A 72,089-nucleotide genomic window follows, 5' to 3' on the forward strand; every position below is an offset into this window, starting at 1 on the left:
GGTGGGAGGGAGGGAGATGCAAGAGAGAAGAGATATGGGGTATATGTATATGTATAACTGATTCACTTTGTTATAAAGCAGAAACTAACACACCATTGTAAAGCAATTATACCCCAATAAAAATGTTAAAAAAAAGATCCAATTGCCTGATCTAGTTCAAAAATAATAATAATAATCTAAAGGTCTTTAACCTGTTAACAAGGTACTTATAAACCCAGAGTTTGCCATTATTGGAAGAAATGATGCTGGGCCAGAACTGAGACTACAGATTGATTGATTATTTTAATTTAATATTTGTTCATGGGGAGGCTGGCTTCTTTACTGTGGTGACACCTGCTAGTGCCATAATAGTTACAAGTCCTGTTGGAGTAGCTTTATGGAAAAGGCTTATTTCTACTATAAATACTGGTTGGGGTGAGTGGTTAATATCCCAACAGTTTCCTGTTATACTCAGCTCGATCATGTCTGGCCCATATTGTTAATTCACACAAATCTATTTGTGTGCGCACACACACACACACATAAATAAATGTTCTGCCAAAATAACATCACTAATTAAGTTATGGAGGAAATATCCAACTTAATTCTTAATCACTAACTTCAGATCAAGAATCTGAACAAACAAGTTGCTTAATGCTCATGTTTTGAACCTAACTCAGTTCTAAAATCTCAATCATTAAAACTATATTGTAAAAGTGTATACATTTGATTGATACAAAACTATTTATCTCAAACAACTCAGCACATAGATTTCCATTTACTCAAGGACAATGAAAGAATATTATTACAGAGTTCACTGTTCAATCAGTCAAGAAATAATTGTTAGGCACTTACTATGTATGCTTTACTTATTCATATGAATGTGTGAATTACTATTCATACTTGGAATTCCCAAACTCAAGTACATACTGAACAATATTTATATATACTACTCAACAGTAGTAGTAAGTGTAGATTCTATTTCCCTAGATCAATAGCTCGAAATGGGTTTTGCCTTTGGAAGGGAGGGTTTCCGTCCTGCACAGAGCAATCTAGGGGTTGAGAACACAGGCATGAAGTAAGATACATGTAGATCCCAGCCCCTTTCTTGATATCAGCCTCTTTCCAGCTGTGTGACCATGAGCTGCTTTATTAACCTCTCTATATTTCATAGTAACTCATTATCAATCAAGAGTAATAATAGCATCTATCATCGTTGTTGTTGTAAAGATTAAATGAGATAACAGATGGATATCTCCAGGGCAGGGGTAGGGAAAGTACAAAATGACCCTGCAATATCTTGTTATTCCAGAAAATACTGACTTGCTTAAAGAATGATGGATACATGTTGTGGTAGGCAGAATAATGGTCCCCCAAAGATGTCTATATCCTAATCCTCCAACCTCTGTATATGTTATCATACATGGCAAAGGATAATATAAGGTTGCAGATGGAATTGACACTGTTACTCAACCGACTTTAAGAAGTTTATCCTGGGTTATCCAGGTGGGCTCAATGTTATATAAAACATCTCTGAAAGTGGAAGAAGGAGGCAAAATAAGAATCAGAGTCAGACAGAGACTTGGAGATGCTAGTTTTTTGGCTGTGAAGATGGATGAATGGGGCCACAAGCCAAAGGACGTGGGCAACCTCCAGAAGCTGGAAAAGGCAAGGAAATGGAAGGTAGTACCTCCAGAAAGTACTAGTACCTTCAGAAGGTAGTCCTGCAATACCCTCATTTTGGCCCAATAAGGCCAATTTCAAAACTCTGAACTGCATAACTATAAGAGGATAAATTTGTGTTGTTTATGGCATTAAGTTTGTGGTAATACAGCAGTAGGAAACTAATGCATATGTCAATAAAACAGGATCCAGCTTGTTTTTACACTTAGAGTGAGAATGATAAAGCAACTGTTTATCATTCTGGGTGATTCTGGAGAATCTGGGTGAAGAGAATAAGGAAACTCTGTTACTGAATACAGTTTTCACAATATGTCTGAAATTATGTCAAAAGTAAGTTTTAAAAAAGAGAAAAAATGCTTGCATAAGGAAGAATCAGATCTCTAGCATTCCTCCCATACTCCATTTAACCAGACAACTAACTGTCCCCCTCTGACCTCAGAAAGAGATTGGAGTTTCAGTCTCTTAAGTGGCTCTGTCTTGGGATCACTAGGCAAACAGAGGGAGGAGGAGAGTCCTGGTACTGGAGACTAGAGTTTAGGATAAATTCTACCTCTCCATGACCTATTCCTTGGAACCTGAATATGTCAAGTTACATGATAAAGAGAAATTGAAGTTGCTAACTAGCCAACCCTAAAATAGAGAGATTATTCTGGATTATCCATGTGGGCCCAATGTCATCACAAGGATCCTTAAAAGAAGAGAACAGAGGCGAAGAGGAAAGTCAGAGGGAAATGTGACTATGAAAGCAGGTGAGGGATATCAAGGGCTCAACCTGTGATTGTTGGCTTTGAAGATGGAGGAGGGGTCATGACCTAGAGAATGCAGGCAGCGTCTAGAAACTGGAAAAGCCAAAAAAACAGATTCTCCTCTAGAGCTTCCAGAGGGGAAGGCAGCCCTGTCAACACAATGACTATAGCCCAGTGAGACCCGTGTTGGACTTCTACCTGCAGAGTTGTAAGGTAATATCTTTGTATTGTCTTATGACTTGCATTTGTGGTAATTTGTTAGGGTATCAATAGGAAACAAATACATATAGAGCTTCAAATTGGCTTTATATAGTCTTCATCTTAAATGTAAATCTAGGGGGCTTCCCTGGTGGCACAGTGGTTGGGAGTTCGCCTGCCGATGTGGTGGACGCGAGTTTGTGCCCCGGTCCAGGAGAGTCCCACATGCCACGGTGAGCCTGGGCCCGTGGGCCATGGCCATTGAGCCTGCGTGTCCAGAGCCTGTGCTTCGCAATGGGAGAGGCCACAACAGTGAGAGGCCCACATACCGCAAAAAAAAAAAAAAAAAAAGTAAATCTACACCTAAAAATCATCAAACATTTGAGAAGTGCTTCTAATATGAAGGACAAAAATGGAAACAAACAAACAACAGAAGACATTGGAGAAGTGCTTCGAACATGAAGGAGAAAGATGGAAACAAACAAATAATGAAGAAACACAAACAATGCAGAAGGCAATACTGTTTGCAGAAAAATAAGTGGAGGTATTAACAGCCATGAAATAAGGGCAGGGTGTTATTTATTAATTTATCTGATAGTTACACAGAACTCAGTATATGCCAAGCAATACAAAACACTAAGTGCTCTACAAATATTAAACCATTTAATCATCGTAACAACCTTATGAGGTAGGTTCTGTTATCCTTAGTTTACAGATGAGAAAACAGGCACAGAGAGGTTGAGTAATTTGACCAAGATCATACAGCAGAGCTGGGTTATGAACATAGGTAGCTTGATTCCAGAGCCCACACAAGAATATTTGTGAATCAAGAATATAATAGCAGAAACTGAAAAAAAGTACTGAAAAGGTTGAAATTTATAGTTGAGGCAATATTTTAGGAAGGAGAAAAATATATAAAGAGGTCAAAAATAGGAAAAAAGATGTAAGAAATGCAGGAAGTTCAACATATAATAATTTCAGAAAATGAGAACAGAGAAGGGAGATGGGAAGAAATTATTAAAGAAACCATTGGACTCTGTGGCAAGAATTTGAATCTTTTTTACTCTTGTAATTTGGTATCACTGACATGTTGAGCATGAAAGTATCCTAAAGTATGTTTCTTACCTCACTGGTGATAGTAGTTGCTAATGCTATTTGCTTAGTTGATATACAACCTGCTTAATGTTTCAGATTTTACCTAAAATAATAAACACATTAACCAAAAACAAAAAAAAGAAACGATTGGAGAAATTTTTCAGAAGAGCAAGATATAAATTTCAAGATTGAAAGGGACTATAGAGTATCCAGCACAATAAATTTAAAAAATTATTATGTAGTGCTATGGACTATTACTGTCCTAAAATTCATTTGTTGGAACCTATTTCCCCAGTTCATTTGTATATAGGGCCTTTGGGAGGTGATGAGGTCATGAGGATGGACTCCTCATGCATGGGATTAGTGCTCTTATAAATGGGACCCCAGAGAGCTCCCTCACCCTTCCACCTGTGAGAACACAGTAAGAAGGCAGCTCTCTGTCTATGAATCAGAAAGTGGGTTCTCATCAGACACAGAATCTGCTGGAGACTTGATCATGGACTTAACTTCCAGAACTGTGAGAAATAAATTTCTGTTGTTTATAAACTAACCAGTGTACAATATTTTGTTACAGCAGCCCAAACAGACTAAGAAGTCAGACCACACTGAAATTTCAAGATAGCACATAAAAAGCGGTCCTAAAAACTTTCTGAAGGGAAATAAAATGATCCTATTCAAGGGACTGGCAACAATAGTGACATTGGATTTCTTAATGGCACCACCGAAAGCTAGAAGAAAATAAAGCAATGATGTCAAAACCTCGAGGGAAAATGAGTCTCATACTAGAATTCTATACCCAGCCAAACTACCAGTCAATTATGAGATAGGATAAAGACATCTTAAGATATACAAGGTCTCAAAAACTTTACCTCTCATGCATCCTTTCTCAGGAAGCACATTAGTATGTCACCCAACAAAACAAGGAAATAAAACCGAAAAAGGAAAACGTGGAGACCAAGAAATGAGCAATTCCAAAGGTGATGGTGAAATGAGGTCTCCAATGAGAGTTATGCAGTGACTCTTCCATACATGAACAGGAGGACTGAGGGCTCTAGTCTCCAGAGGAACAAAAAATAAGATTAACTCATACCTCTTTCATTGAACTGGAAGGAGTGTTACAACTTTTAGAGCTTGAAGAAAGAATTAGTGATAGTTCTGTAGAAAGCTAAGTTTTTTAAAATGTTAAGAAATTATTAACTCCAAGAAAAATCAAAGGTGCCATAAAAATGTCATCTGTAATATTTATAAGGTCATAGTAAAACAAATGCTGAAATTGAATTTTTCAAAAGCTTTGACATAACTATAATGAAATGAGGGGGATTTGGGAAAGATGCCATTGGTAAGCTAAATCCTCATCTTCCAAGGTAGGAAGTCAGCAAATAATATTTAAAATGGAAAATTTGAGACATAGAAATATAAGCTTGTTTTAAAATATGGAGGTAAATAGCAGAAGAAACAACTAAAATAGTTGAAAGTGGTTGTCTCTGGAGAGGGGGACTTCAAAGATGGGGGAGAGGGTGGAACAAGAAAATAGAATTTCATTATAAGATTTATAGTACCATTTTTCTTCTTTTTTCTCTTCTTTTTCCCATTCTTTCAATTTATTATACTATGTACAAATATCATTTGGATAAAAATTACACATAAATGCCTTGAACAGGATTTAGCACATAGTATGTGCTCAATGAATATTGGATGTGGTGTTGATGCTGCTGTGACCTTTGTTAAAGTTGTAACACTAAAAGGAGAACCAATCTACATTCTACACAACAGTCCTAACGTAAATTATTTCATACCTTTCTATTTCTCCACTCAAAGATAAAAATGCTTAGTGATTCAACCTCACTAAGCATAATACTCTCTAGGACTATCCACATTGTTGCAAATGGCAGAACTTCATTGTTTTTTATGGCTAAGGAGTATTCCATTGTGTGTGTGTGTGTGTGTGTGTATGTATGTATGTGTGTATATATATATATATATATATATATATATATATATATATATATATATATATAGTTTTGTTTTTAATGTTTTAATTTTATTGGAGTATAGTTGATTTACAATGTTATGTTAGTTTCAGGTGTACAGCAAAATGATTCAGTGATTCAAAGTGTATACATATACATATATTCATTCTTTTTTTGATTCTTTAATCATATAGGTTATCAGAATATTGGGTAGAGTTTCCTGTGTTACACTGTAGGTCCTTGCTGGTTATCTATCTTATATATAATAGTGTGAGTGTATTCATCCCAAGCTTCTGATTTATCTCTCCCCTTGGCTATTGTTAATAATGCTGCTATGAACTTTGGGGTGCATGTATCTTTTGGAATTAGAGTTTTCATCCTTTTCAGATATATGCCCAGGAGTGGGATTGCTGGATCATATGGTGACAGATGCTATACAGTTTTAATTTCTTTTTGTAAAATTAATGTATAGTTATTGTAAAAAAATTACAAAGAATAAATGTCACTTGAAATTCTACTCTTTAGGTAGAGATAATCACAATTAACACTTGGTGAACCACTCACTATTATGTCGTAGTATATATAATATTTCTGTGCTTGCTGTTATCTATCCATCTACATAAAATTATATATAAATTGATTATACTATTTATGTTACTCTATAATCTGCTTTTATCAGTCAATAATATGACATGGCCATGTTTCTATGGCCAATAGATGTATATTTATTCAAGAATGCATTGTATAAATATACCATAATTTATATAACCATTCCCCTTTTGATGGACATTTAAGTTGTCCCCATATTTCAATATTATATGCAACATTGCAATGAGCACCTTCATTAATATGATATTAAATTCTTGATGTCTGCAGCCTCTTTTCACCAAATTCAATATTTGGGGTAGAAAGAATCCATTAAATTCAGAAATGGTCACATCATTGCAAAGCTTCATAAAGTAAAATAATTTGAAATGAGCTGCTGTTATTATAAAACCTAGCTCCTGATCTTGGTGTCTCGAAGTTGAATATACTAAAATGTTTTCTTACATAGTTAGTGTCAATTCACATGAGTCTAAAATTTGGTGTCTATGCCAGCACAGATGTCCTTTTAAACTTATGCTATTGTCAACCTACAGTACTATGTTTTTAGAACATCTAGAAAATCATTTTCCCATACATTTCCTTAACATTATAATTCGATAGTTAAATCAGTCATCAATGCTCTGCAGATATAAAATTTAAATATTGAACATAGGGTATAACTCCTACTGCTTGATTTTCAATGTCCACCAATGCAGGGTTGAGTTTGGTAGGAAACAAGAGAAAAATGAAAACTCATATTGTGGTTTGCTCAGTCATTTGGGCAAGCAGCCTCTAAAAGTTTATAGAAATTCTTGCACTATGCTTATCATTCTCCAAAAACTTATTTCAATAACAAAGAATTTATTAAGGTCAGTCTATTCATATCCCTCCCTCCCTGTGTATAATATTAGCTTCACTGTGTACACAAACATGAGTTTGAGAGTGTGCCTCTGTAGATGGATAGTCTTATGGTCTCTGGATGAAATGCACTAAATACAGAAGGTGTAAGGTGCTATTGGTATGTAAAATAGAATCCTAAAATTGTGAAGCAAATTCTACCCCAGGAATACTAGGCACCAAATGGTAAATAAACATAAACAAATGAGCTTTAAATCATTCATTTTTGTTTCCAAGAATATTAAATCCAAGACTTAAAGGCTTCTTATTTCCTTCCCCCTTTTGGAGGCTGTCCTTCCTTGTCTACATTTCTTGATATATGTGGGCCTTCAAACATTCTACAGTCATAAAAATCTCAGGGAAACATTTCACCACTTGACAGACTGTTCTGAACTCTGCTAGCTTCGGGAGCCATGGGGTGCCATCTGTTTACTATGACTCCTTGGGTATCTGGAGGGCGCTTTTCCACTACAGGAATGATACCAAGGGCTCTGCAATGAAAGTGCTCACTCTTGGACTTCCCCAAACAACCAATAGTCTCAAGGACCTTCCTGTTTCCAGGAATCTCAATGGGCCCCCTTTTAGACTCTGTCAGCTGTTATTGGGGAACATGAGGACCAGATAAGAAGGCATCCACAGTTACCCCTCATTAGACCCTTAAGTCATATTCCTCAGGAAACAGACTCTGACACAGAGATTTAGGTGCAGGGGATGTATTCGGGTGTGTTTTGGTGGGGAGTCAACATCTATGGCAGATTGAAGGAAGCAGAATTGGAAAGAGGGGGAGGTCAGACTTGGATGCAATTGCAGCAGAGACCTCAGCCTACCCCTCAGCGAGCCCCAGAGCTAGGCTAGTTCTTCCAGGGCTGCCCCTGAATTGAAGCAAGGGGACCTGGCCTTTGTACCCTTGCATCAACCAGTCACTGGATATAGGCTGCCCCTGGGAGGGGTTGTAACCTGATGGGAGGGTGCTCTCTTTGGTGATGGCAATTCCTGAATAACGTCTTAACTGTGAGCTACCAGCAGCCACATCCCCCAGCAGCTGGGGGATGAGTCCCTGCATCCTGAGGGGCATTCTGGCAGGGCCCTAAGGCCTCCTCTACACTCTCCCACTCTCAGAAATTCCCTGATGTCCCAGGAAGCCAACTCCATATTCAAAGTTTCAGCCTGAAGAAATGACCACCATCTTTAGACATGGGAGGGGAGTAGGAAGGCAGGTATCACAGAGGGACCCACAAGGTAAAGGGACCCTCAAATGCAGAGGCTCTGCAACTATGGACACAGTTACTATGAAAGCTGCTGCACAAGGTTTTAAAAACCACCCCAGATTAAGGAGCATCACAGGGTCTGTGGTGAGGCTGCCCTAAATGAGTAGGATTTTCCTTGGGGTCATGAAATGGGAACCTACAACAGGATATCACCAGCATCATTTATACCTGAGATTTCCTTAAATTTCCATATAGGTGTCCTGTCCATATGCTGGACCCCTCCCCCAATGTCACCAGCAGTATCTATAAATGTCAACAGCTTCCTACTTTTTTCTTCTTGAAAGTGCTCTCTAGACCCTGTATTGCTGAGCAGACTGGAGAAAACAGGGAGTTAATACCCCAGGATAGACCCTCAAATGATGAGGAATGGAAGTTGTTGGATAAATGTCCCAGCCACCTTCCTCTTGGTGACACAGTTCCAAAGCAGATCCTGCACAGAGGGTCCCTAGTAGTCTACAATGGCAACCCCTCATTAATACACCATTTACAGTACTGGCTCTCCTTGCTCCCCTGACTCCCTCGTCCCTCTCTGGTTCCTGGGATTACCTCTCAATAAACAACCTATACTCAAATCTTTGTCTCTACGTCCACTTTGGAGGAAACCCAACCTAACTGGATAAATGAAGGATATCTTCATTATTACTAATGAAGTCTCTAAAAGTTGGGTGTAAATATATCCTTGCTGGGCAAAAGCTATCGCCTTCTCCTCACATTCTCCAAAAATTCTAGAGAGTAAATTCCCTCTGGGGTCATCCCTTTTCTGACCTTTACATGTGGAAAGGATGGATAGATGGTAAATAGATAGATAGGTAGATAGGTAGATAGATAGATAGATAGGCAGATACATACATACATACTTAGTTACATAGATACAGATGTTCTGATTTTTTATGACTATTTTTGCCCTTTGTACAAAAACCTGCAAAATTTGTCTTCAGAAAAGATTCTGGCAGCGTAACGTCTTTGATTTTAGCTGCCTCCCATCCATTCCCCATCCTTCTGTTCATAAGATTTTGGATTTCCTTTAAGGAAGTACCCCTGCCCACACTCAGTCCCTGTGGACTCAAAAGAGTGGACCCTCCTGAGCCACAGCCTTCCAGTTCCTCCAGAAGCAGGGGATCTGCAGCATCTTTCCCCTGTCTACACCCCACTACCCCCCACCCATGGCTTCCTGTTGCATTTAAAATATAACTCAAACTATTTCCCTGAGTGCTCGAGAATGAATGTCTGTGTGCCCCCCAAATTCATATGTTGAAACCTAACACCCAATATAATGACATTAGGAAGCAGGGTCTTTGAGAGGTGATTAGGTCATGTGGGTGGAGCCCCCATGAGTGAGATTAAAGCCCTTATACAGGGGACCCCAGAGCTCCCTCACCCCTTCTGCCCCACTGAGAAGACGGCCGTCCATGAACCAGGAAGCGTGTTCTCACCAGACACCAAATCTGCCGGTGCCTTGACCTCAGACCTCCCAACCTCCAGAACTGTGAGGAATAAATTTCTGTTTCTTGTAAGCCACCCAGTCTCTGCCTTCTCACACCCTTCTCACCCCAGCTCAGTCTGGCTCTTCTCAGACTTGCCAAGTTCATCCCTGCCTTAGGCTGTTACAGTAGTACTGTACATGGAAAATTCCTTTCCCAAATCTTTATTCACCTGCCGTTCCTTCTTTTTATTTATTTATTTACTTACTTATTTTTTCTTGAAGTGTAGTTGATTTACAATGTCTTGCTAGTTTCAGGTGTACAGCACAATGATTCACTTATACACATATACATTTATTCTTTGTCAGAGTCTTTTCCCTTATAGGTTATTACAAGATATTGAGTATAATTCCCTGTGCTATACAGTAGGTCCCTATTGGTTATCTATTTTATATAGTAGTGTCTATCTGCCCATCTTAAACTCCTAATTTATCCCTCCCCCACTTTTCCCTTTGGTAACCATAAGTTTGTTTACTGCGTCTGTGAGTCTCTTTCTGTTTTGTCCATAAGTTCATTTGTACTATTTTTTTAGATTCCATACATAAGCGATATCATATGATATTTGTCTTTCTCAGTCTGACTTCACTTAGTATGAAGGTCCATCCATGCTGCTGTAAATGGCATTATTTCATTCTTTTTTATGGCTAATATTCCATTGTATATAGGTACCACAACTTCTTTATCCATTCATCTATCGATGGACACTTATGTTGCTTCCACGTCTTTACTATTGTGAACAGTGCTACTGTGAACACTGGGGTGCACGTACCCTTTCAGACCATGTTTTTCTACAGATGTATGCCCAGGAGTGGGATTGCAGGATTGTATGGTAACTCAATTTTTAGTTTTTTAAGGAGCCTCCATATTGTTCTCAAACCTAATGTCACCTCCTCAGAGAAGGCTTCCATGACCACTCAGCCTAAGGTAGCAACCACTCAGCCACCAGCATCTAACCCTGTCTGATTTTTTCAGAGCCCAGGAAGCATGAAATTATTTCATTTATTGATTTACTCTTTTACTGTCTGACAGCCCTGCAATAATATAAGCTCCATGACAGTATGGTATCATTCTTGTTTGCTCTATTATCCTCAGCACCTAGAATAGTACCGAGAACATACAAGGTATTCAATAAAAATACTTAATAAGTGAAAGAATGAGATATTTCCTGCTTATATAGCAAAACATAAGCTTTGAGAAAAAAATATGAAACATCCAAAATACCTCAGTCATTGTTTTCAAACATCTTAAAATCAAAAGACAAAAGTATTAGGTAAACAGGGCACATCACAACCATTAAGATGACTCTAGGCTATCAGGTTTCAATCGTCACTCTGCATTGTCTAGAGATGTAAGGTCTAAGGGTTCTGCTGATTCCAAACTTCCTTTATACTATGGATTTCATTATCCTGGATTGAGTTATTTGCTGCTTCACAATGTTAAAATAATAACAGGCTAGTTAATAAAAATAATATAATGACAACAAAAGCAAGAAGTCTATGTTGCCATTCATTCTCTTTGATTTACAGGGGTCCCCTAGATGGGGGATTGGAAGGCAGCTGATTTCTGAGTCAGGCAAAGAATTCCATCATAGTTATGTATACTTCAAGTCAAATCAGCAGAATGTGCCATCCAAGGTAACCCATGAAATATGTTTTGCTAGATACTACCAGGCAAGGAGAAGGGAGAAACAGGTGTACCAGAAAGGATATGTGTTGTTTTTGCAGGACAAAAAAGAGCAAAGGCTGAAAGATTTAGCCCCTTGGAGTGATAACTTTGTGAGCTTGCAACGATTTATTTGACAGGGAAGAGGAGGACTGACCCCTTCCTCTACAGAATCAGCTCCTTGATTATAAACACTCAATAACATTCAGGTTGAAAATGCATTTTCGCCCCTTGCCTATACATTTCTGACGCTTGCTTTATTATTTCCTATTAGGAAATGCTATTTAATTCTGTCCACAGCTTGGCGACCTTTGTGTGGCTTCCCCACTTAGGAAATTTACAAGTAAATCACCAAGAAGTATGTACACATACACTTATAAAATATACATGTGCTTGTAAATGAAAATGCAAAAAAAAAAAGTGCTACAGGCATTGCAAAAACCGGGCATATGTGCATAAGAGGTGAGAGGCAGGTGTTTGGGAAATCTTCACACCATCCCAATATTTTTCTAATGGTTTCCATTTCCAATGCAAGGGAGAATTTGGAAAACATTAGCCACTGCGGTGTGCTCTGAGCAGTGACATGTAGCTGGCAACGTGGTGGGTGGGATTCCCCCCTCTTTTTCCCTCTAACAAAGAAATAGGGTGAGTTTATTAAAGCATAAATGCCATTTTCATCCTGCAATGATAACTGCATGGCTGGGATCCCCGAGGTACAGAGGCAGTCGAAGCAGACAGCTGTGCCACCTCCTTGTAACAGTTGTACGCCCACCACACAGCTCCGAGGGGAAGAGCAGGTCAAAGAGAGCCTTAAAGAGGATGGGGAGGGGTGGGGGACCTTTCTGAGCTTGCTCCCCGCAGCCCAAGGGAAAATCCCGCCCTGCGGAGGGTAGGTATTGTGTGTGCGCGGCTCGGAGCGCTGGGCATTCTCCAGCAGCTCGTCTCCTATAAACCACCTACTGCATTTTTACATTCTCCAGTCACACAGACCAAAACAGCGTTTAGCAAATTAACACAACGCTAAATAAAAGGCCTATCAACCAGCCTAGCAGGCAGCGTGTCGGTGATTCTGGGTGGGGGGCGGTGGCGATAACTGCCGTTTGGGTGGCAAGTGGTTGCTTCACCATCCAAGGCTCTTTGCGGAGCTGGGGAAGGATGCAGCGCTCTGGCCAAGCTGCTATTAGGTTATCTTTGTAGAGCCTATCGGTTGCTCCATGCCTGCCTGAGTCAACAGAGTACATGGGGGTCGGGGGAGGGGAAGCTCCCACAGAAGGAATCTGATCCCTGCTTTGCGACATCTAGGGGCAAAGAGCTCCCCTCTCTTGTCACTCAGCTGCCTATTCAGCCAGAGAACACCCTCCCTTGGCAAGCCTTCCTCTCTACCTCTTCTGTGCTTAAGGGCAGTTCCTAGGAGGACACCTGTTAAGTGAAAACTGAGAGAAGAGAAAACCTGAGAATATGCCTTTCTTCTGAAATACTGGCCACCACTTTCCTGGAAAGCCTCCCAAATGCACAAGGCTCCAGCCTGATCTGTTCATCACTTGTGACTAACTCCATGGCTTGTGAGATGACACTGCAGCCCAGGATCCGGATGAGACAATGTTAAGTGGCCCCAAGTGGGAAGTGAACCTACAATCTGGAACTCAGTGGTAACATGTGCTAATGAACTAAGACCATGCTGACCTAAGACATTAGCCTTGAAGATCTGTCCTCCACACCACGGATATCACTGACTTTCTTCCACTCCAGTGTTCTATCCCCGTGGCCACCCCCTTTCATCCAGGGGCTCCTTTACAGCTTATCACATGTATATGATAGAGGCTCTCCATTTTTAAAAATTGCCTTAATTTCTTCAACACCATTCATTGCAGGCCTTCTCTGTGCCAGGCATTGTTCCAGAGAGATGTGAGTGGTTATATTATACGGGATATATCAAAGGAATAAAATGGTCAAGGATCCCTGCTTCAGAAGAGGTTATATTCTAGCAAGAGAAGACAGACAATGAGCAATAAACACAATGTATTAAATGTTAAATGTGATGCCAGGCAGAGTAAGAAGGAAGCAGGATTACCATATGATCCAGCATTCCCACTCCTGGGCATATATCCAGAAAAGATGAAAATTCTAATTCAAAAAGATGCATGCACCCCCAATGTTCATAGTGGCACTATTCACAATAACCAAGACATGGAAGCAACCTAAATGTCCATCGACAGAGGAATGGGTAAAGAAGATGTGGTACATTCTTAAAATGGAATACTACTCAGCCATAAAAAAGAACAAAATAATGCCATTGGCAGCAACATGGATGGACCTAGAGATTATCATACTAAGTGAAGTAAGTCAGACAGAGAAAGACAAATATCATATGATATCACATATATGTAGAATCTAAAAAAAATTATACAGATGAACTTATTTACAAAACAGAAGCAGACTCACAGACATAGAAACAAACTTATGGTTACCAAAGGGGAAAGTGAGAGAGGAGGGAGGGATAAATTAGGAGCTCAGGATTAACAGATACACAATACTATATATAAAATAGATAAACAACAAGGTCCTACGGTATAGCACAGGGAATTATATTCAATATCTTATAATAAGGGAAAAGAAATATATCTGAATCACTTTGTATACACCCAAAACTAACACAACATTGTAAATCAACTACATTTAAAAAAAAAAAAAGAAGACGAAGAAGAAGGAAACAGGAGTGCAGAGGTTGAGCAAGTGGCCATTTTCAAAGATAAGTCAGGATTCTATTCACTGGGAAAACATTCAATGCAAGACTTGAAGGAGATGAGTGACTGGGAGGATGTCTGGGGGAAGAATGTTCCAGGCAAAGGAAAAGGGCTGAGGCAAGAGCAGGCCTGGCATATCAACAGGAAAAGCGGTGTGGCTGGAGTGAGTTAGGAAGGGGAAAAGTCACAATGCCTGAAGCCAATGGGAAACAGACTACGTCAGACCCCTTCACATCCTCTGAGGACTTTGGCTTTGATGCTGAGAGGAGTGAGGACACCAACAGGGTTCCAGGAGAGAAGTGACATGATCTGACTCATGCATCAGAAGGGGCTTTGAGGCTCTTATGGGCAGAGTAGCAAACCCAAAGTCCCCTCTGGTTACTGACAGCTATCCCCTGAGAGCCAATCTTCTTGAAGACATTGTCTCCACCCATGACCTCCATTTTCTTTTTTTTTGCGGTACACAGGCCTCTCACTCTTGTAGCCTCTCCCGTTGCGGAGCACAGGCTCCGGACACACAGGCTCAGCCGCCATGGCTCACGGGCCTAGCCACTCCACGGCATGTGGAATCTTCCCGGACCGGGGCGCGAACCCGGGTCCCCTGCATCAGCAGGCGGACTCTCAACCACTGCGCCACCAAGGAAGCCCGACCTCCATTTTCTTACCTCCCATTCATTCCTCCATCTGCCTTCCATACCCACCAATCCTGACAATGATCCTTTAGTGGGAAAATCCAAAGTCAGCCTTTTTGTCCTTACTTTCCCCATAATTTTGATGATCTTTCTCTCCTCCATGAAACCTTTCCTTCCTCGATTTTCTTAGACACCATTCTCATCTCTTTTCCTTTAATCACCTTCTTTCTCAGCCTGGTTCTCAGAAATCTAGGCTGCTCTGTTTACTGTATTAGGTCCTCTTCTCATTAGATACACTTTGTGGGGGGGCAATTCCCTTCTCTTCCAAGAGTTACATTTCCATTGTTATGCTAATGACTGCAAAGTTTTTAATTTCCATCCCCAGTCCTGCTTCTGACCTCCAGACCCATACACACAACTGCTTACTGGACATCTCAACTTGACAGTGGAGGTCCCCAAACTTCTCCCTAGGAGAGGTTTAGAAACAGCACTCTAGTGGGAAGGGAAGGACTGGGTAATATAAAAACTGCCTTTGCACAGCATTGTTTTGACTACAGCTGTGTATGTATTAAGAGTTGGGGTAGGGCTTCCCTGGTGGCACAGTGGTTAAGAATCCACCTGCCAATGCAGGGGACATGAGTTTGAGCCCCGGTCCGGGAAGATCCTGCATGCCACAGAGCAACTAAGCCCGTGCACCACAACTACTGAGCCTGCGCTCTAGAGCTCATGAACCACAGCTACTGAGCCCACGTGCCACAACTACTGAAGCCTGTGTGCCTAGAGCCTGTACTCCGCAACAAGAGAAGCCACCGCAATGAGAAACCCGCACACCACAACAAAGAGTAGCCCCTGCTCGCAGCAATTAGAGAAAGCCTGCACGCAGCAACGAAGACCCAATGCAGCCTAAATAAATAAATAAATAAATTTATTAAAAAAGAAAAAATAGTTGGGGTAGCCAAGTAGAAAGCTAATGGAAGTTAGGAGAAGGCTATGAGCCACTCCAAGCTACTTGTGGGCACCACTGCTGACATTTGGATATCCATATATATTCAAAACTCAGTGCTCACAAATCTTAACCACTCATCCCATGTCCCCCTATCTCAGGGCATGGTACTTCCATCTAACTGGTCATCCAAATCTCAAACTGGGAATCTTCTCTAGTTACTGAGTATAACCTCCTCCACCCCAGCTGTTTCTTCTGGGTCATGAACTCTGCGATTAGCCTCAATCCTTCTTGGGACCCTGGTCACTCAACCCAGCCTTCAGGCTCCAAGGACTTGGGTTCATGTCCTGCCCTCTCAGCAACTAGCTGGGGTCCTCCTCCAAATCACAAAATTATCCTGAATCTCCACGCTGCCTCTCATACAATCTCAAGTGTTATCACTGCCCAGAAAATCCTGCTTCTGTGTCTTGCTCATGAGATCAAATCTTCTTGGACACTGACTCCTGTCTAGAGCAAGCCTCCTTCTCCAGACACTGTCAGATGGGCTGCTGAACCCTCCCTTCGAGGGCCAGCTCTGCACATGTGTAAACTCCAAGCTGCTGCCTCTTCCCTATGGCTTCCTCCGAAGTCTTAGCACGTGCCTCACCCCAGCCAGCTTCTCAGTTAGGCCAGTTTGTGTTAGTCAGGGGAGGACAGACTATTTGTAGCAAAACAATCCAGAGCAAAGAGTAACACAACAAAGGCTTAATTCTCGTTCATGCCAGACTCAGAAGTGTGTCAGGGAGTTCTGCACAGTGGTCTTTCAGATGGCAAATCAAGAACCCAAGCTGCTTCCACTTTGCTGTTCCATCATCTCCAGCATGGGTTCTCTAAAACTGCCAAAGCAGGAAAAGTGAAAGCACAGAGAACATGTACCTTCTTGTAACTGCCTCAGACCAGAATTGAAATGACACTCCTATTTACATTCTGTTGGTAAGAATTAACCATATAATCTCACCTATCTTCCTCGGGACTGAGAAATAAAGAAGACATGGGTGTTTGGTGAGCACTGATTAATATTATTTCATAAATGTTTATTTCAGGAAGCTAAACATTATCTTTAGGGTCTGAAAGAACTAAAAGAATTTTTTTTTAGATAAAAATAAAAGAACCTTAGGTTGATCTAAGAGTCATACCCATCTGCATCTAACAGGGGAGTAAACAGAGGGCTGACTTGAGGGCACCTCTGCGTGGGTTCAGGCTTGGCAATTACGTAGGATGCTGACCCATGTAGAGAGAGTCGGCTTTGGTAGATGTTTGCTCATGGTGGCTTGTTTATATTTAGGGTGAGACAGTAATTGATGGCTGTCTGACAAACTGGCAGAAACCATACAGACATTCTGAAAAGTTCATTACAAAACACACACTTAAATACACCAAGATTCCTTGTGACTTCTTCCCGCCTGCAATATAATTAAATAAAGCTTTATCTGACCATTTTACTTGTATGCATTAGGGACCCCAACCAGGGCTCTCTGCTTCCCAGGACTTTAATAGGCTCTTATCTCTCTGCACTAATTGAGTTTCCTCATAGGGACACATGGGCAGCAGCTAGAAAAAGATGGGAGGTCAGATCTGAGATGCTATGGGATGGTTCTGGGTTCCTAAAGGTCTCTGCATGACCTCAGATCTTTGGGGCCTCAGATTCATAAATGGAGGTTTGAAAATCTCATGTGTTCCTACTAAGTGATCTTATCCATGCACAGAGTAAAAACCATCAAAGGCTCCTTAGGGCCAGATGAATGAGAGGAACAGCCCAGGTGTTAAGCACACACACCACCCAACTCTGCTTGATTATAGTCAAGAGCAGTGATTCTCAAAGGTAAGCAGGCATCAGCATCACGCGAGGGCTTGTTAGAGTGCAGATTGCTGGGCTCAGCCCCAGACTGTCTAACAAGTTCCCAGAAAGTACTGATGCTGCTGGCTCAAGACCATACTTTGAGAACCACTGGTTAAGAGGAAGATGGGCTCACTGTGTTACTAGATCTTCTACTTTCCCAAGAGAAACCAGAAATCTGGATTTATATGTGAAATCTTACCAATTTTTAAAATCCTGGCAGCAAATTCAAAATTATTTTTAAAACACTCTCTGAGCCAGTCTTTGAGCTAGATTTTCCCTTAATCTGCCAGTTCACAACTCTACCATAAGCCTTGACCAAGGAATCATACACACACACACACACGAACACACACACGCATGCACACACCTACACACCTTTGTATGCGAAGATGGCACTTTTACCAAATATCTTACTTTGACCCTTGTCCCCCTAAGAGTTACATTTGCCTCGACACAGATCACAACCATTATAATTATTTTACTTTTGACATTCCCAAAATAAGTATCACAAGCCCTTGTAAATGTTGCCAAGGAACACACACTTGAAAGACATAGCTTTTATTTGGACCAATTTTTAGAAACATGAACTGTAAACATTTCCACCTAAAACATCCTATATTCATGTTTCTATAAGCACTGGTTTCTGTGTAATTTCACAAGCATTTATTGGGCACCCTTATGTGCGAGATACTATGTCAGGTACTGATGATGCAGAGGTAGCCAGCCTATGTCAGCTCTGTCCAGTTCTGGGTTCCATGGCATCTAGATTTGGAAAGAGGGGAGGGCAAGCAGCAGACATGACTCCAGCCTTCATTTGTTTTATACACATTGGGTTCCATTAAAGAGTTTATTTGAAGAAATGTCCTCAGCATAAAAATTTTGACCATTCATTTAAACAGTGAGTAAGCAAATTAAATACTTTTAATTCCTTCTCTTAGATGGATCCAAACTCTCCAGGCCATTTAGTCTCCTTAATATGACTTAGATTTTGAAGGACAAACCATGCAAAATAATTATTTCTAATATGGGAAAACCTGGGTTATAATTCTGACTATTCTAACCAGACTATATCAAAATATGATAGAATTATTTTTATTCCATTTGGAAGACAGAGAACACAAAATTATAGTAGGCGCTTCCAGCTTGATGTCATCATACTACATACAGTTACGCTTGTTCTGGACAGGAAGTTCAAATAGGTAGTGACTGTAATATACATTTCAGAGTGCTTGCTTCAAGTATGGTCCAGGATTACCCCAGTACATGATTCCTGCCTCCTCAATTCTATTCCTGTGCCAAACTTAAGGGAAAATTTTGCCATGATAAACATCCAAGGACACATTGTGGCAACATGTGAAAGTGTCTAAATGAGTAGAAATGCTGTCTTGTCTTTTAAAAAGGGCATTTGATCAACTTGGTCTGAATCATAGAGTCCTAAATTACATTACTCTTTTTTCATCAATTAAAATGTTATTTCTGGGTAATGGTCCCTCTTATCTATGCTTTCCTCTAGACAGATAAAACTACAGAGACACAACAAAGGGATGGATCTGATGGTATGAAGTTCACATTCACAAAAATGTGTTTTTATTGCCTCTGCCTGGACATTTCTATGCCCTCCTTTAGGCAGAGAAATCTTCCCTCCTTTGTAGAAACGCTTCTGTTGAAGTGACAGAAGACCAGAGGCGGGACCTTTGAAGCCCAGAGTCAAGTGCAAAGGAGTGAGAATGAGGTCAGCAAGGGTAGAGATTAGAGCCCCTCTGAGAACAGATGAGCCTTTATTATTCAATAGCCTGTCCCTGGAGACCAGCCTTTTATGGTGCTGGGACCATCTCCCCCTGCAGCCCTCCTGCCCCCGCTGCAGTGAGAGACCCTCAAGCCTGTGTGTTAGTCGGTGTGCCCCTAACTGCAAGAAGAACCAAAAGTATGGAGAAGGGCCATGGTGATGCCCCACTTGGAGGAAGGAAGTCCCCTAAGGTTTGGAAGACATAACATATGTGCCACTGTGACTGTTCTGATTGTTTCCCATTTGGAGGGGAAGGAAAACGCATCTCTTGCCATCAGAGGATGTCCAGGGAGAAAAATCATAATTTGTAATGAATCTTTAACCTATTTAAAGTAATTAAAGATCGACTCCATATGTGAGAGGGAGTCTTTGTCTCTTTACTCTCCTAATTAGTCCCTCTTCTCCTCTGCCGTTTTGATCACTGCGGTGCTCAGGATGCCTCCTAGAATTTGCTTCCCCGCAATGATGAAAGGGTGCTGCTTTTGGCACACCTCCAATTGTCTCCTTGCTTCAATCAGTTCCTCCTTTTCCCCTCCAAACCCCATCCCCATCTCTTCTGTCTGGCGAGTCAGCTCACACCTCCCCCCACATGCCGGTTAAACCTCCACCTTCTTAGATACAGTAGAGTCCACTTAGCACAAGATCCTGATGGCCATTTGGAGCCAAGAACTTAAACAAACATTAAGAAAATGTCAATTTCAAAATTTCAAAATGTAAAAAGCACACAAACCCCTTTGCCTCAGTAATCCCACTCCTAAGAACTTAGCAGTTGTTCAGAGATGTATGTGTGACACATTGTAGCATGTTTGCAATATCAAAAGTGGAAACAGTTGAAACACCCATCACTCTAGATAAACTCTGCTCTCACCACACACTGTACAGACCTTAAAAAGACGGAGCAGCTCTTATGAAGTGATTTGGAATGATCTCCAGGACACGTGGTAAAGGGAAAAAAGCAAGGTGCAGAACACTATGTAAATAATCATAAATATGAAAAAATAAAAGATGTATCTACACATATATATGCATAGACCACCTCAGTAAGGATACAAAAGAAAATTGATAAAAGGATTCTCCTCTGGGACATGAAATTGAGGGGCAAGGAAAAGTGGGAGGGAAATTTCTGTTTTGCCTTCTTAACTATTTGAATTTTGGAACCATGTGTGAATCACATACACAAAAACAAATAAATTAATTGACAATTAATTCATATGCATGGCCCGAGATGGCCAACAGGGAGCAGCCTCATAATGAAGGCTTTCCCACTGTGGTAGAGTCCTGATATGACTCTGTGAGTCTAATTATCTGGACTACACTTCACCATATTTCTGATAAAATCCTTCAAGAGACTCCAACAGTGAATACTGAGCTTGGATATCCTAAACACAATGCTAAGAGTACAAAATGAAGATCTCCACCTGTGTTTGCTAAAAGACAGCCTGAGATAGAATGTTGATGCTTTATTTGGAAGGTGACGTCCCAGGATGGGAAGAGTGATGAAAAGGGGTGTGAGGCAGGGATAGCTGGATGCAATCCCAGACAGTACATTACAACGTGAGCCACAGCTCAAGACAAGCCTTGAAAGAGACGCTGCTGGGTGCCTGGAAGATAAGGGACCTATTCGGACAGGCTTTGCAGAGAAACCATTCTCAGTAAGCCTACCAGAAGGAGGGAAGAAGGGGAATTAATCTGCTCACCTCCCTCCTGCCTCCCTCTCTGTTTCATGAGTTTGCTCCACGGGAAGACAACCCCCCTGCACTTCTGGGAGCATCATCTGGCTCCTTCAGCAACTGCTCTGGAAGCCAGATCAAGCACGGCATTTCACTGGAGCCCAGAAGTGGTGGAAGGAGTGAGAAAGTCTGGCTGGCAGCTCTTGGTCTCAGGCATCAGCACCACAGGGACCCATATGGAGTCTGGGGGCTGTGGTAGCAGAACAAGTGACTTGGGGGCCAGAAGGCAGGTTAGCCCAAAGAATCTGATGAGGAATGTAAGGTGCATCTGCTACAGTAAGCAAAAAACTCTTTTTGCCCTCAAAGAATTTTGCAGAAGGAGAGAAGCTGACACTCCCTTAAAAGTGAAAGTATAAAGTGCTTTCAAACAGAAATGTTCTGTGCCTTAGACTGTTAGGGCTGCCGTAACAAAATACCACAGACTGGGTGGCTTATAAACATCGAAAGTGTATTTCTCACAGTTCTGGAGGCTGAAAGTCCAAAATCAAGGTACCAGCATGGTGGGGTGAGGATCCTCTTCCAGGTATCGGAGTTCTTGTGTCTTCACATGGTGGAGGGAGCTAGGAAGCTTTCTGGAGCCTCTTATAGGGGCACAAATCCCATTCATGACTTAAGACCCTCCCAAAGGCCACACCTACTAATACCTACCATCTCCTTTGGCGGTTAGGATTTCAACATATGAGTTTTGGGGACACAAACATTCAGCCCATAGCACACTGTATGTTAGCTTTCATTATGTAACAAGCCACTCTGAAACATAGGGGCTGAAAGCAAGAACCATTTAATTATTGCTCACAAGTCTGAATGTTGATGGGGGCTGGGTGAACTTCCATGGATGGAGGTGGGAAGGCTGTCAGTGTGTGCTGGCTGTCAACTGAGGTCTCTCTTATCTTCCAGGAGGCTAGCCCTGGCTTCTTCACACAGTGGAGGTTACAAAGCTCCCAAGGTTAGCAAGACAGGGCAAGGCCCATTGGGCAAGCACTTTTCAAGGCTTCCCTTGTATCACATTTGCCAGTGTCCCATTGATGAAAACAAGTCATGTGGCCAAGACCAGGTTCAAGGAATGGGAAGATAAAATCCACCTCTTGATAGGAAAAGTGGGAAGTTATATTGCAAAAGCATATGCATCCAGGGATGGGAAGAATTTGGGTCCATTTTGCAATCAACTGCAATCTGCCAAGTACTCTGGCAACGAGCACTGTTCCCTTCATCATTGCCTTTCCTAAACAGGGCTGAAGAAAGTCATTTCCTGATCACCTTTATCACTGGAAGGTCAATTTCCTATTTATCCTAACTGACTATTTTGGATGTTTTCACAAAGAGGCAGAAATCCTAAAGATAGCAGGCAGCTCTCTCCTTCTTCACAAGACCTTGATAATTCACAATTCAGTCATTCAACCAGATGTTCAGAACACATAACCTCATGTTGAACTCCTTAGTCATAAAGAGTTTACAGGATGATTATTTACATCAGTATGATTAGTTATGCTCATTCTTACTGATGGAATAACTAACATTCTGGCAATTTGCACAGAATTTTATGAGAAGTCTATTGTAGTCAGCCTCAAATGACTAAAATGCCATAGCTACAAAGAACATTGTTCCTCTCTTCTCTGTTAAGAGAAAATGAGAATCTTTCACTGTGCAAAATCTAGGCAAAGACCTTGAGGTTGACCATCACCTTGAGAAGATTTGGTGTGATTGACACTCTGAGAAGCCTCTCTTTCTAGGCACTAATTTCTCTTCAATCCAAGTAAACTGGCTCAAACACTCAAGCCACAGCTTCGTGATTTGAGCATTCCCCAGTATAGTTCACTGAATCACTGAAGATACTGCCTCATTCTTAACCATCCTATTATTCTTATTATTTTTAAATTGAGCAGTTTATTAAATAAGTATTTTAAATAATTATTTTTCATTGATTGCTACAACTAAAATGTTAAAAAATTTAAAGCACTAATTGATGACCATTTGTAGGCATAATTCTTTATCTAAATAATGATGCTCTTCAATTTTGAGCTATCTCCTAGGCACCTAGATGATCTGCATAGAGTCACCATGATGGAATGGGGTGCAAGGGAGAGGGGACTAAATACAGATTCCCTTTGTTCCAATCATTATGATTCAGAAGATGTGGGATGAGGACAGATACGCAATCTTAACAACCATCACAAGAGATTCTAACATCCACTAAAATTGGAAAAATACTACCTAGGGTTTGTTAATGGCTCTAGTGAGTGTCAAATTTTTAGGGAAAGTTTACATCAAAAGTTATTTATATATAAAATAGATAAACCACAAGGACCCAACGATACTGTATAGCACAGGGAAATATATTCAATATCTTGTAATAACCTATAATGGAAAAGAATCTGAAAAAGAATATATATATGTATATATATATGTATGTATATATACATATATATATATATATATATAAAAATAACTGAATTACTTTGCTGCACACCTGAATCTAATACAACATTGTAAATCAACCATAGTTCAATCAAAAGAAAAAGAAAAAAAAAAAAAAGCTCTTGCAATAATCTTCCACATAGACTATGGTTTATTTTGCAACATAAATTTCTTATATATATATATATATATATATATATATATATATATATATATATATATATATATAATTTTTCATATTTTTTCCATTATGGTCTATCACAGGATATTGAATATAGTTCCCTGTGCTATACAGTGGGACCTTGCTGTTTATCCATTCTTGCATCTGCTAATCCCAAACTCCCAATCCATTCTTACCCTGCCCACCCTCCCCCATGGCACAAGTCTGTTCTCTATATCTGTGATTCTGTTTCATAGATAAGTTCATTTGTGTCATATTTTAGATTCCACATATAAGTGATATCATATGGTGTTTGTCTTTCTCTGTCTGGCTTACTTCGCTTAGTATGATAATCTCTAGGTGCATCCATATTGCTGTAAATGGTATTATTTCATTCTTTTTTATGACTGACTAATAGTCCATTGTGTATATACACCACATCTTCTTTATCCATTCATCTGTCAATGGACATTTATGTTGTTTCCATGTGCAAGATAAATTTCTAACTGACTGCTAAAAAATTATCAAGTTATTGGAGGAAGGAGTCCAGCTGCATTTCCAAGTCTCCTTGTTTCTCTTTTCCCTCCTAATCTAAGCGGGAAGAAGAGAAAAGAAGAGTGGAGAGGAAGGGAGAGGGGAGGGGAGAAGAGGAGAGAGAGGGGAGAATATGCTTTGTCAAGTATAAATTCTCTACCCCTCTCTGGACTTTGTTTTTGATCAATTGCTTAATCTCTGTTCAGTAGGTCTCCTAACAACTACATGCAGTTTCTCTTTATACAGATAGTCACAAGCTTAAGTCAGAGGCTGTCAAATCCAGTTGTGAACCATAATTACCTAGGATCTCACCTCAAACAGACTGTTCTTAAGCTCAAGCATGTATATTTTTATAAACTTCCCAAGTTATTAAAAAATGTAATCAGATTAGGCAACGTTCTTAAATCCAACCCAGTTCCAAAAACTTAATGTTAAATATTACATGTGATGAGTTCATAACAAGGTGATTTATAATGATTTTTCCAGTAAGATGTTTGGCTCCTATAAGCACTCCATAATCCAGACATAGAAAGTTATATCAAACCAAGGTTATACAGCCTGAGATTTCAAATTAATTTCTTACACATTCTTCACAAGTTAAATCTACATTCCATCAGGAGTAAGAAGCAGAAGGGAAACATAATTTTCGAGGACTCTATCCTTAACAATAACATTTTCTTCTACCTTCTTGCGGTATCAAGTATGTTCATGGATTTTGGAATAGAACCACCTGGATTCAAATCCCTAATCTCCCATTTACTTTGTCAGTTATATTGGCAAAGTATTCAAATTTTCTCAGCTCATTTCCTTACAAAACCTGTTAGGGATCCTTTGGTTGTCAGATTGAGAAAACCCAATTCAACTTAAATGATGAACACAAGTTATTGGGTGAAAACACTAAGAGTAGAGTAGGCTTTAACTGAGGCTTAATCTAGCTGCTCAGTGAAATCGACAGAGTTCTAATTTCTTCCAGTTTTTCTTTACTGCCTTCTTTGGTGCTACTTTTACCCAAGGCTGACTCCCCCCAGTCCATGCTTCCACATTCATATTTAACACAAAAAGAATGTCGCTCCAGACATTTTCGCAGGACATCCAGGATCCCTCTGTAAATTTCTCCTGTGATCTAATTGGTCCAAACTAGGTCACATGATCATCCTTAACTAATCACTGCAGCTGGGATTTGTTGATTGGCTTCAGTCTACAAGGGCTTATCCTGGAGATGGGGATGGGATCTGTGTCCCCCAAAGCATTGGGGATATCCTTGGGGAAGAAATGAAAATCTGGGTACTATTATCAACAGAAAGGGAGAGAGAATCTGGGTGGCCTAAAATAAAAAACATTCACTACCTTTCTACATAGGATTTTGTGAGGATTACAGAAAGTAATCTACCTAAAACATTAGTGGCTGGCACATGGTAATCACTCAGTAAAAGTTTGCTATGATTATTACTATTCTTATTACTACTGTCAGCATCAATTAATGGGCCCAATGCATGACAACGTTATTAAGGCCTGAATATCACCCAGAGAATATGGACATCTGCGTCTCATTTGTGGAAATGATGGAGGGGGACTTCATGCTTAAATCTCATTGAAGCATGCTTTTCTTAACCACATGTGGTTAAGCGTAATTGTTGAGCATGACAAAGTACGAAAGTTCTGGGAAACACTGACCGCTTGTCCGTGTTCATAAAGCTATGTTTCATCACCAGAAAGGATGCCTTTATCCCTGCTCTGGACATCCCCTTGTAGGATTCCATCTAAGATCCCATTCTATAACTGCCATGAAAACAGCACCTGCACACAGAGACCCATGTTGACTTTCACATTCTGTAGGCAAAGAATGTGAAAAACTGATCCAATTTAGTCACAACTCTAACCTTTGAAATGCACTGCCTTTGCTAGCCATTCCTTTTCCTTGTGTTTTTACACTATAATAAAGGAGGTGGAGGTAGGAGCTGGTGAAGGGAGAAGAGTGAAGAGGAAATTTGAACAAGTTGTAACCATCCATGCCCAAACATTCTGTGTAGGCAGGCAGCCCCATTTAAACCAAAGCAAATCTAAAACTATCCTGAATTAGAAAAGAGCTAGGGTTCCCATGGATTGCTCATGTACTCTGCTCCAGCCAACATGGACTTGCTTTTTTCTAGTAAAGCATAGAAAAAGCATAACTAAGGGGCCAAGTGTGAGTTACACTCCTCTGCAACAACCAGGGCCCCGCCTACATCCTCTAGCGGTCATTTGCTTGGGTTGAGGAAGAGAGTACCTAAGAGGAAATAATCCCTGCCTATTTCTGGGACCCCCAAGGGCTTGCCGTGTGGTTTCTACAAAAATCCTTTCATCCCTCTGTGCCTTTGTCTTGTCAGCCATGAATGAGGCACCCTTCTCACAGTAGAAGTTATTTCCAAATAGAACATTCTACACCAGCACTTCTTGATTGAGTGTGTACCAGTAAAACCCAGGAGGGGGCTTTAAAATTTTACATACTGGGGCCACACCCCACAACTACTAAATCAGAATTTGTAAGGGAGAAACACGTATATATATGTATATGACACGTATATATATATGACCTTTAAAGGCATTTCTTATAAATATATCCTCAGTTTAAATATAAATCACTATAAGAGTAATGTAACAGGCCCAAGTATTATAAACACATGTGTTCCGTAAAAGAGAAATTCTATACATTTCTTATTTGACTCCATTAAAAAAGAACTAGTCTGCTTTTAAATTCTTTTACTTTATTGTATCCCTAAAATGGCTAATAATAAATTGATTCCATAAATGGAGAATTCCAGAATTAAATCCTATGTAAAAAGATAAAAGCACAGGAAGGATGTACCTTATTTATGTGTTGCCTAAGGTTATATACCTATCACAGAGGTGATATCCCTTTACAAATAAAACAAAGAAAACAATAAGTAGGATATGTTGGCTCTTATTAGACTAAATAAAATTAAGAGCAGGCTTTAAAAAAATCATACTCTTTTCATTAGAGAGAGAAAGCTTCAGACCGAAGAAAGAAAAATGAAAAGGAAAGCAGGAGCATTAATTCTGATCTCCTAATTTAATTCAGATATATAGTAATCCAGAGGGGACTGTACTTTAAAAATTAGCTACAATGTGTGAAGTGCACTAATTCCATTTTATAAAAGTTTTATTTGAATTACAATGAAAAGGAAACCAAAAAAGGGTGGGAGGAAAATCTTTGCTAATATTAATTAATTAATGCTATGCTAAATTTTAGAGAGAGGGTAGGCATAAATGTGTAAATGATAATTTCTTGACTCTTATTGGTAACTGTGTCCATGAAAATTCTATCTTTTGGTGTGGTCTACATTATACACCCCAGTTTTTGCAAACAAATTAGAAACAGATAAGCCACAAAAATCAAATGACTACAGGTTAATCTAACCCTAACCCTGAGACTTAGGGTTACGATAACATCGCCCCTCGGGGTCTGTTTTATGTTTCTGAACTCTTGTCACATACATAGTGAACTTCATCAATTTTATAAACTTCATCTCAGCAGTTCTGTTCTGTTCTATATGTCTTTCCTTCTCCTTAGACCATTGAGTGAGCTATTCAAGTCATGTTCTGGTGGTGATGAGATAGGCACATGAAAGCAAATGAAAATGTACAAGGCCCTCTGAGGCCTAGGCTGAGAACTGATACACTGCCATTTCTGCCCTGGTGCCATTAGCCAAAGCAAAGTCACATAGCCAAGCCCAAAGTCAAGGGCAGGGGAAATGCACTGCACCCATGACAAAGTGATGGAGATGGTGTGAATCTTAGGGAAGGCAAAGATTTGGGACCAAAAATTCCATCTACTCCTTAGGTATCTTTCACCATGGAGACTCATGAAAGCCTCAGAAAACATCTGTGGGGAATGTCAAGATACTCCTGGACTATGAAATGAAAGATAACCAACCTTCAGAATTCTCCTCATTTGGGAAGTTCAAAGGCCACAAGTGTCTCTCTCAGCCTCCCCAGCATTCTCTGCCTATTGATATCTTTTCTCCACATTGTAAACACCAGGATTAGTTCTGTTACCCACAGATCAGGAGTTTGTGTCTTTATTTACCCTGGTGACAAGAAAGGTGATGGAAATAGGACATAAGGAAAGTTGTTTTTTTCATTTGCACTACTTCATTCATTTTGTATTTATAAGATCTATAACCCAAGGAAAGCTATAAATAAGGTTAGAAACAGCTTGAGGGGCTGGTGATGGAATCACAACTCACCAGGGTTACATCTTCATCTCTATCCTGATGTAGAACCTTTATAATTGCCAACATATATTTATCTCTGCTCGAGCTACACCATTTGATTATCAGAAGCTAAAAGAAAGTGACCTCAACTTTCCTAAAACGTCTGCAAAGTTTCATACTGACTAGTTCAAGTCTAGTTGGAGTGGCTCCACTATTTCTTAACCAGTCGAAGGCAAAGCTGGTGCTGCCAAGGCTTCTGTTTCCATGTGTCCTTTTTCTGCTCTTGTTTTTATGTAAGACCCCCAAGTGAGCCAGAATGCAATGTAAGGGTTGAGGCTACCAGTCTACTTACCCTAATATAAATTCTTACCAATTGATTCCCTTAATGATTTACAGTATAAAGTGGGAAGCTATGGGCAAAGAGAGCATTGCCTCCAAAATACCTCACTTAAAATGCACCTAACTGTCTGAAACAAATGTATGTATCTTCCCCGTTAGAAAAAAAAAAAATTTTCACTGTCAGATCACTGTGCTGCTGCTATGGGTTTGAGAGGATGAGAAACACATTTTGTTAGAAAGACAAAGCCAGATGCCAGAAGGTTTGATTTGGTAGAAATAGAAGCAGAGGGCTCTCAGTGGACTAAAGCTGGATGGAGATGCCTGGTGGGGCACACAGGGAAGGGAGGATAGACTAGGACAAGGAGGCACAACAAATAAAAATAAAATCTGCTGAAGACAGAAGGAGATTTTGTTTCTTCGCAATGTTGCTTAGACTTTGTCCTGAAAACTGGATTCACCCTAGTAGCCAGCACTTGCTGAGCAGTTGCTCTAAGCCAGAGTCTGTGCTTGGTGTGTTACATGCTCCATAGCATTTATCATTATCCTATTTTCAGATCAGGAAACTGAGGCTGGAGAGAGAGTGAGTGACTTGCCTAAGGTCTCACAGATAGAAGTTGATGGGCTGGGAGACAGAGATGGCACAGGGTTTAACCAAAGCCATCTGTCTCTTACCTCAAGAATGTAACCACTGTACTGTGTTTCTTTCATTCCCTTTAAAGAGATGAACTGACTTGGCTATTGGGGTGATAAGGAAGAAGACACAAGAGAAAAGGCAAACAACAATAAAAGAAATATCAAACAAATAATGAGAGAGAGAAAATACTGAACTTGCACTTCGTCCTGGCTCTGCCACTTAATGATTTGAAAGACGAGGCAGATTCTCTGGGCCCCAATGTCTTGCACAAAAAGCTTGCAAACAGTATCGTGGGATGTTCAGTGAGACTTTTTCTGTTGCCCAGAATTGATGACAGGCCAGTAAGTAGAGGACAAAGAGGGGTCAAGTACCCCACATTCTAAAGACAGCCGTGAATGATGGGGCCCAGATATCCACTACAGGAATGACTAAGAGGCAGGCAAGCAGTCTTTGCTACCTTCAGCTATCATCGGTAAAATGATGTCAGCATCCCACCCCATCACCTCGACATTCACCATTTCCACACAGTCCATCAGCTTTCTATAAACAGGACCTGCACCTCTTTGCCTGTGAGCCTTCTCCTCCACAGGAGCATATGGTAGCCCAGAAGTACAGAGAGGGGTCCTTTCTTCCAGAGCAGCCTTTAGCTAAGGATGGAAAGGAATTGGTAGGAAAATAAACCAGCATCCTTGTTTTCAGGAAAGATATGAAGACACGGAAACCTCCATGAAGTTTCACCTGCTTTTCTCTCATTTGGAAATGTCACCTTACATGCTAGGGAAACTTAAATTCATCATAATAGGATTAGCTAAGCTGTTGCAACAAGTAACCCTATATCTCAATAACTTACCACAACAGAGGTTTTTCTCACCCATGCAAAGATCACTGTGGGTGGGAGGTCTTCCTGGGTGGCTCTCTTCCACACGGTCACCCAAAGATTCCATCTCGAGGCTCCACAATTTCAGCACACAGCTTCCATAGACACTGCCAAAGGGAAAAATAGATGATACACACTGGCTTTTAACTATCTTTGCCTGGAAGCTTGGCACTCCATTCAAAGCCCATTGGATAGAACAAGTCACGTGGCACCAACCTAACTGGCCACTCCTACTCCCCCATCAAGCCCCAGCTCAAAGAGCACCTCCTCCATGAAGACCTGCATGATTATCCGGCCTCCTTCCAAGGAGAACAAAGAGCTTCATCCTCCTTTATGCTTCCCACAGCCTTTGATACATGTCTCTAATTCATGCTTCTCAGATTGCTTTGTAATTTTGCTCTCCCATTTTTCTGTAAGCCCCACAAAAGGAAAAAAAGAAAAAAGCTTGTTTCTTTTCTTGTCCCTATCATAGTGCCAGGGAAGTAGCTAGGGTTCAAGATAGGTTTAGTGAATGAATGAATGATTATGGTTTCATAAATAGCTATAACTTTGCAAGTTTCCTGCTGTATCTAATCACAGGACATGCAATCAGATTTCCACAAAACCATCCTTGATTCTGATGTGGAAATGCTCCTTGACTGCATTTCTCCTCTGGGTATGGCAAGGAACCAAAGTCAAGGAAATAGCAGATAACAGTAAAAACCTAGGATCAGGAGCCTTGAATTAGCACAGTAGGACTTGGAAGCCAAACATAGGTCAGGAATAAAAACTGGACCTCCAGGCACTAACATGTTCTCCAGTATGGCTGTGCTCCCCGCCCCCAGGCCCCACCAACACACAGAGTGCCCAGAGCAAAGCCCCTAGGGCACCTGGCGTTTCCAAGGCCACAGTCCAAACCTTCACAAGAAACCAGATGAGCCAAGCTGATCCCCAACTGGCAAGGAGGAAGGAAGGAACTAGAGATTTCTCAGCCGAGGAGCCTCTGAGAAAAGCAAAAATTTAAGCTTCCTAAGATTCTTCGCTCCTGCCATATGCTGTGACTTTTCCATTCATACCAGAAATTGTGGGAATTTCAGCTTCCAAATATAACATTGAGAAATTAGCTAAGAGTTTATAAATAAGTCCTGACTCAGAGCAGGTCCCTTGTTAATGTTCTTCAAGCCCTGTGGGAATTGATACCCCAACCAAGGCCCTTACTTTTGGGGATACTCCCCGCCAAGAAGGAGGTCCTCACTGCCCTTCTACGACCTTGTTATTGTCATCCTCGCCACCTCTCTGTCAGACTTCATACTCTCTGGGACTCTCAGCTTGTGCCAAAAATCAACCAAGATTGTGCCAAGACAAGAGCTGGGAGAAGGACATGGAGGATGGGGCTATGGGGAGTATAACAGAAAACTGAAGCAGAGTAGGCTTTGTGCTTTGGCCAAAGCAGGGCCACCCCACTAGTATGTGGGGCCCTTGACTGGATAAGCAATTTGAGTCACCCAGAATTAAAGTGTCAGCACTATTCTGGCAGCCTGGCCTCACATGATCCTGCAAAAGACATACTGTCCTTTCCAATGTGAGCAATATTCTTGCCAGCCTGCCCTTCTGGAACCAGGCCCCTAGGAAACCCCACAGGCACAAATCCTAGAGCACAGGGCATCTGGTCAACCTGACATTGGGGTTAAGGATCAGAGAGAGCCCTGAGGAAAATATTCTGCTCTGGCTGCAGAGCAACTCGCTGAGATGGTTACATAATTGGAGAAAATTTGAGTCATAGAAAAATATAAAAAAAGATAATAAATGTCACCTATAATATTTCCACCCAGGATTACCCACTGTTGAAATTTAACTCTATTTAAAACTAGTATTTTTTTCTATGGCTATATAATTTGCTAGACTCAGGACTAGCTATGTAATTTGCTGGGCCTAGTGCAAATGAAAAGGTGGGACCCCTTGTTTAAAATTTACTTAGACTTTTAAGGCAGTGACAGGAAAATATTAAACAGAAGGGCCCATCTGAGCATGGCGCTCTGTGTGACCTCACAAGTCACAGCCCATGAAGCCAGCCCTGACTGCTGGCCTGGGCTGGTCCCACGCACCATAGGAGGACCTAGGAAATTTTGAGGGAGGTGCTCTGCAGTGTGTCCCCTCAAACACGGGGACGAGGACAGGGGTCATCCTTACCTGGGTCTAGGTGCAGTACTGTGCAAAGATTACAGAGATAAGGGACACATTTCAAATTGATTTACCACTTTGTCCCCAAATGTCAAGAAACTCATGATAGAAAAGGCTAAGTAATTTATGAGACACTTAGCCAGCAGAATATTACACAGTCACCAAAAATGATGTTTACAAGAGGCTTCTAATAATACAGGGCAAAATTATTGTAATATAATGTCAAATGAAGTAAATAGAATCACCATTATGTGAATAAGTATGAACAGAAAAAAAGAGTTTTAAATAGAGTAAAATTTCAACAGCTGGAAATATTCCAAATTTCCTAGGTGGAAATATTATAGGTGATATTTATCTTCTTTATATTTTCCTATGACTCAATTTTCTTTAATAAACAAGTATGGATATTATAAAGAAAACAAAATTCCAAAACTATAAGTGAGATATAGGTACAAATTCTACCTATACACAGTATATCAAGACTTTTCACTTCTGATGAGTTCTAGAAACATTTTATTAGGAAGTTTTGCAAGAAGTGGACTTACGCTATTCAGTGTTCTTTAGGGATTTCCCTGGTAATGCAGTGGTTAAGAATCCGCCTGCCAATGCAGAGGACACAGGTTCGAGCCCTGGTCCGGGAAGATTCCACATGCCTCGGAGCAGCTAAGCCCATGCACCACCACTACTGAGCCTGCACTCTAGAGCCCGCGAGCCACAACTACTGAGCCTGCAGGCTGCAACTACTGAAGCCTGAGTGCCCTAGAGCTCGCACTCCACAACAAGAGAAGCCACTGCAATAAGAAGCCCGTGCACTACGATGAAGAGTAGTCTGCGCTCGCCACAACTAGAGAAAACCCGCACACAGCAACGAAGACCCAATGCAGCCAAAACAAGCAAACAAACAAAAAACAAAGTGTTCTTTAATTGCTAAATAGTAGGAAAAGTAAAGTATTATTTTACCTAATACTGATTTCTGTAACTCATTTTTTACATGATAATATTAAACACTAAAATATATATATAGTTATTTCCATGCCAATTTACCTAATGTCAACCCATCCTCTTCTGTCCCTTGTAAGGGGTTTTGTCACTGCTCTAGATATGGGAGCTAATGTTATTGACAATAATTGAGGGCCTGGAAGACAGATCTTTAGATACAGATGTAGCAAAGCAAAAAATTATATACTCCAAGATATACTAAAATTGTAACTTTCTGTTTCTCTATTTCTGACCTTTATTTCCTCATGATCTTCTTCATTCCATTACCACAAAATTATTAGATCAGAGCGTGCCTTAGTTAGTTTGTGCTGCTATAACAAAAATACCATAGACTGCTTGACAAACAACAAACATTTATTTCTTACAGTTCTGGAGGCTGGGAATCCAAAATCAAAACCCTGGGAGATCCAGTGTCTGGTGAGGACCTACTTCCTGTCTTGTAGACAGCTGTCTTCTGGATGTATCCTCACAGGGCAGAGCAGAGGGAGGGGAAAGGGAGTGGAGGGGAGGAAGAAAGCAAGCTCTCTCTCTCTCTTCTTCTAAGGGCCCTAATCCCATCAAGAGGACTCCACCCTCATAAACTAATTACCTCCAAAAGTCATCATGTTGGGCATTAGGGCTTCAACTTATGAATAGGGCATGGGGCGTGGGGTTGGTGGAACAAACATTCAGTCCACAGCATAGGTGAAAGAGAAGTTGATTTTGCCAATTAAAGACTACTCAGTCTCTGCTAGTTTAAATCAGTCTTGTTCAGATTTGCTCTGTATAAACTCAAATTTTCTGATGCTCTTTACTCACAAAAGCTCAACTGAGAGAAATAAGAGACATGGAGGATCTCTTAAAAGTTAATCAGAATATTGATTCCTCTAGATGCTATGCACCTGATCTACATAGCAAGCAGAAGATAAGAATTAATCAGGAGACATTGTTCTGGCATGACATCAAGTGTTTTTGCTGACCTCTGCTCTGACATTACCCTACTGGTCTATTTGAAGGAAGGTATAAGAAACACCCTACAGGAGACTTATCTGGGGACTTATGTAGGGACAATGAAGACTAGGTGTCAATTAGGAAAACCCACAAGATACATTTCTCTCAGAAATGCTCACTAGAAATAGTTCATCTGTTTTGTCTTCAGGATACTCTGACCATGGAAAGTATCACGGTTTCCTCTCTGTTTTGACTGGTGGGAAGCTCAGAGCCAAATGTATAGCTCATCTCTAATATGTGTATAATTTATGATATGTGTTTTTTTCACTAACCTTACATTTAGTTCAATGGACTTTTCCTATCCTACCCTTATTTTTTTTCTTGGTCCCAATTTCCTCACTACTTAGTTTCTGTCTAATTATATATACTCTGTAAACCACCTTAAAATTGTTCTAAAACAATGAAGCACTCCATGAATATTCAGCACCTCACAGTTACAGAAACACTCTGTCTTGTAGGATCCTCTTGTAGGTGCCTCTATTGAAGACTTTAATAACATGACTGTCTCTCCCACTGGATCATACTCCTAGAGAGAATAAACTATGTCTTACTATTTGACACCTGGCATGTAACAGACAGTTGAAAATCATGTTTGCTTGAGTGAATGAGTGCAAGGATGGGGTAATGCTTTGAAAATGATTGAAAAATATGCAAAAGTGACTTACATTGTGGTATGCATTACACATGACAGTTTGCTTTAAAATATTGTGATCATGTTATTATGTCTATAAAAAATTGGATAAATTTTTAACATCAGGTTTTTCAGTGCAATTCACAAAGTCCTGTTCTGCAAGTGACTCTCTGGCTGGAAACATGTTTGAGGCTCTTAATTCCTTGGGAATGCAAACATGGAGCTCCGGGAAGCAGGTTCTATTGAATAAAACCTGCTGTCAATTCCAAGAAGATCCTTTTCTTCAAGCCACAAAGTCTTTAAGCAAAAATGCCCTCATGTTTGAATTAATACAAAACAAGCAAATATTTTCCACAGGGAAACTAGCATAGTCTGGAAGTATAGATTTTACTCAGAACCCCTCTCAGTGACCATGAAATCATCACCCCCCAGTAAGTTCTAAACCCAAGGCTTCTGAGCTCTCTGGGCTGTGTGAAAGTTTTTGTTGTCTTAACTGCCATAATACTAGACAATGACTTACATTTGCATAGTACTTGACAGCCTCCAAAACTCCTTACCAGGTTCCCAATGCAAAAGTGATAGTTATTTTCTAAGCATTTGCCTTGTGCTAATCTCTAGAGTAAGTGCTTTACCTATATTAAGCAGAGGAAACATTGATTTGTATTAATAATCACCCTTTCTCCTAGCTGCAAAGGAGAATCAATTCCCAGATCCTCTCTTAGTGCTGAGAGAAAATGATGAGTGGGGATGCAAATGAGGATGCTCCTGAAGAGCTGGTCACTACAAGTAAGAAGAGAGACAGGAAGACCCTTAAGGAAGGAGGAGGAGTTGGAACAGCAGAGGGGGACAAGAGAGACTATGGAAAAAAAGGTCTGCAGTCAGAAAAGAGAAGGGATGGACTTCCCTGGTGGTGCAGTGGTTAAGAATCTGCCTGCCAATGCAAGGGATACGAGTTCAAGCCCTGGTCCGGGAAGATCCCACATGCCACGGAGCAACTAAGCCCGTGTGCCACAACTACTGAGCCCACATGCCACAACAACTGAAGCCCACGTGCCTAGAGCCCGTGCTCTGTAACAAGAGAAACCACCGCAATGAGAAGCCTGCACACTACAATGAAGAGTAGCCCCCACTTGCCACAACTGGAGAAAGCCTGCCTGCGTGCAGCAGAGAAGACCCAATGCAGTCAAAAATAAATAAATAAAATAAATAAATTTATTTAAAAAAAAAAAAGAAAAGAGAAGGGAGCCCGAGGAAGAGGTGACAGCTACTGGGAGGAAAGAGAAGAAAGGTCTACACGTGACAGCCAGGGAGCTTCATGACGTGGTGTGGAGTGTAACCCTTCCATGAAATCAGGACAAAAACCCAAGTGAGTTACGTGTGAGGAGTTAGCATTCTAAAACGCACCTGGGTTCCACACATATTTTACTTTTTCTTTTTGCAAGATTCATTACTCTGTACATGGTGTCAGCAAACCCCAGCCCTTGGACTGAATATGGCAAGCCTGGTTTTGCAAAATCAAGTTTTATCAGAACACAGATAGACACACCCATGAAGAACTGATTAAGCTGCTTTCATACACCAAGAAGGCGGAAGCAAGGAGTGGCAAAAGAGTTGCACCCCTACAGCCCACAGAGCCTAAAATGCTTACTTTCTGGCCCTTTACAGTTTACCAACCCTTGCTCTCTACTCCTAAATGTGAAATATAGACGTATCAATGGAAAGGAAAGTATTTTATCAGGCTGAGAGTGTTGGGGAAATTTAGAGTCAGCAAACCTGAGTTAAAGATAGATTCACTGGCTTCTTGGCCAAATTTTCCCATCAGTAAAATGGGTTTAATAACACAAACTTCACAGAGTTATAAGGAGGCTCAATTGTGAAAATTATTTTTTTAAACATGCTTTGTAATTCATAAATATAAAAGAAATGTCAGATATTGCTGACAATGGCTCACAGGTGGCTCAAAATTTGTAAATGGTAAACACTACAGAAGCCTCAGGTACTGTTGATATACGTACATATCACATTGCTGATATACACAGATATACAGATGGATAGGTAGATAGATAGGTAGATACATAGATAGATAGATAGATCATCCACCATGATGTCCTTGGGCAGGAAAGGGCTGAACAAAGAGTCCTGTAAAGGTTATTGAAAAGACACTTGATCTTTCTTCTCTAGAATTACCAGTATACCACTTTTTGTCTTAAAAGTTCCTGACAAATACTTAGTTTGAAATTTTCCTATGTGATCACTTTCCATTTCCATGAAACCCAGCAACTTTGAATTTCATCCACAAATAGGAAATCAACCAGGCAGAATAAATATGAGGAGGCCGTACAACAGCTGTAAAGCAAGGTTTAGGTCCAAGCAATGAAAATGAAGCCATCACAATGACTTAACTATGAGAAGACTAAAGCATTTCAGTCTTTCAATGAATTAAAGGGTGTTCATAAAGTCCTGTTGTTTTTTGCTCTTTTTTTTTTAACCTTTAGAGCTTCAGTTGTAGTTGTGATAAACAATTCTCCAATGGCATTTGAAAGCAAATTCATAAATGCTTTTAGGACCACTAGAACATAGCTCAGCAAAACTACCATCCCTCATGACATGAGGTTCGGATGCTCTGTTTACTGTTTCAGGCCCTTGAAGACTTACTGCCTTAAATTCCATCATTAAATACAGTTTTGTTGTGTCAACAAAGACTTTAACATGTCCCTATAAAACATGATAGATCAGGTGAACAAGTGGCCAAGCAATTGATCCACCTTTTTCTAAATGACATTTAAGGGCTCATTCATTAAAGTTTTAGGATAGCTAGAATAGATAATTATACACTTCCACTTGACTATCCATCTTCCCTGTTGCCCATTTGCTCCTGAAAGATACAACTGTCTCCTCATTGATTTGTCATTGATGAAATCCATTTCTGTAAACTTCGTCCAGTAGAGGTTAAAACATGCATTGCACTGGTAGAAAGCATAGAATTTTCATCTCACAACGGACATTGACTTCAATTTGCTAGCCATCTAGAAGTTATCATTGCCGTTATAATTGCCCTATTTTGTTTATTGGGATTGGAAATAGAATAAATTGTGTATTATGGAGTTATCCTGAACTACTTGAATTAATTTGCTTTTAAATAGTATTTAGAGGGTTTTTAGCATACCTTTGACCTAAGGCGTTAAAGGTAAAAAATGTACAATAAATTTACGATGACCTGTATTTGTAATTACCAATGTTGGTTCAGAATTCCTTCTTATCTCAGAATTACCTTTTCTCAGGGTACTCTCTCAAATGGAGAAGAAGAGGAAAGAATCATAAAAAACTCAAAATCTTCTTTTAGTGCAATGAACAGCTGTTCCCAAACATGGCTGCCCATCAGAATCATCTGAGAACTACGAAAAATTCAGATTCTTAAGTCCACTCAAACCAATCAAATCAAAATCTCTGCAGGGTTGGATCCCAGTCATTTTTAATTTTAACAAAGCACACAGATGAGTCTTTCCCAGCCAGTTCAACACCAGACTAGAAACTGCTTTGGGGAGCAACTGATTCAAATAACACCACATGGCCTGTCCTCATGTCAATGGACTGAGCTTGTGCAGTTGGAAAAAGCATTAAAGGTTCTTGAAAAGACAAAGTTCAGAAATTAAATTAAAAATTAATACATGAGACCTCTATGGATGAGAGTATATAATTATATTAAAGTACATAAAAGATCAAAGTAAAACAAAAGACAGTTCATGCTGTTGAATAGGATGTTTACTTCAAAAAGATGTCAATTCGGGCTTCCCTGGTGGTGCAGTGGTTGAGAGTCCGCCTGCCGATGCAGGGGACACGGGTTCGTGCCCCGGTCTGGGAAGATTCCACATGCCGCGGAGCGGCTGGGCCCGTGAGCCATGGCCGCTGAACCTGCGCATCCCAAGTCTGTGCTCCGCAACGGGAGAGGCCACAACAGTGAGAGGCCCGCGTATCACAAAATTTAAAAAAAAAAAAAAAAAAAAAATGTCAATTCTTCCCAAATGCACTTCCAATTATTATTCTAAAATGTATATAAAAGATATTCATGAATAGCTAAGTCAACCCTGCAATTAAAGAGAAAATTTGAGGAGGGTGCTGACCCTACCCACAGTAATTGAAAGTAACATGGCAGCAGTACAAGAATAAACAATTAGGCCTATGCAAGAAAATGGACAGTTGAGAGTGAGACCCATATATAAAAGGAAATCTGTTTGTACAACCAAAATCCATGGGGAAAAATTAGCCTATATAATACATGAAGTTGGGAAACTGGTTCACTATATGCAGAAAAATAAAACTGTATCCCTACCTCACACCACATGCAAGGTAGACATCAGGTGGATTAAAGGTAGAAGGAGCAGATTTAATAATGTCAGAGGACATCTTTAGGATCTAATGGTGAGGAAGAACCTCTTAAGCAAAACCCCAAAAGCACAAACTATCAGGACAAAATTAATTAAATTCCATCAAAATTCAGGGGATCAGTGCAAGGAAGGGAATGATGGACAAAGTTAACAAACAAGTGACACCGGGAGAAGATAGTGCCATGTCCAAAACTGTTGAGGACCTAGTATGTAGAACATGTTTTTTAAAAAAGAAAAGAAAAAGAAGAAAAGAGAAAGCTCTTACAAATCAACAAAAAAACTTTACAAACCTCAACAGAAAAAATGGGCAAAAGATATGAATAGGCAATTACTAAAAAAGAAAACACAGAGTCTGAGAAATACATAAAAAGAATTCAAATTAATGAATAATGAGAGAAAGGCAAATTACAACTATGAGATGTCACTTAATACCATTTGATTGGTAAACATTAAACACCAATTTTTTCTTTTTTTTTTTTTTTTTGCGGTATGCAGACCTCTCACTGTTGTGGCCTCTCCCATTGTGGAGCACAGGCTCCGGACGCACAGGCTCAGCAGCCATGGCACACGGGCCTAGCCGCTCTGCGGCATGTGGGATCTTCCCGGACTGGGGCATGAACCCGTGTCCCCTGCATCGGCAGGCAGACTCTCAACCACTGCGCCACCAGGGAAGCCCTAAACACCAATTTTTAATAGGAGGGAATGTAAAGTGGTGCAGCCACTATGTAGAACAGTATGGAGGGTCCTCGAAAGCTGAAAATAGAGCTACCATATGATCCAGGAATCCCATTCCTGGGCATATATTCAAAAAGGACAAAGACTCTAATTCAAATAGATACATGCAGCCCTGTGTTAATAGCAGCACTAGTCACAATAGCCAAGACATGGAAGCAACCTTAATGTTCACTGAAAAATGAATGAATAAAGAAGATGTAGTATATATACACAATGGAATATTACTCAGCCATAGAAAAGAATAAAATAATGCCATCTGCAGCAACATGGATGGACCTAGAGACTATCGTACTAAGTGAAGTAACTCAGAAAGAGAAAGGCAAATACCATATGATATCACTTATATGTGGAATCTAAAAAATGATACAAACAAACATATATACAAAACAGAAGTAGAGTCAGAGACATAGAAAACAAACTATGGTTACCAGAGGTGAAAGGGGGTAAGGAGGGAGGGATAAATTAGGAGTTTGGTATTAACACATACACACTACTATATATAAAATAAACAACAAGCACAGAGAACTATATTCAATATCTTGTAATAATCTATAATGGAGAAGAATCAGAAAAAAATATATATGTATAACTGAATCACTGTGCTGTACACCTGAGACTAACACAATATTGTAAGTCAACTATACTTCAATAAAAAGAATAAAAAATAAACAAACACCAGAATAATGACAAATGTGGGCAATGTGTGGGCTACAGGAATTCCCATGCAGACTTCACAGCCCCATTGGAGAGCCATAGAACTGTGTAATCAAATGAGGTTCAGTCATGCCCTAAGACCTAGCATTCTAGTTCCTGGGAATGTTCCAGGGAAATTCCCACACAGGTCAGTATGGGACCTACATGAAAATATTCATGACAGCATCACTCATGGAGGTGGGAAATTGGAGGCAATCCTGGTGTCCAACACGAGGAGATGCATTTGTTCAACGTGCAATATTATGCAGCTGTTAGAATGAACAGGCAGACATATGCAAAGCCACACAGAAAGATTGAAAACAGTAAAAAAGAGAATGAGATCTATAACAAAATACTATTCGTGTTAATTAAAAACCCGTGTTCAAAAACAACAGCACACATTGTATAAGGACATATACAGATAAAAGGATATACATCAATCTTTTAAAAATGGTTTGCTATGGGTGAGTGAGGGACATGGGAGGGGGGAATAGGGGGAAGGAAGGGAGGGAGGGAGGAAGGAATGAAGCTTGGAAGGGAGGGAAGAAGGAAAGGGAAAGGCTGGAGAGGGGATGAAGGGAGAGGAGTGGAGGGGGGTAGAATGACGGGAGGAAGGAAAGAGATGACCCTTGCTCTCTGGCTGACAGTAGTGGGCTGAGCATTGGGAACCTTGATTAAGAGAAATCTCTGAGTCTGAGGGCCCAAGAGAGAGGGGAAAAAAAAATTAATCCTAAGCATTTATCTCTTTGCATCTGAATGGCTGTTCAGCCTAAGCGATTTCAAATAAAGGTAAATGTTAGTTCTTAGCGAGTACAAATGGTGTGTAGGCCACTCAGGCATGTAAACCCCTTCACCCTTGACCACTGGATTCACTAGGAAGGCCGGAAGTTGTCTCCAATTCCTTGCTCAGAGGCCTTAGAGCTGGATTCGTATCTTTCATCCCTCTGTTTGTCTGTGAATAAATATATACATTATTCTTGTTCTTTTAATTCTGTAACCTCTTCAGAGCAGTTAAAAATTATGTTAAAAACTCATTAACTTTGACGAGATATTGATGATGCCAGTGGTTAATTACGAGCCAGCTGGTGTGATAGCAAGAATTAAAAAGTTAGACGTTGGAAGTTTGTTTAAAAAAGAAAAAAAAAGAGCCACACAGCGCTCAGAGTAATGCTGGGGGATGGTTGAAACAGCATCACTTGGTGCTGACCTTACGACACGGGTCAAAGAGAGATCTGTGGACCAACAGATCAGATTGCACCCTTTGACTCCATTACAGCGTTGGTGTGTTCCATATTCTCCCTTGCTGAGAAAAGAAAAAGTAAGGGCTATAAATTCCCATGCTTCATGGTGTTAATTGATTGCAAGCTGGGGTCAGAAAGACATTTCTCCCCAAGGAATACTCCTACACAATTTAGAGGCACTGCAGGGGTTCTAACACACCTAAAAAGCATTAAGCAGTGGTCACTGTCAAGTACCAAATAGCAAAATTTAGTATGCTCTTGGTCTGTGCTCACAAGGGAAGCATGAATGTGTTCGGGGTCCCTATCTCCTCAAAAGAGAGGGTTTTTAATAAGCCTATCACCCAATGAGTCCTTTCCTTTTGTAGTCCAAAAGAGGCACATTTTTTGAAAGAAAAAAGAAGTGGTAAGACAGCATCGTGGTTTAAAAAAAAGAAGAAAAATAGACAAGGAAAAGTTTATCTTTTTCAAAAGACTTTTCAACATACAAGTAAAAAGAGTGTTAAAATGACAACATAGAACAAGGATTCAGGGTGCTCATGCTGCGGTTCCTCAGACCTCACGTCAGCAGGAGAGGAGCCTGACTTGCTCACCTGACGGAGGTGAGTCACTGAAACCGTATAAACCTCAGTCCTACATCTATAATGTGGGCATCATATGTGTACCTGCCTCATCAGCTCTGTGTCAGTAAATGAGATGATACACATAGACTACATAGTACCATCCGGGAGTGTAGGAAATCAGCAATAAGTGATCATTATTTACTTCCCAGGTAGGCAGTGGGTGAAGGGCCTGGAGACAGATTGCTGGGGTTCACCTCCATGGATTTGCCATCTATTTCCAATGCCAATGGGCAAGTTAGGGGACCTCTTCAAGCTCAGTGTCCTCATCAATAAAATAGTATCAATAGCACCTACCTCACAGCGTTGGATTAGGGTGAAATGAAGTCATCCTTGTAAAGCACTAGAATGTCTGTGACATCCCTCCCTAACATTAGCTAGTACATACTCTATTATTACTACTATTACTATTTGTATGGTTGCTATATGAATAAATGCTTTCTTTATCCTAAAACAGCCAGCCGGGATCAAAACACTTTGTGGAACTTTGTAACCCACATAGAAAAAATGTGTGCAGGTGGAGATAGGAAACCACTTTCTCCCAAGCCCTGAAAGGGATGCAAGCAGAAAATGAACACTTGTTTCTAGCCTCTTTGGTTCTTACTCCTCTGTTTAAGCTGTTTAAGCAGTGTTGTCTCTAGCCTTCTCTCTCCAAGCTTCACCTTGGGGTGATGGGCACCCTGTGAGCTGTGCAGTGTCTTTCCCACTAATTATCACTGCCCATCATTTCCCTCCCTCCCCCTTCTTGGTGGGGGAGAGATGACACGGGGAGCAGCTACCTAGGTGAGCACCCAATGGTAGGTTGGGCCATTATCCTCTGTCACCCATTAGTGAATAATCATTATTGTTTACTCTCTTCTCTTTTTATAGAGAGGACCTTTACAAAGATGGTTTTCTTTTCTTGTTTCCCATGAGGTTCTTTATTTTATAGACCTGGCCTCAACTTCACACAACTTTATGCTGTTACAGAAAAGTATTCATCATTTACTGATATTCAACATAAAAAAAATTTTTTTTTGAAGTTTCCTTTTCTCCTGCAAATCAACACATTCAGCCCAAGCCTCACTGATCTTGACCTCCCTCATTTCTGTGAAAACAAACCTTCCAAATGCATCTCGGAGCATTGGCTTTTTTCTGTACCAATTCCATAGGGCTTCTCTCTCCTCACATTTATGTCATTTTGAGAAACTGAGGGGAAGTGGGTTTGTGTGGGAAATTTCATGAAAAAGGAAGCTTAGGATATTGTAAAAGCTAATTAGTTCAGAACAATGGGGCAAATACTCCATCAAGAAATCCCTTTGTTTCCTCAGAGGTCATAGAAATTACCTGATCATGCTCGCCCATTAATGGACCTTGTAAGCCCCAAATAATTAAATCCTTTGACCACAGTCTGTATCTAAACTCATAAATGAAAACAACCAAATAGAGCTGGTTGGGATAATGACCTAAATTCTCAATTCTATTCTCACTGCTAATTTTCTATATTTTCTGATTTTTTCTTTCATATAATGAGCACGTATTAATTTTATGATCAGAAAAAGAAAACCTCTTTAACAACTTTTTATTGGTAAAATTGAAAGAAGCAGACAGATGACCTCACCAAACCAATGCTTTTCTCTTCCCTCCTTTTCTGGAAATATTGGGGAGTGATTACTAATAGCAGCAACGACTGTTTGTGTCATGGGCTGGATTTCGGAAGGTGTATAATGAACATAATCTTTCTGCCAAGCATCGGGTATCACATCTTTAGCTTACTGTTTGGGGTCTCGTGTTTCCACAATCCAATTCTTGACTCATTGTATGTGTGTATGCACACTTTGTTCCAGACTGTCTGTCAGAAGAACACTTCTTCCTAAATGAAGAAAAGTGTTTCTGGTGAATGCCAAGACTATATGAGGAATCAGAGTGCAGAGTTGCTATTTCTTTGTTCCTGCTGGTTAATTGCTTTAAAGACAAACATCAAGGGCAAGTGTGCCACAATGAAAACCTTTTGAAGGGCACACACCACTTGTACCTTTCAAATGATCACAAATTGCATTTTGCCAGCTTTTGATCAAGGTGACAAATCTTGGCTCAGAAAAGGAATTTAGCGATGTGTCAGCCCCATCAATTAGCTCTAAGGAAAAGTAATTCATTTTTAATGGAAATTCTGTTTACAAAATATACTAGGTATATAACCAAACTCTAAGAGGATATAACTCACCCTGGCAAATGGGCTGCATACCTAACAGAGTAAAATAAAAGTGAAGCAGAACACATTGTACTAACGGAAATGAAGTACATGCAACATTTTATAGTTACTGCAACAGTGATTTTACATCATACTGAAGCTTTTGTGTTCAACCTTGATTTAGATTCAAGAAGTAAGGGGGAAAACGTTGGGAAAGATGAAAAAGATAGGGAGCCATTATGTTAAGTAAAATATTATCCTTATTTTTCAAAAATCTTTAGACCAATACAAGCTCCTTTTGGACCCTAGAATTTATTGGGTCTTTGCCAATTTCTTTCCTCCACGGGTCTGGCTACATTTGCTCCTTGTTAAATGTGACCTCATTCCCATTACAGATAATATTAGGACATTTTCTAAACTTGTTTCTATTATTTTTTTAAATTTATTTTATTGAAGTATGGTTGTTTTACAATGTTATGTTAATTTCTGCTGCATAGCAAAGTGATTCAGTTATACATATATACATTCTTTTACATATTCTTTTCCATTATGGTTTATCATAGGATATTGAATAGAGTTCCCTGTGCTAATACAGGAAGACTTTGTTGTTTATCCATCCTATATGTAATAGTTTGCATCTGCTAATCCCAAACTCTCAATCCTTCCCTCCCCCACCCTCTCTCCCACTTGCCAACCATAACTCTATGTCTGTGAGTGTTTCTGTTTGGTAGATAAGCTCATTTGTGTAATATTTGAGATTCCACATATAAGCGTTATCATATGGTATTTGTCTTTCTCTTTCTGATTTATTTCACTTAGTATGATAATCTCTAGGTCCATCCATGTAGCTGCAAATGGCATTATTTCATTCGTTTTTATTGCTAAGTAGTATTCCATTGTGTATGTATGTATATATATATATATCACATCTTTATCCATTCACATCTTTACCCATTCATCTGTCAATGGACATTTAGGTTGCTTCCATGTTTTGGCTACTGTGAATAGTGCTGCTGTGAACATAGGGGTGCATGTATCTTTTTGAAGTATAGTTTTGTCTGAACATATGACCAGGAGTGGGCTTGCTGGATCATATAGCAACTTTATTTTTAGCTTTTTAAGGAATCTCCAGACTGCTCTCCATAGTTGCTGCACCACTTTACATTATTACCAACAGTGTAGGAGGGTTCCCTTTTCTCCACACCCTCTTCAGCATTTATTATTTGTAGATTTTTTAATGATGGCCATTCTGACCAGTGTGAGGTGGTACCTCATTATAGTTTTGATTTGCATTTCTCTAATAATTAGTGATGTTGATCATCTTTTCATGTGCCCATTGGCCATCTGTATGTCTTCTTTGGAGAAATATCTATCTAGGTCTTCATTTGTTTCTATTCTTTAATTTCCTTTCACTACAACCCTAGAGATAAGTAGAGTTGTTAACATTATTCCCAAGTGACAAATGAGAAAACCTGGGTACCAAGTGGCTCTGCTGCCTGCTGAAATGACAGAAATAATCCACCCAACAGCTCTGGGTACTCACTACCCCCATTTGCTAGGAGAAGGAACAGATGAATAATGCCACCATTTGGCTAAGTGAACATAATAGGTTCCCTCTAAAGCTATTCAATTCCTACCACAAACTTAGAAACAAAGGGAATAAACAGAGTCCCTGGAAAATATAGGAAAAAAGTCAAAACCTCATTAATCTACTATAACTTATCATGTTGGAGTAATAAAAAGAGGCACATACAGGATAACAAGTGGATATATAAAAGAGATCACCAACGACGTTTTAAAATATTCCAAAGATTTAAACAACAACAAATTATAAAAAATAAAAACAAAAAAAGAAGATGGAGGTAGGAGTTTAGGGAAGCAAGATACCAGAATGAAAACACATGGTGCTAAAAATAACATAGTTATAGGCTTCTGTCCTACTGGGGCTAGTTATTCCCCAGCTCCTAGCTCCTGGCATATCATGATGCTTAATAATTTTTGATGAAAGATTAAATGCAGGGAGGTCTTTCCCTCAACAGGTCCAACATCTAACAGAGAAATAAACATGAGCATAAATAATTGTTACAAAGCAACATAATCTTAATGATAACAGCTAACAATTTTTGAGCACTTCAGGCCTAAGGTCATTATGCCTAGTAATTCATTAAACGTTCACGGTGACCCTGTGAGGTAGGGCCTATTTCCAGCCTCACTCTACAGATAAGTAAACAAAAACACAGGGGCACCCAAATGGTGAGCTGCAAGACTGGGATGAGAACCCAGCATCAGTAGTATAAGAGACACCACTCAGTGTAACAATGTTCTGTGTCATAGAGGGAGAGGACTCTATGTTAAATCATGTCCATTGGTGCTAACGGCAAAAGTAGCCACATTATTCATTCCCACCATGTCCTTGCTGTTTGTAATTGACTTTTCATTTCCTTCCAACAAAAGGTAGAATCTGTTCCCCCACCTCATGAATCGGGACTGGGCTCGTGACTTACTTTGGCCAATAGTACATGGTAATAGTGACCGATGTTTCAGTCCTAAGCATAAGACTTAAGAGGCCCTGCTTCTGTTTATTTTCTTGGGACACTGACACTGCCATGTGAACAAGCCGGAGATAGCTTGCTGAATCATTATCACACAGATCACAATTGAGTCTGCGGGTCAATCCCAGCTGAGGCCTCAGAGTTGTGAGAGAATCTATACAAGATCAGCAAAGCCAGCTAGGTGACCTGCAGTGGATGGCAGATCAAGAAGGAGTCCTGCCGAGGTCAGACTTAACCAGATGAGCCCAGCCAACTGCCAATCCACAGAATCAGGAATTGAATACATAGTTAATGTTTTAAGCCACCAAGTTTTAAGATGGTCTGTTACACAGAAATAACTAATACCCCTACCATATCAAAATCTGTTAGGATGATGCTTAAACTATTTTTAAGTCCCATAAATGATCTGAGAGGGGAACACATCTTAGAATTGCCAAGACAAAAATATTTTTGGAGGACCAATATGGCAAACTATTAGGATCTTATAGCAGAACTATCTCAAAGATATAATCAAAATAAATGGAGACAAAGACCTTCACAATCCCTGATTAATTACATGGTAGGCTGCTTCTGAAATGGTCCCCAGGTGATCCCCAACTTGCCTTCCAGATATCCTACTAGATTACCATCATGGTGTCATCTGGGTCTGCTGCCTCATCTGAAGGTTCAGCACGGGAAGAATCAGCTTCCACATTATTGTTGGCAGGATCTTGTTCTCAAGGGATGTTGGACTGAGGTCCTCAGTTCCTTGCTGGCTGTTGGCCAGAGGCTGCCCTCAGGTCTTTTCCATGTGAACCCCTCCATAAGACAGCTTACAATGCGGTAGTCTGCTTCTTCAGAGCAAGCACTCAGAAAGACACAGAGAGAGAGTGTACAAGCAAGATGGAAGTCACAGACTTTTATAACCTAATCTTGAAATTGATATGTCATCACTTGTGCCATATGCTATACACTACAAGCAAGTTACTAGGTCAAGCTCAGGCATAAGGGGAGGGAATTACACAAGGGTGTGGACACCAGGATTTGGGGATCCTTGGGAACCACTTTAGAAGCAGCCTACCATACCACATAACTAAATTCTAGGAAATTGTGAAGAGGTGGGATTTGTAATCAGAAACTTATTCAGCCATTTTCAAAATGCTAGACCTCAGGAACCAACTCTTGAAACTTGAAGGAGGTCATTATTTTTAATACAAATTATGCAGTGTTTTTATGGTCCCAAAAGAATAACAAAGGGTGAAACTATAAATAAGTTTTAAAAGGTTTAGGAAAATTCTCAGATGCTGGCTCTATAATGGAATATTAAAGGAGTGTAAGGAATGTGTGCAGTGGATTCCTAAAGTTTTCAGAGTAATGTCAAAAAAGACAACCTTAGCTCCCTACACAATGTCCCTCAGAGGCAGGCAAGATGGACCATTGGCCTAATCTGTTGTGGCATTTCTTATATACTTATGCATAACACTATGTGGGAATGCAATAAAAATTTAAACAAGGTACTAAAGTTCAACAAAATGGGAGGATGGAGCTTTTGATAAATGGAGACATGACATTCCTACATGGTGTCTCAGAGAGCTGATATGCCTGTGCTCTTTTATATTAGTTCATCCAGAAGTTCATCTAAATCAAGATTCAAAAACCATGTCTTAGTTCCTCAAAGAATTAGAGAGAATAAAACAGTGTTTTGTAGAATATTACTGTTAGAGAGAAGAAAAATGTCTGACTCCATATGACAGGGCTCACTTTTATACCTACATTACGCTCAAGTGTTTAAAATGGCAAAGTCATCTATTTTGCCCTCAGGCAATGTCTAAGGAGATATTTTAGGAATACACTTGGGGTTTGGGGGGATTTGTTGTCCTCAAGTTTTTAAAGAGAAAAATGAGGATGGGTGTATTGAAGTCTTATGCTTTACAATCCACATAGTAGGACAAATAACTGTTCAGAAGGTAAACATCCCTCAGTGAAAAGAATGAATTTAAAAGTTTCCATATAAGTAGAGTCAGACATTGTGACCTTGTAAGAGTGGTAGCTTCTGTCAGTCAACCCGAATTCACTTTAAGCCTTAAACATATAAGTCACATTGAGAGGGTTATGCATTTCACAAGTGGATTTATATATAAATACTTTTGCTGGCTCCAGTTCAACACAACAAAAGAAGTCAAACATTAGTCTGTATTTGTATTTCTTTGCTGAAGTGTTTTGACATAAACTGCACACAATCCTAGCTGGAGAGCAGCAGGCAGTTTGGAACTAACTGTTCCTCACATTTGCATTCTTTGTGATATGAAAAAATTTTTTTCTACTTAGAAAATTAGAAAGCTTATGAATAAAAAGTTTGCTCGAACTTCAGAGAAGAGTTGTTTAAAACAGCATAGCATTTCTGGAAACTTCCAGCTTCACACAAAATTCACTTCCTACAATGTCTCAGAGTGCCTCTAAGTATCAATTCCCAAATTCCAAATACACAACATATACCTTTCTAAGACAGAAAATAATACCTTTTATATCTAGAATTCACTCAGAACATGCTTCTATTTTTTAAACTTAATTCATTTCTTCCAATGCAGAAAAAAGTCATTTAGTTGAAAGCACTGAATATCCATGTTACACTGCAAAACTGTTGGAGACACTTATGGGAAGGAATATTTTGAGAAATTTTCATAGTCAATATGTCTATATGGAGTTAGAAAAAAACCTCTCTGGAGATCATCTGTATCAGTCAGTTATTCACACAATAATGCTGAGTAACTAACCACCCTAAAGCTCATGTACTTGAAGCAGCAATCATTTGTTCTCACACCCATCAGCAGCAGGGTGGCTGCTCTGTGGCTGAGCTGGGTAGGACTATAGGCTCCAGGCTGCAGGTTCAGTTCAGATCAACTCCAGGTGGATCAGCAATTGTCAGGGGCAGTTTGTCCTCATTTCTCATTCTGAAACTCAGGCTGAAGCAACAGTGGCTACACGAGGCGTGTTGTCCTCCCTGAGGATCACAGGTGCAAAAAGGCAAACCCAGTCCCACAAGCACGTACAAAGCCTCTGCTGGTCTCATATGTCTTAACATCCCTTTGGCCAAAGAAACTTACACAATCAAGTCCAAAGTCCAGGGGTGGGGAATCATACTCTGCCACAATTAGTTCATGGCAGTAAATCATTCTTCCATACTTTCATTACTAGGTGTTACTGCCAACCTGAAATAGTCAATGAAGGAATTGTGCCTTCCTCTATATTGAGTATCAGATTATTGTTATATTAAAAATGAAGAATCCAGGGAGTTCCCTGGTGGCCCTGTGGTTAGGACTGGGCACTTTCACTGCTGTGGCTGGGTTCAATCCTTGATCAGGGAGCTAAGATCCTGAAAGCCACATGGTGCAGCCAGAAGAAGATGAAGAAGAAGAAGAAGAAGAAGAAGAAGAAGAAGAAGAAGAAGAAGAAGAAGAAGAAGAAGAATCCAGAGGAATTACTTTTCCTAAAAATTTTTGTGCTTCATTGGAAATGTAATAGGGAAGAACAAATCTGACTCCATATTGGATCTGTTTCTTTTACTTTAAATTTTGTGTTCTGTTGCTTTTGCAACAAGTTACAAATGTTGCCTATAGCCCTTCTTGAGGCTCTGACCTTTAAAAGTATAACAGTTTTCCATTCATATAGAGAGAAAAAGTTGCAGAACAGAGAATAACATTGTCTTGTTGGAGGTTTATAGGAACATTGTGACCGGACAGCTGCAAGAACAAAGGATTCTGACACCAAGAAGTTTGCAACAACCAACTACACCTCCTCCCCTTTTAGTTTAAAAGAAGCCTGACTTCTAACTCCAGGAAGATGGTTCTTAGGGACACAAGTCCACCATCATCTCTGTCTGCTGGCTTTCCAAATAAACTCACTATTCCTTGCCCCAACACCTCTTCTCTCAATTTATTGGCCTGTCATGCGGCAAGCAGTATAAGCTTGGATTTGGAAACAGAAATCTGCATACAAACAGCAATTCTATGGTTTATAAATGGCCATGGTTATGAGTTTTATACCAAATATGAATACATGACTATATAATTCATGTGTAAAGATATAGATATAGATTAAGTCTAGAATTACATTTGGATTTAGATATCTAACTCGTTTAGTATTTGCTTTCTTTTCTGAGTAGTTTAGTTGGAAGTCAACAGGGCTGTAGGCCACACTTTATTAAGTTCTTAAAAGTAGCAAATTCTTCCAAAGAAGGTAAATTTTAAACAAAACAGGTGGAAAATAAGCTAAAATAAATGCTAAAATTCAAATTGCATTTCGTGTGTTGGTTCACAAAGTGGTCTCCCATGCACAGAGGGCAGGGAGAGACCAAAGGAAGAGGTGACCACTCCAGGTCGTAGGTGGCGGGTTGAATACTCAAGAGAACTTACATATGAGGCTTGTCTTGGGTGCCAAAAGATGAGTGGAACTTCACACCCACCCACAAGAATCTTAAAGTTTATATAGAAGGTTCAGTCATACCCAGGTGGTCTCAACACCACACTGCTCTCTCAAGGCTTCATCCTTGAAAACAGCTCCAGCTGTGGGGATAGTGGGCAGAACATACATTCCAAGGACAGGGAGGGGATGAGGGGCTTCTGATTATCCAGGGCCAGCTCGTGGGTCAACTGGTGGTCATGTCCTCTTGATGACCTCCTCTAACATTGCCAAAAAAAATAACAAATGACATTTTAGTCCCCTAAACCAGAGAAACTTCCATTTTTCCTGTCAGTTTGAGGCTTTATATGACAACCTCAAGTCAAAATGGCCCAACTCTTGTACACTCTTCCTCTAGAATCTTGCATGAGCTGAACTCCAGTGACCTGATTAGTTAAAGTTTTCTTAGTCCAGGATGTGCTCGTTTCTAAAGCAAATAGATGTATGAGGTTGATACTACAGCAACCTTGCTTTCTCTGGAGAAAGTTCTAAAAAAGAAAGTTTATCTATGGCAGTATTTGTTCTCTGATGGAGCATAAAGAATGATAGATGTATATGTATAACTGGATCACTTTGCTGTACAGCAGAAACTAACACAACATTGTAAGTCAACTATACTTCAATTTTTTAAAAAAAAGAATGATAGAAAAACACTCATTTCCAGTTATTCTGTATAAACCCTCTCACAGTTGGTTTTGGATGTAATCATGTGTTCCTTCAATAGAAGTTTAGTATAGGGGTTTTGTCTCTTATAGACTACGTCCATTTAAGAGCAGAAAATAACTTTATGTGTGTACATTTTTTTCTGTTTGTCCATAATTTAACTACAATTTTCTTGGGGTCAAGGATGGTTCTCTTTTCATCCCTGAAAACATCTTCCACCATGTCTTGTATTGAGGAAGCATTTGATGACTCTGCCCAAATGGATTGAATCATTGGATTCCACCTTTTATAAATCCATTGGCTTAAAGGAATATTTACTTGTCTGTTGGGGAAGACAATGATTGTTCTTGACAGCAGTAGGTAAATTATGAAAAATGAGGAAAATCACCAGAATGAAATACCAAACTATGAGTCAAATATATTTGGGCTCCAACCAAAATGGCCAGGAGAAACTGTCCTCGCTTCATGGGAAACCACTGGGCCTGGATTTCATCTCCTGTCTTGAAAGAGAATCTTCATTTCCACAAACGTGTTTTGGCTGGAGCATGAAGGAGAGTGTCCGAACATTAGGCTCAACAAAACTGCTGGTTGTAAATAATTTTATCCATGTAGTCAAAGAAAAATTGTGAAAGATAGAAAATTAAAATGTAGTATGGAAGCTATCTAGAATACAAGCCTTTTGCCTTCAGAAAAGAGCTCAACAAAATTATTTGGGGAACTGAGACTATGATGTGATTTTTATGTAGCAATAAACCACTTAAACCAGCATTCCTGGCTCGCTTTCAGAAGTTCAAAAGTAATCTTTTCAACACAATCTTACATGGTTAAAGACACATACCACCATATACTAATATTTTTTTAATTTTGTTAAAACAGAAAAGCACTAAAACAATTATATAACAAAAATTATTATTCCATTTCTTAACAACAATTATGATTTAAACTGATGTTAAGTAAACTTTTATATATAGAATGGATAAACAACAGTGTCCTACTGTATAGCACAGAGAACTATATTCAGTATCCTATGATAAACCATAATGGAAAAGAATATTTTTTAAAAAGAATGTATACATATGTATATATGTATAACTGAATCACTTTGATGTACAGCAGTAATTAATACAACTTTGTAAATCAACTACACTTCAATAAAAAACAATAATAATAATTAAACTGATGTTAAGTTCTTCCTCTCAGTATAAGTTCCTTGACCATCAAGCACTTGGATCCCCACTTCTAACATAAAATTATCTGATTAATACTTTTTCTTCCCTGATGCCCATAACCACCAGTACCCATTGACTGATTAAATAAGCATTTGCTCTCGACCACATGATTGACTCTCCAATTTCCTGGAATTCTAGGCAAAAGAATAATTTTATAAGACTTTTTATTACAGAGAATTTTAGACATACACAAAAGTACATTCAAATCATTTGTGTAGGGTAAGGAGTCTCTGATAAGGAGATTCCCCTTGATTTCACAGTCTTCCTTAATAGATCTGCGAGTCCATCCTTAATCCAGCAACCCATCCTCCTTTGTCTCCAACCTTGCTCTTTGTTACAATTCCAAGGGGAAGAGAAACAGATGATGCCCTGCCTCCTCCCAACTCCAATCTTGAATATTTCTTTCTGAACCATTCCTCACCCATCTTCACACACAACTCAATCTCTCTTAATCCCATGAGGAATTTTAGAAAATGAAAAGCAGCTCCACTTATTCGTTCAATCATTCATCAGCTATTTATGATTATGTGCCAGGAAGTGCAATAGATAGTGAGGGTTCTACACAGAAGTTGGGCATGATTTCCATCCCCCGTGGAGCTGATAGGCTAATGAGGAAGAATAAAAGGTAGACAATTACACTAAAGTGTGATAAGTGCTATGGTGGGGACAGGAGGCTTATTCTTGAAGTAGGGAGGAGGAGTTTCACCAGACAGGTGGAGGGGCTGGGTAGTCAGGGAGGATTGTTTGGAAGAAGTAACATCTAAGCAAAAATCTAAAGGATGATTAGCAACTAACCAGGCAAAGATACAAGGAGAAAGCATTCAAAGCAGACAGAATAGCACATACAAAGCCCCAGACATATGAGAGCTTAGTACATTTGGAAAAATCAAAGTTCAATATGGCTAGAGTATAGACTCAGCATGGGGAGGAGGATTGGGAGGAGAAAATAAAAGAATACATGAGGCTGGAAGAGCACCAAGGACTAGTTTTTGCAACACCTTTGATTTCAAGCGAAGGGAGTTTGGATTTTATCTTGAGGGTGATGGGTACCACTGATGAATAACAAACACTGTGAAATAACTAGATTTGATTCAGTAGTCACTCTCGCCACATGTGAAGATCAGACTGAGCAGGAAAATAGGAGGAGAGAAGAAGAGGAACGGGGAGACTTGTTAGAGGCTGTAGCAGTAATATAGGTGAGAGATGGTGGTGGCTTTCTCTGGGATGGAGGGAGTGGAGATGGAGAGAGGTAGAAGGGTTCAAGGAGCACTGTGGGAGGGGAGGACAGTGAGATTTACTGAATGGTTGGTTCTGGGAAGAAAAAGAAAAACCATTATGATACTCAGAAACCTTTTTGACCAAGAAGGTTGATGGTGGTGCCATTTGCCAAGATAAAAAGTCCACGTTGAGTCTAAGGTCCTTGGGATATGTCAGTGGCTACACTGGGGCTTGGATGAACAAGACCAGATTGGACACATTCAGATCACAGAAATCATCATGGAAGTTGATGGTCATTTGCCCTGCTATTTTAATGTGTCCCCTAGTTGGACATTTGCCCCTTTAGCATAGACCACCAACCTGGTGAAGGGAAAAAGGATCTGGGTTAGGAATCTGGAGACATGGCTTCTGTCCAAGTTCTGCCACCCAGAGTTCTGTGGCCCTGAGGAGATCCCTTTCAGTCTCTGAGTTTCATGATCTGCAGAATAATAAGATTGAAATCACCCCCAAGCTCCTTTTCAGTCCCAATATTCTATGGTATGGTTACAGTTCATCTATTCCCTGTTTATTAAAGTTTACTCTTTAAAATAAACCATTATTAAGACATTGAACAAGAAACGTCTTAGGCAGTGAAACTCCCCTTTTTCTTTAATATCAGAAATACTTTAAAAATCTTTTTGATAGTAAAAAAAAGCGTCCTGGGTTGTTATTAATGCTGTTTGTCTCTGTTATTCTACCAGATATCAGGAGCTTCATTATTTCATTTTTCTGGCTGTCTAGTACAGCTATTCATAACAGTCCCTGAAATTTAAATACCCCAATTTTCTTATAAACCAGAAAACATCAATAAGCACTCGACTTTGAAATTATCCTACTATCTATTTTCTAGCATTATTGTGAGTTACAAAAAAAAGAAAAGAAATACAGTTTCCAACTTGCTTCATTTCTCCTTCTGGAAGAACTATACACCAGGTCTCATTTCTTGACAGTAATTTCCTTTGTTATTGTGAGCCCCTTGTAGAAAATATATCTGAAATAGCTTTGGAGACTGCTTCCTTTCACTGTGACAAGGCCAGCAGTAGCAACCCAAGTCAACAAGGGAGTGAGATCAAGCAAATTCGCTCTCGAGTCTCATTTAGACACCAGGTCAGTATATCTGACACCTTCTTTATATATGCACTGCCCAGTCTCCCTGCCACCTGAACGTGGTGGCACAATGCCTGGCACATGGCAGTAACAAGAACTGCTGTTCCTTAGTCTTTTGTAATGCCCAGCACTGTGCTAGGAGCCTATCATACCCATCTCAGTCAGTTTTCACATCAATCCTGTGAGGTGGGTTTTATTATTATCCCCATTGTACAGATGAGGAGATTAAGGCTCGGAGAGTAACTTGCCCAATGTCCCTTCACAGGTGAAATGTTGCTGAGACTGGGGCTCAACCCCAAGCCATCCAATGTCGGCGTCTGAGCCACAACTGTTAGAGCAGGCAGGTAGCTAGATATGAGCAGAGAAATGGGGGCAGGGGGCAGGAAATCATGCATCTTGTAAACAATGGGGCCCCTTGGGCAGACAAAGAAAAGCAGGAACCACCAGACTGACAGGAAACCACACATTTGGGGGGGATAGCTGTCCTGGAGGCAAAGGAAGGTGGGAAAAGGCAGGAATCTCTGGCATCCGAATGTAACCTGTTGCTCATTATGCTCTCATTACAATAAAATTAGCCTTGCAGATAAGAAGTACCCATCATGCACCAACGCCATGACACTTCCAATCAAGGTTAAATAAGGACAAAAATCCCTCCTCCCTTGGGGAGATGGAGCTGGATGAAAATCAGGGAATACGACCCCCAAACTGCTCCTTCCCCAGTGAATATTCCACCCCTTCATTTGTATGCTCCTCATAACCAGCTTGCCAAAGAAACCCAGGGCAGCAGCTCCTCATCTGTCTGCCCGCTCTCCCTTTGAGAGAGTGTTCTTGCTTAAATAAATTCTCACTTTACTTTCTTAACCTCTCTGCTTCATCTGCAAATTCCTTCAAGATGAGGCAAGAACCTTAAATTCACCGGGAACATGACTGATCTGCATGACTGATCTGCATGACTTCCCATAAGCCCTCAACAAGTATTATAGCTGAAATGTGGGTAGAGGCATGGATGCTGCCATCAGCTGGTCCCCAATTCCTTGCTTCTGTTAGTTCCCACTGCAGTCCTGTGACAACCTACAGCTTAAAGGTGCCTCCTGCCCTTTATCCCTTTGATACAACTTATACATCAGGCCATATTCTGGAAGCAGCAAGGTCTCTGTTCTCAGGAGCTGACCTCCTAGAGAAGGAGGTGGACAAGAAAGTAAAACACATAAATCAATAAAGGACTGGCAAATTGTGGAAAGTGTCTGAAGGCAATAAAACAGGACGAGGGATAAAAAGTGTCTGGAGAGAGAGCTGTTTGCATTTATCCTACAATATCCTAAAATAGCTGGATATTCTTCCCTCCAGCTATTTCTGTTGCCAGATCCCCCTAGAGGTCCAGCTCTTGGAATCTTTGTTAGCACTATAGCCTCATAACTGGTGTCTCTGCTTCCAGGTTCTTTTTTCTTCAGTTTATCATGTTGACCTCTTTGGAATGATATTGCTAGATTGTAAGTTTCTCTTCTTGCCTTTTTGCTGTATGTTGGGCTCAAGTACCTCATCTTACACCCAAGTCCCTCCATCATCTGGCCTCCTACTACACATCTGAAAATGTCTTCCTTCCTTCATCCACAAGCCTATCTGAACCATCTACCATGTGTTAGTCACCATACATGCCCCAACATAAGCTCTGTGGTTTGGTCATGTTTCCTGGTTCTTCTACATATTTTATGCTTATTCCCTCATGCCTGATGCTAGATCAGTCTTTTCTGCTCTGTCCACCTCTCCAAACTTCCTTGTCATTTAGTGCCAGCTCAAGTCCTGGCAATGAACTTCTCTTTATTCATACCATTTCACACTAACATCCTTTAAAAAAAAATCTCATTAGTTTCAAAAAAAATCTCATTAGTTTCAATAGCCTTCTCTCCCATAGCTTTGCAATTCTCTCTCATCATGAATGTGTGTGTTGCACACACTTGTGTGTGACTGAAGTCTGCACATTTATTCAGGACAACAACTAGTCCTTCTGTTCCTCTCTTATTGCCTAGTCAATGATCACAATAGCAGCAAAAATGTATTGAGCACTTACCATGTGCAAAGCACTGTGCTAAGTGTTTACACGCTTTAATCTATTACTCCTCCCCATAGTTTTGTGAGCTGTCACTCTTGTTACCTGCATTGGGCAGATGATGAAACTAAGGCTTAGAGAGTTGAAGCAACTTGAGTAAGGTCACACTGTTAGCAAGTGGCAACCCTGGAATTTATTTTTTTTAATTGAAGTATAATTTATTTACTGTATTATGTTTGTTTCAGGTATACAGTATAGTGATTCAGTTCTATATATATATATATATATATATATATATATATTTCAGATATGTAGATATAGATCTCACAGCTTCTTAAGCCAATCATCTGTTCTATTGTAAATAGTGCTGCTATGAACACTGGAGTGCATGTTAGCCCTGGAATATATACCTAAGGGTATAGTTTCAAAGTTTGCAACCCAACCTCTAAGCCACACCCCCTGAGCATAACCCTCTTCATTACTTTATAATCCCTATCCCTGGTTCCTTCCTAAAAAGGCTCAGGACTCTGCAGGAAAAAAACACCACGTGGGGATGGTCCAGTGGGAAAGAAAGAAGCCATGTAGCTCTGGAGCAGGATTCTGTCCTTTGGGTGTTGCTACAGCAAGGACCCTGTGGGAAGGAGGGGAGGTGAACCATACACTAAGGAATTGGTGGGTACGAAGGGAAAATGCCTTAAAGTTATTGATGAGACAATACAGCCACAAGAGTTGCTTCAGGCTGAAGACAAACCCATCAGGAAACTCAAAGAATCATGCTATCAACATTGGGGGGTTCCAATGAACTTGCTCAGATTTCTCCTTGAAGGTCAGTGGATTTCTGATAATCCAGCTGCAAAAGAACTGGTAGTGGAGGGAGGAGATGTGATCACCATTTATCAGGAACAAACAGCAAGACTTTCAACAGTTTAGACACCCTTTTAATTTTCTTTCTTTTCCATTAAAAAAAATAGTTTCTTTATAATGTGAAGTTCAATGCTGAATTGAAGCAGGTCCCCATTTTCTGAAAGTTCCCCCCTAAAAAACCTTGTATTGATATTTTGAGTCCCGGTGCTTATTATTCTTTTTCATTGGTTTGTGTCTTGCTGAGTTCTCGTGCCCCAGCTCCATCCTCCTTTGTGTTGCCCTCCCCTTTTTATAAAGTGTATGTGGATGCTGTGGGAGAAGAGGACTGTTCTAGAACTGGGCATTCTCAGGCTTGTCTGCGATGGGGTTGGTGGATGCAGGCACTAGTGACTTCCTGTTGGACCCTGAAGTTTTGACCAGGGACTGCTTCACTGCTGGACCTTCTAGTCCATTCAGGCTGCAGTAACAAAATACTGCAGACTGAGTAGCTTATAAACAGACATTTATTTCTCACAACACTGGAGGCTAGAAGTCAGAGATCAAGGTGCCAGGATGGTGGGGTGAGAGCCTGTAGTCTTCCTGTGTCCTCACATGATGGAAGGGGAGAGGAATCTTTCTGAAGCCTCTTTTATAAGGGCACTAATCCTATTCATGAGAGCTCCACTCTCATGACCTAATCACCTCCCTAAGGCCCACCCCCAAATACCATCGCCTTGGAGGTTAGGATTTCAACAGGTGAGTTTGTGGGGGATACAAACATTCTAATGACAGCAGTGGGAGATGGAACTTTTCAGAGGACTAAAATGGGAAGGAAAAGGTATTTCCTTAACTTGAACACACATTTACAATCTGACGGTCTGGACCAAAACAACAAAAATTGGGTTGGAAGTGAGGAGGCTTGGTCAGGGTAATAATAATAATCAACTCCAAAGTTGCCTTTACTGAAGAGACAGTGCATTTTAAGAGTTTTAAAAATCATGTCAGAAGATCCCAGATAATAAAAGAAAGGAGGTCATACAGAAGCATTTGAAACAAAGCACTGATATCTTTTGATTTGGGATTTTAAATGGTAATTGTCTGTACCGACTATATTAAAACAAGCAAAATGTTTGGAAAGTCCATTAAATTAAAAAAAGAAAGTACCGTACAAGTGTGAAATATAAATAAAAACCCAAAAGTCATATACAAGAAAAATGGCAATCAACGTACCCAAAATTTAAATGAACATCAGGTTTGGTGTAAATCTCCCAGCAACTAAAGCAAAAAGAAAACTTTAATCAGTTGGAAAGTTCTAAATTTGATGACATCATCTACCAGAGGAAGAACGTTATTTCTGCTTTGTTTTTCATGAAATTTTCCTCATTGCCCTGGATTTCCCCAAGCAAACACATAATACAAATACGTTTTCAGACTTGAGGTGGTTTCCCTCTTATTTCTTCATACAAAAGCTCAAATATCACCCCAGGCGTATGGCTCGGTATCCAGTAGTTTATTGAATTCAACATGTTGTGACTTTCTGATTTTGATTAAACACACACGTGAGAAATTCATGAATGTACTGTGTTCCCTTCAAGTAATTTCTAAATGCCTCGCAGGGCCATTACCAATAGGCACGAAGTTATTTCATTCTGTCCTGAGGAGCTGAGGCCAGCATGGTGTAAGGTGATAGTCTTGAAGAATAAGTGTTCAAAGACGGCATCTTTGTCCTCACACAGACTCTGAAGCCTAAACTACACCCAGTCAGCAATCTGAGCATCAGCTTCTCCAAACACACACACATCAATCAATAGGATGCCTTGAGAGGGAAGAAACCACTGTTTTCTCTCTTTCATGCGCTATCAAGCTTCTGTGAATGACAGGCTTTTGGTTTCTCCTTAGCTGTTTCTAATAGGTTGAAACCCCAAGGCTGCTGACCTGTGATTATATAAACATATATACTTTTTCAAGATATACATTTTCTCAAGTCTAAATAAATAGCGTATATGCACTTTGTAATTGGCTTTTATCAGGAGTCACTCTTCTCGCTTTTTTAAAAAACAGTCTGGGCTTTGTTGTTCTCGTTCAAAGTCCTTTTTAAAGAAGAAAAAAAGATCTGTATTAAAGGTACAGTAAGCTTTAGTGTCCTCGATTGTTCTCTGCCAAGAAACCAATTTTAAATGTTTGATTCCCCACCCCACAAATTGTGGAAATGAACAAAGTGGATATTATTCTTTAAATCTAAGTTTAAACAGCTTAATGAGTGGAGCCAATTGAAGTAAATCATAATTGCTAAACAGGATTAAGTTTACAACAGTCTCGTGAAAGTCTGCGAAAAAGCACAACACAAAAATAGACCCAAACAACGGATACGCATTTGTATGTGGCTGCAGTTCCAGGAGTCCTTTCTCTCAAATGCCGGTGTTATGAATCAGTGCGCGTAAACCAGTAAACTTCCTGGTCCCGCGTTCTCACTTGATCCGTATTATTTACGTTCCACACTCTAGTATGTAACTGGCAAACATTTTCAAATAGTAAGGTTCATATGCCACCAGTGGTGATGTAAAATCAGGTTTTCTCCTGCATTTAGGAAATTAGGGCGATCCCACCCCGCTGTACTCATTGGACCGCCCTTTGTGCTACACAATTTATCTTCAGCCTAATGGATTTTATGCAAGGGATCAAAAGTTGTGGGCTGACTTCTCGACTCAATTAGCTAAATTATTTCTTGCCATTTCAAATCATAGCCTAAGGCTCCACAAGGCAGCAATTGAAAAAAAAGAAAAAGAAAAAAATTGAAAAGTGGGGCCATTCATGCTCAGACATCAGACCTGAAGTAAAGAGAAGCCCAAGCCCTAAGATTCAGAAACCAACCTGGTCTTCAGTTGTGTAAGCCCACCACCCACGCCACCAAGCCCCGCTATTTCCTTGAACTCACTCCTGGGTTTTTCATCAAGCCCTGAGTTAGAGCAAACACTTTGGTGCAAAGGTTTCTCAACAAGCCTTTATCAGAACACTATTCTGCCAGTTGCTCAGGAAAAGGGGGTTCTGTGGTCTAATAAGTTTGGGAAATGTGCATTTCACAAAGCTCAATAGCATATTAAAAGCTCCCAGAAGTACTACAGAAACTTTTTTTTTTTTGCAGTACGCGGGCTTCTCACTGTTGTGGCCTCTCCCGTTGCGGAGCACAGGCTCCGGACGCACAGGCTTAGCGGCCATGGCTCACGAGCCCAGCTGCTCCGTGGCATGTGGGATCTTCCCGGACCGGGGCACGAACCCGTGTCCCCTGCATCGGCAGGCGGACTCTCAACCACTGCGCCACCAGGGAAGCCCCCTACAGAAACTTTTAACTTAGCTGAGTTACCCTTGCTGAGCCCCCGTTTCCCAAAGTTAAGAGGCCACAGAATCTCATTTTCAACATAATATTCCATGGAACCAATATTCTGCCAGGATTCACTTTGGGAAACCCAAATTTAGAACTCCAATTTGGCTCTCTGCTTACATTTTTTCTAATTTAAGTTGGACAATACATTATAAATAATCCACTGTGCGTTTTTGGAAAGTGCCGTAATCTCCAGAGTTTTGTGGATGTGTGAGTTTTTATGTAAATCGGAATTTCTTTCGGTGCTTAAGCAACTTGATAATTAAGGGTCTGAAGCATGCATTCTCTGTCACCTTCCTCCACAGTGAAAGGTTTTCAGAATGTATCCTGGTGACCTGTTCCCTGTAACTTTTACAAATGCTTCATTTTCCCCAATACTGCACCAAACCTCACTTGACAGTCTCTGCTTGACGAGTATTAAGGCAGCCAAGTGAACTGTTTCATACTCACTCTCAATCTGTTGAATCCTGTTCCAGGGCCTCTGCAGCAAAGACACACACTTGATTCATTACTAAGCCTCATAGGTCTGATTCCCTCGCTACAGTCAGGTAACATCCTCAGATCACGACGTCCCCTGTGATCGAGCAGCCTCAGTGCCTTAGACCCTCACCTCCCCTGATTCAGAAAGCTACAAACATGCCTCCATCATGCCATCAATGGTATTCAGCTAGGACCTAGGGTAACAAAGTCTTAGCTCCAAAATGCTAAGTTTTGCCAGAGCATATGGGATTATAAAAGCAAATGTGTATTCCGCATAATATTGTGTCACAATTATCAGGCAAATTTTTTAAAAGGCAACACCCACAGGTCTGAACAACTTCAGTTTTATGCAAATTCTGCAAGCACTAAGACGTGCTTATTTGTCACTTTTTTGTTGTATCAGCACAGCACCCCAGGGAGGAATCGTGTTTCACTGTGCTTCACCATTATTAGTGTCTACCTTTGCAAATACTCTCCCCACTTGCTAAAGGAAATTCTGGCTCGGCACGAGAGTTCTCTGTTCACATCCTTATTTTGTGACTGGCAGAGAGGAGTTTCTGTGAGTACAATGATGCAACTCAATGCTCCTTGGGAATTCAATATGCTGTACCATGGATGCCCAACCCCACACGCTTTTTATAATCATAGCCATCATCTTTTTATTATGTCTTGGACTTGAGGAGGCCTGAAAGCAGATGTAACTCATGATGACCTGACTTCAATGGGAGAATGAACCAGGTGGCTAATTGTCTCTAAAACAAATACACTGATAATTAGCAGGAGAGCACAATGCAACAGAAGCCTAACCACCAACCTTTATTTAAGTTAAGCAAATGGGTCAGCAAATGATGCAGCTGCACCGCACTTTGACAAGTTAATAAGAGAGCCATACTTCATCTCGGCAGCCGCACTAGCCAAAGCATGCCCTAAGGACTTCGTATCAACAATGCTGAAACTGTAAACTTGGGAAATTGTCAATGCTCACAATGAAAACCCCCTGTCTGAGTACTCTGTGGAGCCAGGGTTTAAGGTGCTAGATTTTCTCACCTATGGAATGCTGGGGTCAAAGCTGAGACAATAGGAAGATGTTGAGATCTCACCCCTACACACTGGACGTGCTAATAATTGCAGCTCTCTACTAGTGCTGATTTAGCGACAGCATCATTGCAGATTTCATTTTTCTAGGTTGTAGATTACTCTGCTTGGATTGACTGACACCTAGATCAGGGTTCAGCGTGTTATTTCTGTAAAGGGCTAAAGAGTAAATACTATAAGTTTTGCAGGCCTTATGGTCTCGGTTGAAATTACTTGGTTCTGCCATTTTAGCACTAAAGCAGCCATAGATAAGTCATAAATAAATTAGTCTAGCTGTATTCCAATAAAACTTTATTTATGGACACAAATTAAATTCTATATACTTCTCATTCAAGAACTATTCTTCTTGTTTTGATTTTTTTCAAGCATTTACAAATATAGGAAAAATTCTTGGTTTATGAGCCATACAAAAACAGGCTGGGGACTTCCCTGGTTGTCCAGTGGTTAAGACTTTGCCTTCCATTGCAGGGGGACTGTGGGTTCGATTCCTGGTTGGGGAGCTAAGATCCCACATGTCTCGCAGACAAAAACCAAAACATAAAACAGAAGAAATATTGTAACAAATTCAATAAAGATTTTAAAAATGGTCCACATCAATCTCCAAAATATACAAGCAGCTCATGCAGCTCAATATCAAAAAAACAAACAACCCAATCCAAAAATGGGCAAAAGACCTAAATAGATATTTCTCCAAGGAAGATCTACAGATTGCCAACAAACACATGAAAGGATGCTCAACATCACTAATCATTAGATAAATGAAAATCAAAACTACAATGAGGTATCACCTCACACCTGTCAGAATGGCCATCAGCAAAAAATCTACAAAGAATAAATGCTGGAGAGGGTATGGAAAAAAGGGAACACTCTTGCACTATTGGTGGGAATGTAATTTGATACAGCCACTATGGAGAACAGTATGGAGGTTCCTTAAAAAACTAAAAAGAGAACTACAATATGACCCAGCAATCCCACTACTGGGCATATACCCTGAGAAAACCATAATTCAAAAAGTGTCCTGTACCACAATGTTCATTGCAGCTCTATTTACAATAGCCAGGACATGGAATCAACCTAACTGTCCATCAACAGATGAATGGATAAAGATGTGGCACATATATACAATGGAATATTACTCAGCCATAAAAAGAAACAAAATTGAGTTACTTGTAGTGAGGTGGATGGACTTAGAGTCTGTCATACAGAGTGAAGTAAGTCAGAAAGAGAAAAACAAAAACCGTATGCTAACACATATATATGGAATCTAAAAAAAAAAAAATGGTTCTGAAGAACCTAGGGGCAGGACAGGAATAAAGACACAGACATAGAGAATGGACTTGAGGACACAGGGAGGGGAAAAGGTAAGCTGGGACGAAGTGAGAGAGTGACATTGACATATATACACTACCAAACATAAAATAGATGGCTAGTGGGAAGCAGCTGCCTAGCACAGGAAGATCAGCTCTGTGCTTTGTGACCAACTAGAGGGGTGGGATAGGGAGGGTGGGAGGGAGACGCAAGAGGGAGGGGTTATGGGGATATATGTGTATGTATAGCTGATTTACTTTGTTATACAGCAGAAACTAACACAACAATGTAAAGCAATTATACTCCAATAAAGATGCTAAAAAAAAAAAATGGTCCACATTTTAAAAATCTTAAAAAAAATTAGAAAACCAGGCTGGATTTGACCCATGGGTTGTAGTTGGTTGACCCCTGGCTTAGATTAATTAATTGAACTGCAGTTAAGATTTCAGGGATAACATGGGGGTTTTCTCTGTGGCTTCCTGTGTATCTATTTTTTCACTGTACAGGGGAATTCAGTTCTTGAGGGGGCTAGAATCAAGGCCAAGGGAATGGGATATTCAAATTACTTGATCCAATAAATACACATTGATTACCTACCTGTTGTACAAGTCACAGGTCCTGAAGGGCATAGACCCTGAAGGAGGCTATAATTCAGAGTTCTAGTTGGACAGGGATCAACCTCAAGTCTCAGGCAAAGAGATGCTTCCCTGGATGACTTGTCAATAGGTAATAAAATACACAGATTCTTTAACCCACATACCTCATTTCTGGGAATTTACCCTAAAGAAATAATTTAAATTACATGCATATAAAAAAAGAATGTCTATATGTGTATAACTGAGTCACTTTGCTGTACAGCAGAAATAAGCACAACATTGTAAGTCAACTATATTTCAATAAAAAAAAAGAAAAAGTTGAAATGTATAGAAAAATCAGTATGTTGTGTAACAGGAATAAACATAGTGTTGTAGGTCAAAAATAAACATTTAAAAAGAAAACATAAAAAAATTTAAAAATAGAATTACACACAAAAATTGGAGAACAGCATCAAGGATACTTGTTGCAGTATTGTTTACAAAAAAAAAGGGAGGCAAGCTAAATGTCAAACAGCAGGAACTTAAACGATTCATTGTTAATATTCTATACAATGAATTATTATGTAGCCATTAAAAGTGTGGTATGTCAAATGTAAAATAGATAGCTGGTGGGAAGCAGCCACATAGCACAGGGAGATCAGCTCGGTGCTTTGTGACCACATAGAGGGGTGGGATAGGGAGGCTGGGAGGGAGATGCAAGAGGGAGGAGAAATGGGGATATATGTATACATATAGCTTATTCACTTTGTTATACAGCAGAAGCTAACACACCATTGTAAAGCAATTATACTCCAATAAAGATGTTTAAAAAAAAAGAAGTGTGGTATGTAAGAACGTGTATTAGCATGTGAGATTTCCAACGGGAGGTGGGAGGCTAGCATATAACAAAAAAACAATAAGACAAAATGGTCTAATTTTTGTTTTTAGACTTGCAGAAAATATCTCAGAGCATATAAACAAGAAGTGGTGTTATTGTCTATCTCTGGAGGGTGGGTTTATGACTGGTTCTTAATTTTTTCTTCCTCTGTATTTTATTTTCAAAATATATTTAATTCATTCATTCAATGCATATTTAGTCAGCACTAAGTTTTAGGCCCTGGTTTTCTATAGTGGCAATTTTATATTTTGTAATTAAAAAAATAATAATTTTTTTTCAAGAAGAGGCAGTCCTCAAAATTGAGTGTAAGAATGCCTACAAGCAGTTGGGATGAACCACATGGGAACCCACACCACGGAAGAGCCACTGGGGAAGGTGAGGACAAGAGAGAATGAAGCAGAGGGGGCTGAGAGGGTCTCTGATGTACCTAAAGCTACACGGGTAGCACTTGTTAGCAATACTGCATGTAACTCTGTCACTCCTACCGTTTTTCAAAACCAACCCTTGTAAATATCTCCCAAACTTATCAAGGGGCCAGTGGGTGAGATGCTAAGACATGGCAGAGATCTAGCCTAATAACACACGGGCCTGGAATGTCCCTTTCTTCTGAGAGAGAGAAAGATTAGGGGAGTCTATTGATTCAACTTGGGACTCTTCCTGGGAAAAAAAACTAGTGACTTAACAGAGAATCCTCATCATAGTAGAGTCTAGACTGCCCTGGATTGTTTGGGCTGATTTTGACATTTTGTATCAAGCAGAGTGTGTTTTAAAGCATACACAGCAAAGTACCAGAATGGTGTTGACGGAGAAGTAGAAAAGTAAATATGTCCATGTTTTTCTACAGACTTCTCTGATTTGTTGGGCTTACTGAGGTATGTGATCTTCTCACGTGCTGAGCCCGAATATTTGTTCTTCTGACACTGGAGTATGTCTGTCATTTTCTCCTGCATTTGAGCTTATACCTGCTGTGTGGTTCTGAAAACCCCTGAAATAAGAAGCATTTACAGGGTTATTGGAAGATGTGGGCCTACAATCTTATCCTGTGTATCCTGCGTATCCCATATTTATTTCAACTATGAGATTTTTATTATGATAACATAGGAACAATAACAATTGAACCTGAATACCAGAATGTATTGCTCTCAGTGAGTTCTTGTGTGAATTCCTACAGCTGGATGTAGCTTCAGCTACACTGATGCCTTACTGAAAGCATTTTTACAGAAGACAGAAAGATGGTCTTTCCATGGAGAGGAATTAGTGGTCCCAGGAACATGGGCAACTTCTTAGTAGAACTGACACTGCATCTCCCACTTTACCTCCACTGATCCCTCCCCCTACATACTTACAGAGGGTCCATTTCATTCCCTGCATCTCTCTCTTCCCTTTGACATTGGTTAATTCTCTTCCACTTCCTAAAATAATAGTTTTGGTGTGTGGCTGGCTGACGACCCGACACACAATCAAAGCCATGCTGGCCAGATATGTGTAGCTGCTTCTCAGCCATTGACGATCCATCTGTCACTTTCCGTACATTGGTTTGGAAAAAGCTTTCATGAGCAGAGACAGTCTACCAAGCACGCTTGCATATATACATCACACACACACACATGCACATGCACATGCACACACACACTCATTTGTATGGACGTTATATGTGTGTGTACGGATCTAGAATATAAGCCAATATTTTTTAACCATAGTTTTACCTCCATTTATACAACAGTTTTTTTTTTAATTTCAAAATAAGGTATCCTTTCCCCCCAAAGGAAAGAACCTGCAATGTTGGTTTCATTGCTGCCATTTTTCAGAAGATCTTTATCTCTACTTTCAGACTGAACCAGGTCGGGGCACAAATATTTGCATCAGCTCTTTTGCTTCTAACACACCAAAAGGAGCAACAATGGTATAAACAAAAGAGAAACCTAGAAACAGTTGTTTTAGTCTTTAATATTACCCTTAATTTTCCTATTAATGTATGAAAATTCTCCAGAAACTGGTCATAAGCTTGCATTGCTATTTTTATTTTTATCAATAATAATAGTGGTTTTTATTGGGTGCATCTTTTCTGGAGAACGATAAGAACTTTATGCAAATCATCTTTTCATCCTCACACCATCTTTGAGGGATAGCCAAAGGGTAGATCATTTTATCCCAACTGAAAAGATAAAAAGAAATTGGTAGAGATGTCAGCACAGGGAGGATTACTGGCCTTGAACTTGATTTGAGGTTTTACTCTTTCCCTCATCCAACCAATTCTATCTCCAGCCATTGCCCACAGAGTGATGATCTTATGTATATATTAGGTGATGTCATTCCCTGCTTGTACAGGGGGGCTACATTGTGCCTGAGCTGTCTCTGGAGCCCTATCTCATGCCTCCTTCATTCACTTTGCTCCAGTGTTACTGGCTACCTAGGGTGGGATACCTCAGAATCATCTCCAGGGACAAGAATTCCTGGGAGAGCCATTTATTAGAAAGTGTTCCAGGAAAAGCCAGTAGGAGAGTGACGGAGTGGAACAGAAAAAGAAGAGAACCAAGCGAGGGTGAGAAATCAAGCAAAGTCCCAATTAGCACAACTTTGGCCCACTTTTGCAGGGGAGGTCTGGGAGGTGCCCCCATTGGGGCAAGGGAACTGGGGAATTGATACCCCTGTTTTCACCAGTATTGGTAAAGGGCTGCCCCAGAGAATTCCATTTCCAGAACTTGTAGCTCTTGGGACTTGCAGACAAAGTGAATTCTGGCAGCCTGAAGACAGCTTTCCAATAGAGAGGCACCTACTGCTACTGGGAGGGAAAGCAAACCAGAGGCTGATGAATCTAAATAGATACAGTCAGAGTGGTGACAGCACCTGTGACACTGGGTTTCTGTTCCTAAAACACTCCCTGAAAGCATCTTGAGACCTCATCAAGGTCTGCCCCACTCTGGACCTCTCTGCCCCTAGCCCTTTACACAGGTGTCTTCTTTTCCTCAAGAGAGTCCTGGCTCCATTTTTACCTCCTCCAGTCTCCTGTAAGTGGAGGTGGAGCTGTCTCTGTTTAAAAGAAGCTCTCCAATGCCCGGTTTTATCTTTCTCAGCACTTATCATTGTCAGTCATGGTTTGCTGGTTTCCTATCTGTCACCCCAGTAAAGTGTAAGCTCCATGAGGGCAGGGATTTTGTATATCTTGCTCTCCACTGTGTCCTGAGCACCTAGCCCAGCTTCTAATATACCCAGGAGGCACTCACTCAACCACTGTTTCTTGAAGAGGTGAATACTTGAATCATATTTTACCTTTCACACAGTAATTTCAAGTATTCCACTATGGGCTGCAATTCATTTTAAGATACCTAAAAACAAACTCAGAAGAATAGATAATATTCCCATGGTATTAAAAGTATAAACTCCACAATAATATATTAACAAACAAAGCCAAAAATACTTCAAGTATAATCAAAACAAAACAAAACAAAAAGTTAAATATGAAAGTTTCTCTCTACATTGAGTGGAAAAATCAACAAATGGTAGAAATGAGAAAACTAAAAAAGGATTTGGGGGGAAGCTTCTATTTTAATAAACCAGATTGTTTCTAAGTTGGGTATGGGAACTTCTTTTATACATAACATTTATTTTTATACTACTCTCCTCCCTAAAAATAAGGTGTTTACCATGTAAGCTGAGCATACTCAAGTTTTCTGTGGTACATGGATGCAAATGTGGCTTCAATTCTTTCCCTCCTACATCCAAGGGGAGTTTGTTGCTCCTCCCACCAAGAAGCATTGTCTATTTCCCTTTCTCTGGAATCTGGGCTTGCTTTTGCCAGTAGAATGAGGCCAAAGTGATAATGATCCAGTTCAGACTCTAGGGCTCAAGAGACCTTCCATGCTTCCACTCTGTTGGAACCTTGCCACTGCCACGTGGACAAGTCCAGACTGACTTACAAGAAGGATCAGAGACCACATGGAGCCAAGCTGATTCATCGCAGCCATGGCCATCTCAGAGTAGCCAGCCCCAGCCAAGCCTCCAGCTGACCACAGAGACATGAGGGAGCCTGGCCAAGATGGGCCAAGTCCAGCCCAGATCAGTGGATCAACCCAACAGATGCACTGGCTTGTTAGGAATAATCAACCATTTTTCTTTTTAGCCACTAAGTTTTTTTGGGGGGGGGGTTCCACTACAACAGCTAACTGAAACACTTCCCCAATCATTATGCTAGAGAACCAGGTGAACCCAAATCTTACAACAGCTTTGGCAGACCTCTCTCTGGTTGTTATTGCTGTGGAGGTGCTTTTCAAGGCAGTTTAAGAAAAGAAGCGACCCAAGGTCTTACTGTAGAGCACAGGGAACCATATTCAACCTCTTGTAATAACATATAATGGAAAAGAATCTGAAAAAGAATATATATAGGTATAACTGAATCACTTTGCTCTACACCTGAAACTGACAAAACATTCTAAATCAACTATATTTCAATTTTTAAAAATTTTAAAAAGAAACCATCTCATCCATACCATTTTTCTAGATTCCACATATAAGTGATATTGTATGATACTTTTTTTCTCTTTCTGACTTACTTCACTCTGTATGACAGTCTCTAGGTCTATCCACGCCTCTGCAAATGGCACTATTTCATTCCTTTTTATGGCTGAGTAATATTCCATTGTATATATGTACCACATCTTTATCCATTCCTCTGTTGATGGACTTATTTGCAAAGCAGAAATAGACACACAAATGTAGAGAACAAACTTATGGATACCAAGGGGGAAAGAGGGGGAGGGATGAATTTGGAGATTGGGATTGACATATATACACTGCTATGTATAAAACTGATAACTGATGAGAACCTGCTGTATAGCGCAGGGAACTCTACTCAATGCTTTGTGGTGACCTAAATTGGAAGGAAATCTTAAAAAGAGGGGATATATGTATACATATAACTGATTCACTTTGCTGTACAGCAGAAACTAACACAATATTATGGAGCAACTGTAACGTCAATAAAAATTTTTTTAGAAAGAAGCCATGGAGAAAATGGCAGCCTCCAGGAGAGCTCATGCCGAAGAATATTCTCAGGAGCTTCTGCCACTAGTGTCTTTGTCCCCACAGTGAGCCACAGCCACACCTGCGTCTCCAGAAGGCCCTCCAAGACCCGCAGCCATGTGACTGAC

The sequence above is a fragment of the Mesoplodon mirus genome (genome assembly GCF_964341445.2).
Source record: "Mesoplodon mirus genome assembly, chromosome: 6".
NCBI classification, from domain to species: domain Eukaryota; kingdom Metazoa; phylum Chordata; class Mammalia; order Artiodactyla; family Ziphiidae; genus Mesoplodon; species Mesoplodon mirus.